Source organism: Chenopodium quinoa, unplaced genomic scaffold, assembly GCF_001683475.1.
Source record: "Chenopodium quinoa cultivar QQ74 unplaced genomic scaffold, ASM168347v1, whole genome shotgun sequence".
NCBI classification, from domain to species: Eukaryota; Viridiplantae; Streptophyta; class Magnoliopsida; order Caryophyllales; family Amaranthaceae; genus Chenopodium; species Chenopodium quinoa.
In genome coordinates, this window is record NW_018743285.1 from 766,302 (window position 1) to 838,390 (window position 72,089).

At 35.5% G+C, this 72,089-nt stretch overlaps 2 protein-coding genes and 1 long non-coding RNA gene across 4 annotated transcripts; 2 read left to right on the forward strand and 1 right to left on the reverse strand.

The window, feature by feature from the left end:
• Nucleotides 1-18,134: 18,134 nt before the first annotated feature.
• LOC110735658 lies at nt 18,135-19,480 on the reverse strand. The gene is made up of 3 exons (XR_002514145.1): nt 19,319-19,480; nt 19,016-19,072; nt 18,135-18,286 (listed from the first exon to the last, which is right to left on the reverse strand). It is a non-coding gene; the product is annotated as an uncharacterized LOC110735658 (long non-coding RNA).
• A 7,596-nt stretch (nt 19,481-27,076) lies between these two features.
• LOC110735659 (protein GIGANTEA-like) lies at nt 27,077-42,699 on the forward strand. Of its 2 annotated transcripts, XM_021915849.1 has the most exons (16): nt 27,077-27,286; nt 27,530-27,737; nt 27,917-28,031; nt 30,266-30,337; nt 30,480-30,534; nt 30,646-30,788; nt 30,998-31,272; nt 33,003-33,058; nt 35,727-35,967; nt 36,087-36,237; nt 38,313-38,522; nt 38,765-40,330; nt 40,643-40,711; nt 40,942-41,160; nt 41,499-41,591; nt 41,819-42,699. In XM_021915849.1, the coding sequence occupies exons 3-16, from the start codon at nt 27,927-27,929 to the stop codon at nt 42,116-42,118; spliced, it is 3,555 nt and encodes a 1,184-aa protein (XP_021771541.1). In that variant the 5' UTR covers nt 27,077-27,286; nt 27,530-27,737; nt 27,917-27,926; the 3' UTR covers nt 42,119-42,699. The 2 variants fall into 2 exon arrangements, with proteins under 2 accessions (XP_021771541.1, XP_021771540.1); XM_021915848.1 differs by having other exon boundaries at nt 27,530-28,031.
• Nucleotides 42,700-43,931: 1,232 nt separating this feature from the next.
• Nucleotides 43,932-49,937, forward strand: LOC110735661. The gene is made up of 3 exons (XM_021915850.1): nt 43,932-44,445; nt 46,102-46,182; nt 48,859-49,937. Exons 1-3 carry the CDS (start codon nt 44,287-44,289, stop codon nt 49,255-49,257), a joined length of 639 nt encoding a protein of 212 aa, XP_021771542.1. The 5' UTR covers nt 43,932-44,286; the 3' UTR covers nt 49,258-49,937.
• Nucleotides 49,938-72,089: the final 22,152 nt, after the last annotated feature.

Genomic DNA, 72,089 nt, shown 5'->3' on the forward strand with positions numbered 1-72,089 from the left:
TCATTACTATTAGATAGGAACACACTATATTAATATCACAATATCATTACTATAATATGCACGCACAATATCTTCACAATATCACAATTTCATGATATAAGTTTCATAAGTATATTCTACTATTAATTTTTCATACTACTAAACTTAATTAAACCAAACTTTTTATCTTTAAATTTCAATAATTTATCCTATATAAATAAATCTATGAATAAATGTGTTTTGGAGCCACAAACATTTTTTCATCATGGCAACAACTCATGGTTCAATTAACGATATTAGTCCTACCAATGAGCATGTCGTTATAGAGGCTAGAGTAATTAGGTTATGGATTGTACCTTTCAAAGATTTACCTACTGAAACTGCTCTTTGGAAATGGTGCTATTAGACGCAAAGGTGATTTGTAATTTATAATTAATTTTATGTTTTTTCTACCTTGAAAATAACAGACATAAGATATTATTGTATGATTCTAATGGTATTTTTCATATATTTGTTTATCGGGGTGGCAAAATACAGGTATCTATAAAAAATAATCTTTGTTATTGAGGGGGAATTGTACACTATATCCGGTTATAGTGTTGGAAAAAATGATGGGCAATTCAAACCTACTGAACATGCATACACATAAATTTGCGACATTTAATTTTACTGAGATTACAATTGCTACCGAATTAAGCATTCCCAGCTTTGGTTTCAATATGGTGTCTTTTGATAAAATTGCTTCAAATAGTCTAGACACGGATTGTTTATTGAGCATAATACAAAGAATAGTGGATTGAAAGTTTTGATATGTGATAAAGAAGGCCAGACATTTAACACTACCCACAATGTAGTTTATATATAAAGAAGTACTTCAAAATTTGGCACAATGAGGTATTATCTATTTTTTAAATAAAGTTTTTGATTTTTTTTTTATTATTATTTTTTATTTTAAAACTTCTTTAGTGCGCTATCGATTCTTTGATTTTAAAAAAATTCTGATTAGATATTCTGACATATTGGAATCTCAAATGCGGCATATATAAATTGTAGACCTTCAATATATACCTTTGATACAACTGTTATATTGTTAAAGAACCATTATTAGATGAGTTTACTGTCTAATTGTAACATTCTAGAACATGAACAGCCTGCAGAAAAAGTTAAACTTTGCAAAAGATAATAGGGAAATCAATAAAAGGTTATGAGCATGAACATAGTAAGTGCCTATTGTATAAACAGACGCACTTCAAATAAGTTCATTAATATGAGAATTGAAAGAATGCCTTTGGTTTTTTTTTATTTTTTTATTTTTATCTTTATTAGTCTTTATAACATTCATTCTTATATTACCAATTTTTCTTACTTTATTTATATTTGTTGTATTCATTCTTATATTACCAATTTTTCATACTTTGTATAGATTGTATGTAATCTGAGTATTCATTCTCCTTTGTAGGAATGAATGCTAATTTTCAACCTTATTACAACTTCTATTGCATTGTCAGAGACATTTGGTATTCAATTTGGTTGTCGACGTTTTCATCTTTTTGCATTTTCATAACAACTTGGCTAGATTATACGAAGTATTTTACGAGCCTAAAGTTAATTACAGGTAAACAAAAATCAAGTTTTGTTTTGTTATTTTATAGTCTACTTGAAATAAGAGTCTTAATTAGTATCATGCACAATTATTTTGTTTTTTTTAAAACAAACATAATACCATGCCTTTATGGCTAAACTAGCAATTAAATTTATTCTTAAACTGACAATTAAATTTGTTCATTTGCTTCAATTCAGAGATTGACAATTGATGAAGAATGTGGATCTGACAATGGTTTTTTGACCATATATCTGTTGGAAATAATGACGAAATTGGACTAGACGTTGCTGACATAATCACATTAATTAGTATTGTTTGTAAATGTGACGCTTTATTATATTGCATTTGGGAATTATTAATATCTATGTATTGTTGTTATTTTTCCAATTTAAAAATTATTATTATTATTATTATTATTAATGATATTAATGTTATTATTATAATAATAATAATAATTATTATTATTATTATTATAATGGAAGAATTAATGCAGGATGTACAGGTTCATTATTATTATTATTATTATTATTATTATTATTATTATTATTATTATTATTATTATTATTACAAAACAAAAAATAAAAAATAGAGCAATAGCACCGGTTAACCGGTGATAATTCATAAAAATAAGAAAATAAAAAATAAATAAAAAAACGTGGCAATGGGGGTATTAGCACCGGTTATTCTGTGCGAAAAGTAAGTAATGCCACCGGTTTTGAACTGGTGCGATTGCATTACATTTTTCGCACCCCTCAAATCTAGACCGGTTCAAAACCGGTGCGAAAGGAGGGTTTTGAATCGGTGCGAATTTATATTTTTCTACTTGTGTTGCTTACTCTATGAAATAAATTAGATAAATTGAAATATTTTTAAACCGGTTGGTGATCAACTACCTTTAGTTCACCATTCTACTTTATTTATATTTTTACTTTATTTAATCAGTTTATGTTTACGCTTTGTATAATTCATAATTTAATTAGGTCTTCGATATTCATTGCATATCTTTGATATTTATTTTTAACCTATTTTGTTTGTTATATAGCTATATAATTAATATATAATTTGTTTAGGACTTACCGTGCATGATACGAGTCCTAAACTAGTGTTTCGTAATTTACTAACCAAACAAATAGAGCCTAAAATTGAATTAAGAAAATTATTGGCGAACCAACTCAACCAAGCAATGAGTAAAAATAGTGTGATACATGTGTAATCTAATATATATAAATAAAGTAGGCATTTTTCAAGAGCATTCGGCGCGCCACATAAGCAAAGGTATTATTTCGACCAATTAAAAAATAGATTCATATTTTATTTTAGAATTAATAAATTCACTCACAACCTAAGAAAAAGTGACGAATGAGATTTAAGAACTTTTCCACGTAGTTAAAACAACGAATAGTGATTTATTAGGATTTAATTTATTTAAAAAACTAAAAATTATTTTTAAAAAATATCTTTAGATTTAGGATTAATATATCTAAGATAAATCTTGATAGTGTTTATGATAAGAAATAAAAATTATTACTTAATAATAAATAAATTAAAATTTGTGATGCATACTGCTTCGGGGTTTTTGAACTCCCTCGGGAGAGTTACAATTTCAAGAATGCGCGTCGACCCTCTGTACCTGTAAAACCACGGAAACTCTGGTTGGGTGGAGTTCCGCCTCCGACGATCAAGTTAGAACGTTCTCGGATGTATTAAAGTGCGGAATGTAAAGGTTTTTTCTCTCGGATTACGAGAGAATTCTCCAATTAATATTGCTCGGGTTTTGTGTGTATATTTATGAATGTGCAATAAATGAGGATTTTCCTCTATTTATAGTGAGAGGGGATCAATTCCCCTTTCATAGGCTAGAGTGCCACGTGTCACTAGAAGATTGGTTCTATCATAACCTCTCTAATGATGACACGTGTCAGCATGCGATTGGTCCACGTGGACACGGGTATTTTTACCATAACCACATACCATTATAAATTGACGCATCCTACAACACCAACAAAATTTCGTATCAATACAAAACCAAATCAAGAGAATTTTTTGTTAGTTTTACTCATCAATGGCTGAGTAATTCTTAGCTTAATTTTTAAAATCCATGTTTAAATGGATATTTGTGATAATTGCTTACATTGTGTTTAATTGGAATACTTAACGATTATATGTTTATGTTTCGTTTACTGAATTTTGATTTTACACGCAGATCTGATTTAATCAGAGAACTGATTCGAGTAAAAATAATTGGAAAATCAAAGTACGAGTTTCTCGCCTGATGGTCCTATTGGATGAGAAGGTATTATATCTTTATAAATTGTTTATATTTATTAAATTTTTTTATAAACCTTTGTAGTTTATATTAATTAATTTTATGATTAAAACAAAATTTTTGTGATTTAGGTAGCTTAATCAAGTCATCAAATAAACTTAATTTTGATTACATTCATACCTCAATTAAAGCCAACTTTGTACAATTCGTCCAAAATTAATTGAAAGAAAAGTTTACTTAATTAAATACTTTTCATTCGTTACAAATAAGAAGCAATATTGCACGCATTGTCAATGACAACAAAATAATGATTCAATTTTCCAAAATACTATTGTTCGGGCGATTAAGGACGATGAAAAAATTCCAATGCATAGATTTGATTTTGTACAATTACAATTTTTAGATCAATTTCACAACAATTTTTTACTTCCTGGTAAATATATTGATTTATTTTATAAGACTATAACGATTAATTTTATAAAAAAAAAATTCCTAACGTATTTTATTTATCCACTTTTATTAGATGGAAAAGATATGGGTGTGAACGAAGTAGGTGATTCTATTGAAATTGAAGATAAATAGTATACATGTTTTTATTATTTTTTAATATTTCTATTTTTTTAAAAAACAACTAATAATGATTTAGGATTTAAGTTATTCAAAAAATAAAAAAATAAAAAAAATATCTTTTCACATTAAAGATTTTAACATAATATATAATCGATAAAATATCATATTTACAAAAAAATTTTGAATGATATCATATTTACAGTTTATTCATATTATTAAATTCAGTTGTCATATAACTAACAAAAACGAATAAAATACAAAACAACAATAAATAAAGTCGCATAATAAATTACATTAAAAAAAATTATACTTTTGTAATAGGCAATAACACTTTAATTAAATTATTATGTGTTTTTTTTGTCTAAAATTATTAAATAGTAAAATAAATCAAATAATTATATATATATATAAACATAGAGTCTATAGGAAAATATCTTTTCTTAAGATTTATGTATGAAAAAAGTAGGCATTTTTCGAGAGCATTTGGCGCGCCACATAAGCAGAGGTATTATTTTGACCAATTAAAAGTGAGATTTGTATTTTATTTTAGAATTAAAAAATTCACTCGCCACATAAGCAAAAGTGACGAATGAAATTTTAAAAAAAAATTACGTAGGTAAAAACGACGAATAATGATTTATTAAGATTTAAATTATTTTAAAACTAAAAATTTATCTTTTTTAAAAGATGATCTTTTGATATTAGGATTTAAATTAAAAAAAATTATAAATTATACAATTATTATATACAAACACTTTAAAATTAAATATTTGAAAAAGGAAAATATATGTTCATTTTATTTTTAAGAAAACGTTCAATCAAATTTATTTTTTTTAAAAAAAATATTTTTAAAAGAAATATAAATTTTTAATAATTAACTTATATTCTTCAATTTTTTAAAATAAATAAATAAATATTCTTCAAAAGAATAAATAAAAATAACATTCAGTCTTTATCAATATTCTTAAAAAAAAAACAATAATGTTCAATTTTTATCTTATCTAGCAACCCATTTCATGATTAGATAAAAAAATTTATAAGAGATTTATTTGCTACTCCACATATATATAAGATAGGATGATATTAAAGATTTGTATACATCCTCTCAAAAATATAATTTTGATTTTTTTTTCGATTGTAAATAGACAATATATATATACTATACAAAAAACACAAACATGTGAATATTATTTATCTACACTTTTTCATGATGTAAATTTTTTTCGGGTCTAATTCGTTGATTAACAAAAAATATTGGAAATAATGTAAGTATATCAAGGCTTTCTGATGGTAAACAAAATAAATTGATTGTTATTCATTATTTTATAAGATGTATGTTTTGTTTCATTTTACCTAATCTAATTATGTTACTTATCGTATTAAATTTTGTTAAATAACTTAATTGTAACTTAATATTAATTATTCTGTATTTGAAGGGATTATGTCCATGCGCCAATTGAAAGAAATTTCTTCAAGCACTTATAAATCCAAAAGAGAAATGTGTGGATTGGAAAAGTAAGGGCCTGTTCTCTTCAACTTATTTTCTATTCAGTTCAGTTTCTAATTTCCTTCTCTCATAAAATATTCAGTTCAGTTCAGCTTCAATCAGTTCATTTCAGTTCAGCTCAGTTCAGTAAATCAGAACAGGCCCTAAGTCAACTATAATGTTACAATAGTAGGGAAAAAAAATTAAAGATTGTAAGAGATGTCTCTGATAATTTTGATTTTTTGTGTATTATAGTTTCTGGTAGAATATCTATATTATTATTGTAAAAATCATTGTAGTAGCGTATACATATAACTCTATTATTAAGGACATATGATAATGAAATTTCAGTATAAAGATTTAATTTTATTCAATTAGATTAATTTTAGTAATGCAACACTCTTGGTAGTATATATATATATATATTTCATTTAACTATTTAAAAATTTATAAAGTCATATCTTTTACTATTACTCCCACCGTCTTTATTTTAACCCTGTAGTTTTGGGTTTACTTTATTAATTTTTCATTGTATAAAGTTGATACGAAATAAAAGAATAATGGTGGTCTAAGTTATTGTTTGTAAAAGAAAAATAGTGATTCTATAACTATATATGTATAGTGGAACAACGTGTTTTCGTTATACAAATGAATCATAGGTTAAAAAAGTACGAACAGGATTATGATTTTATTCTAATATCTATCATACTTATATTTTCATATAACTAATATTAGTAAATTAAGGTCGCATTATAAGTTGCATAAAAATAAAACAAATTATCCGTTTTCTAACAAGCAAAATAATAAAAAAAAATTATAGGGTTAAATTAAGAAAATAATCTTTTCATGAGATTTATGTATAAAAAACCGTGCATCGCACGGGCTTCCATCTAGTACTTGTATGGTTTGAACTTTAATTTTAACTATGAAATTTGCTCTTAAGAATTTGGACGATGGTCATATTTGTGCAAAATTATGTGACTCGATCCAACTATAAGTAGGACCTTTGATAACATTTAAATAATTTACGTAAGTATTTAATTATTAACTACAATACAATTGACCATGCAAATGCACGAAATGTATTAAATTTTTTTCCCCTCTATCTTGCTCAATTGGTTGTGTTAAACTTAACTTGTTGCTTTTTACAGAGTATTTGTTATTATGACGTGGCAAATAATAATAATAATAATAATAATAATAAATAATAATAATAATAGCCTGGTGGTGGTATTCGTCCTGTTGCTATGGGTACTGTTTGGCGGCGTCTGGTTTCGAAGGTCGGTGATGTTATGGTTAGTCAGTGTTTAGAAAGCTACTTTGATGGTCTCCAATTTGGTGTTGGAGTTTAATTTCTTCGGGAGGTGAAGCGATTCTTCATGCTGTGAATCAGTTGATTGAGGATCGTGGTTCCGATGTTGGTCTTTCTATGTTATTGGCGGATTTTCAAAATGCCTTCAATCTAGTTGATCGTGCGGTCATGTTATGTGAAGTTCGTCATCGTTGTCCAGGCCTTTCGTGATGGGTTGAGTTCTGCTATTCTAATCCAGCTAGATTGTATTACGGGGACCACACCTTATGGTCATCTTAGGGGGTGCAGCAGGGTGATCCCCTTGGTCCCAAGCTTTTTGCTTTGGTTTTACAGAGACACTTTTGATGTATGTCTTCAGGCTTGGTATTTGGATGACGGTACTGTTATTGGTGACACGTTGGTGGTGGGGAAGGTTCTGCAGTTGATTATGGAGGAAAGGCCTCGTTTTGGGTTACATCTTAACGTGGAAAAAACTGAAATTTTCTGACCTACAGAAGACCCTCGAAGCAGGCTTGTGGGTGTCTTTCCACCTAATATTGCTCGACCCTTGCGTGGTGTTAAGTTGCTTGGTGGTCCCGCTAGTTCCGATTCCGGTTTTGGAGGTGAGCTTGTGATGCAAAGGGTGACCAAGACCATTGCGCTTATGGATAGGGTTGCTAAGCTTGATGATCCTCAGTGCGAGCTGTTGTTGCTTAAGGCTTAAACTGGAGTTTCTAAGCTCTAATTTGCATTGCGTACTTGTCCTCCTAGTACTTTTGAGACGGCTCAGCGCACATTCGATGGGGCTCCTAGATCTTCCTTAAAGTGTATTGTTACTGCTTCAGGGCCTGGGTTTGGCGATTGGCAGTGGCGGCTTGCCACCTTGCCTTTTGCGTATGGCGGGCTTGGTGTTTATTCCGCATGTGATGTTCGTCATTATGCTTTTCTTGCTTCCCGGTTACAATCTGCTGGGTTACAGACGAGGCTTCTACGGCATGCTGGCATTGTTGGCCTTGGTCGAGCCTTTGAGGATGCGTTGAGCTTGTTCAATAGAACGGTGGAGTCTGACATTATGTGTAATCCTAGTGAGGTCGCTACCCTAAACTCGTGAAGAAATTAGCAGATATATATTTCACAAAGGTTACCGCTTCTGCAGAATCCGCCTTTTCTTTGTCTCCTCGGCAATCGACATTGTTGAAATCGCAGCAGGGAGATCACTCCTCTTCTTGGCTTCGTACGGTCCCTATTTCTGGGTTGGGTCAGACGATGAACGCAAAGACCTACCGATGTGTGTTGTGCTACCGGATGGGTGTTCCATTGTTCTCTATCTCGGCGTCGTGCTCTGCTTGTTCTCGGGTTTTTACTGGGGATATTTTCGGTGACACGCGGTGTCGTGTGCTGGTATTGTGGGTATTAAACATCGCATAATGTTGTCCGGGATACCCTTGTTGATATTTGCTACAGATCTGGGATTTTAGCAAGAAAGGAGGTTGACATAGGCCGAGTTGTCTGGAGGAAATGATGGGGCCCTCAAACCTGCAAATGTGTTACTTTATTCCTGGGATCGTGGTCACGATGTATGTATGGACTTAACAGGGTCTTCTCCTTTTACACAGACAGGGCTATCTAACTTTCTTCCTAGACGGGTTGTGGCTGATGCGGCTCATCGAAAGCGGATGAAGTATGAAGCTAGTTGTCGGTTGATTGGATATGGTTTCATTCCCTTCTCCTTTTCTTCGATTGTGGAATTAGAGAAGGAGGTTGTTGCGTTGCTGAAGTGGGTTCAGAGGTTCTCGGCGATGCAAGACATTGGAGCTCGTGCTGCAGCTCATATCTCCACTAGGGTAGGCTTTGCAATAGCTAGAGGAGTGGGGGCCCAGATAGTATCTCTTCCCACTAATTTATTATAGGTTATAGGACTTTGTCTGTTTTTGAGATATAATAATAATAACAATAATAATAAAAGGAATAACAACCTTTTTTTCAAAAATCCATTATGAACCTTTAAAATCACTTGCAAAAGTTTTTTTCTCAAGACTCGCAAATTTGAGTTATGTCTTATTTTGGTGTTCATGTCAATACCATTTCATTACACAAGTATACAATATTAGAGGTGATCATTATGCGGGTCGGGCCGAGGCAGAAAAAATTATCCCATTCCTCGGGTCGGGTCAGGCAAAACGTCGGGCCAAAAATTATGTGTCCAAATCCGTCCAAACTAGTCGGGCCATGCGGGCTTTTTGGGCCAACAATTAAAATTGCATAAAATCCCATTCCCAAACCCGCCCAAAAAAAATTTAAAATCAGACCGGACCATGCCCAACTCGATTCCGAACAAGAAAAATCTACCCAAAATCAGGCTGATTCAGCGGGTCGGACTCACTTTGATCAGGTCTATATGATATCTTATCAAAACATAGTAATTAATCTAGTTTATACACATAATAGCTCTTATGGCATACTACCGAACCAAATATTTTGTTTTTTGCGTGAGGAGTTAAATTTGATTTTTGTTTTCTGAACTTTTGGGTATAAATTAGACATTGAATACTTATGTTTATGTCTTTCAATAGTTCACTTTTAATCGTATTTAATTATTTTATGTCTCACAAATAAGACCTCTTTGTTGCAAATAATAAGGAACAGAGGTAGTATGTTCATATACAAGTATGTGAAAGTATATATCACAAAAGATATTAGACATAAGTGTATAAATAATGTTAAAAGTCAAAACTGTGTGAATTAGAAGATAGAGAAAATATATCATACTCGTACGAACAGTATGATATACAACAGGAGCACATTGATACACGTGTGTGATTAGCCAAAAATGAAAGGCTCATCTTAAAAACTCACCTCGTACCCAAAACGAAGAAGAAAATAATAAACACAAAGAAAGCTCATAGTTGTACATGACTACATGAGAATGAATGAAGTACATGGACACATGGTACATGTAAAACACATAACACATGAATACATGATGGTGATTGAAAACCATGGAACAAAGTGTGAAGCATCACCATCATGTATGATTAGAGTTTCATATTAAAATAATAGAGGTAGCTGTTGAATTTGTCGAAGTGGTGGAAAACTATATATGATGGGACCCATTGCACCCTATTACTGTCGTATTCTGTTTGGTAGTGGGATCTATTACCAACTTTCTATTGGCTACATTTTTACAAAGTCGGTTTAGCATTACGTGTCCCTTCAACTTATTTTTAAGTTGAGTTTTAAGCTAATAACCTTTGTTTCAATATAATTGCATGATTAGAGAAGGTTGTTTCCCTTTAAAGTTATGTTACGTTTTCTTCGTCCGAACTTATTTGAATTTAATTTATTAGATCTGATTAAATTTAATCAGTTTTAATTTAATTTTTTATATTGTTTATAAATTTAATTACACCAGATTAGCCTTGATTTTTTTAAGGTGAACATAACACACTCTTACTGTATGAAAACCATTGATGATATTAGAGAAGTGTATATGCTAATAATGTAGTAATTTTCTAAGTTCCCTTTATTTGCTTAGAGACACGTTACCTGTTGCACAAAATATTAATTAGAAAAAGCATATTGGATAATTAAAATAGTATATTCTCTCCATCCCATAATATAATGCTTGCATATTCTCTCTACCATAACACAATGATTGTATTCTACTTTAGGTGTCCAAAAAAGTTGATGCATTATCTTTCCTACATAAAGAATCCTAAACATTTCTCTAAATTTTCATGTCACTATTTACTTTTTTTTTTTTTATCTTTTTCTTACGGAAATTCTCTTTAATACCCTTATGTTTTTTAATTTTCTCTTTGGTGAAATGCAAAAAACTTAATTATCTTTGATAATCACTAATTATTAAAATATATTAATCATAACATTAATGATATATTTTAATTAAAATCTTTAACTAGGGTTAGTTTTTATTATTTTTTTAATTATTAAATTATTTTTAAATAATATCTTTTAAAAAAACCCGCCACCCCCTTCCCCACCAACCCAGCCACCGCTGGGATTCCATGCCCAGCCGACCCCCCTGCTTCCCTGGCGTCGGTCGCATTCAGACCTCCCTCTCCGGCGTCGACGCCGCTTTGAATCCCCCTCCCCTATAGTGTCCCGCTTCGAACCACCCTTTCCCTCTCCCACCTAAACCCCCTAAAACCATTCATTAGGATGTTCAATTCAGTCTTCTTCAATTTCAATCTTTCAATTAGATCTTATGAGTTTGATTTTGTTTAAATTTCACGAAGTTTCTTGGTTTTAAACATTTTTCGAAAATTTAAGCCACGAAAATTTTCAGAGTTTTTAACGATTTTTCTGGATTGGGTTTTAAACAAACCTCTGTCAAACGCTGGTGTTTTGGATTTTCGAGGGTAGGGGATGCTTTAGGTGGGTTTCGTGGGAGAGGGAGGGTGATCGGTGGTTCATGGGGAGGGGGAGACGCGACAGGGGGGAGGGGGGTCGACGCCAACGCTGGAGGAGGGTGGTCTTGGCACGTCAGGGTGGTTGGGGCTGGCAGGGGAGTGGCTTGGCTTGGCTGGCAGAGAATTAAGTTTTTTGCATTTACCCAAAGAGAAAATTAAAAATCACAAATGTACCAAAGAAAATTTTCCTTTTTCTTACTCCCTCCGTCCCTTCATAATGTTAGTAATTTTTACGGGAATTATTAAATATAAATAAGAAGTAGTAAAAGTACAAAAGGTAAATTTATATTAGGTATGCAAAAAAGTAGAGAGGAAAAGTAATAAAAGTACATGAAAAAAGCAAAATATACTTGGAAAAGTTAAATTTGCACAAATATTGCTTCAAATTGGAGGGAATTTTGGTAAAAAATTAATATTAATGGTACTTGAGAAAAGCAAATGGGACTATCATTTTGGGACTTAAAATTGGCTATAAGGGACTATCAATAAGGGACAGATGGAGTATAAGAAATTCTAGCATTTAAAGCTTTATTAAATGTCATTACTTATTACTTTTTATTTTCTTGTACAAAATATATCTACTTTAGAGAACATTATACACTCTGGTCTATCCCCTACACGGTTGTACTTAATTCACATAAAAAAAACAAACACGAACACCACATTATAAAATGGAGGGAGTAGTATATTGAGAAAAATAATAAATGATGTGGGAAAAGCTAAATGAGAGATATAATTATAGCTACTAAAATAATTTTATAAAGAAAAGTGTGCTACTTAATAGACACGGGGTTGGACTAAACAGACTAGCAAATTTAGGCCATGCAAGATCAGCTCTTAATAAATTCTTACCTTATTTCTGGTGAAGTGAACAAGTCCATATATAATATGGAGTACCATTTTTCGAACATATCTAATGAGAGATTTAAAACGAATAATCCCTTCGGATTTTATTACTTGCTCCATTTGCACTATTTAGTTGACATACCTTGACTAATGTTTGTGATTTATACAAAAAAAATATAAAAAAAAATTAAAAAAAAAATCTTGTGGTTACTTGTTAGAATCGGTTCAATGAATGGATTATTAATTATCAATTGTAATTGTTAGGAATCGGGGTAGAAACAAGGAGGAGAGAAAAACCCACACATAAGTCCAAGTGAGGTTTCATCCCAAAACTATATGACAATAGGAGAAGTAGTTCACGTAGGTTATAAAATAGTGGTTCTTTGTTTAATTTTTCCATGTGAGACAACAACTCACACTTGCAACCCAACAGTTATAATTTTCACTTATTGATAATTAAAGATGTTACTCCCTTCGTGTTTTAATAAGTGTTACACTTTGACCGGTATATAGTTTTAGACAATTTAATTGACTTAAATAAAATAAGAGGTAAGTGCAGTAGTTGGAGTATTAAAAAATTGTAAAAGAAAAATAGTGAAGTTAATAGTTTATTGAAAAGTAATGATTGTGAGAGGAGAGAAAATAATTAAAAAAAAATAGTAGTGGGTTTAGGTGGGGATCATGAGATGAGAGAGATATAATATTAAAATGTAGCTTTTTGCCAAAAAAGAAAGTGTAACACTTATTTAAACACGGTCGCATTTGGTAAGTGTAACACTTATTAAAACACGGAGATAGTATTGATTAAAAATTTACAATGACATATGTGTCCAGAAAAAGTTAAGCAAGTAATAAAATAGAGGGTATATAAGTCATTCTTAAACCTTATTTTTTTTAAATGAACTAGACCAATAACTGAATTGAACAGAAAATAAGTTCAAATGAATAGAACCTTAAGTAAGACGAAGACATGTAGTACGTGGAGAAGCTGATAAATATCTGAGTGGAAAAAACTTTGCAAAACTTAAATTAGAAATTTAGAGCCAGATATTTTGGACAAGTGTTCAATTATGTCCCACTCCCCATTTTTAACAACCTTTCGTTTACGCATTCACGTGTCGCGCGTTTAGAGGTTTTTGCATTGTTTATTGTTTAACTTTCTTTTTGGGCCGGCATGAGGTGTTAATTTTACGAACTAATGGAATAATTACTTTATAATCTTTAATCATTTCTTCTATAGTAATATAAAGTCAACGTGTTTCATGATACATACATGAACGGTTTACATGCCATCTTTTTTTCTTTTTTCTTTTCTTTTTTTTTTTAGATTCTCAATCAACCACAATTACAAAACAAATAACGAAGTACGTGTACTCTTATATAATAGAGGTTTAGAAAATTTGATCATGTGATGTATAGTAAACAAACCCTCAATTTAACTATTACTACACAAAAACTTTAGTACTCCCCTTGTCCCAGTTTTTATTTGCGTTTTTTTTTTACGGTATTTGAGAAATGGGAGGAGGAAGTAGATGAAATACATTTTTTAAAAATGAAAAATAAAGTACAAGTATAGACAAAAGTTAGAGAAAGAAAGTGAAAAAAGTACAAGGTCAGTGGAAAATTCAAGGGTAATTTAGGAAGTTCAATGAATGAAGTTAAAAAAAATGAGGGTATATGGGTCTTTACATGTTATATCTAATTATAGAAACAAAAATAACATTTTAGGTGTCCAAAATAGAAAAATAGGAAGTATAATGTTGGACAGAGGGAGTGTTTATTATTTGCGTGCATTCTAACTAGTCAATCAATAACTATATACTAAAGGCGAATAAAAAATGACACGTGGCAAAATCTGGTTAAATAATTTCCCGCTAATTTTTTATTTACTTTTTTGTCAAATTATCTTAGGAAATTTTTATTCACTACTTGTATAATATTTTCCTACTTTACCAATATATATATATAAAAAAAATCTTCCATATATTTTATATAAGGTAATCTTCCCAAATTCAATAAAACAATTTTGTAACAACTTATAGAAAATTTAAGCACGCAAAATATTATTATTAAAAAAGATATGCATAAATTTTAATATAGTATAAATTTGTACGGAGTATATATATATTTTATACAGGTATATACAACATTAAAGTGTATTACGAAGATTTTTTTTTTAAAGAATATTGACCTTTGTCATATTATTTATAAAGAGAGAAAATTTATAAGAAATTGTTGAAATACAAACTTTAATAAAATTTGATAAATCCGTGCATAAGCTAGTTTGAAGGACTAAAGTTTGATTCTCTTTACACAAAGAATGTCTTACTTATATGGATGTAATAAACTAGCTATCTCTTTTTTTTTTTTTTTTTTTTGTAATACAAAAAACTAGTTTATTCCATATAAGAGTTAGGGAGCTAAAAGGAATAAATGGAACCTGATTTACTCTATTTAGATATGTATGGTAATTAGTGGGTATCTAGTTGCTAGGTGCTGATTTAATTAACTAGTTACATTAAAATGTTGACTACCTAAATGTATTACAGAATTTTATAAAAGTGTGTTGGTAAAATTGGCTTATACTTGTAGCTTGTAGTTGTTTTATTGTTACTTAAACTGTTAAACATATAATAAAACACAAATTATTGCGTCATTTCAGCCTAATTAAATGTTTTGTTAGTCCAGCGGGTTTTTGCTTTATACCAATGATCACTCCCATCGGCGACGTTGTTATTGGCAGTGGTATTGTCGACGACGAGAAACTCGTTGATTGTTGATTATATTTGTCCATGATTTATGCTTGAATTGGCTTGATAATTGCTTGAGATTCTCGGATATTTCGAAAAATGCCCAAAAAAAAATCAATTTGAGGCTTTCTTGTGTGATGTATAATTGTTGAAATTGATTGTCCTATGTGATTGTATGTTGAATTGTGAGCGTTTTGATAACAAATGCATGTATTTTGATTGAAAAATGAGCATGTTATGTTATACCCACGAGCTTAGTACAGGACCTTCAATGGTGGTTCTGCCATTGTTGACCTTTTATTTATTTTTTACAAAATAAATTTTGTTGTCTAGATTATATCATCTATAATAAGTAGGATGATATCATCTATAAGTTGGATGATATCCTCTATAAGTTGGATGATATTCTTTATAACAGGATGTGGTATTATGTATATTAGCCAACAAAAGGAACATATATCAGCTAACAAATGAAGCATATCAGCCAACAAAAGATAGATATCAGCTAACAGATTGAACATATCAGCCAACAAATGAAGCATATCAGCCAACAAAAGGATGAAATCAACAAACAAAAGCAACTGATAAACCAACATATTGTTCATATACTCTATCAAATAATATATATCCTCCAACAAACTTTACGTATTCTCTATTAAGTAACACATATCCTCTAACAAATTGTACATATCCTCTATCAAATACTACATATCGTCCATCAAATACTACATATCCTTTAATAAATTCTACGTATCCTCTATCAACTAACCCATATCCTCCACCAAATGCTACATCATACTCTCTAACAAACTGTACGTATCCTCTATCAAAGATAAATTGTTCATATCCTCTATCAAATACTACATATCCTATAACAAACAATATATATCCTATAACAAACTGTGTGTATCCTCTATCATATAACACATATCTTTTAACAAGTTGTACATATCCTCTATCAAATAATACATATCCTATATCAAATACTGCATATCATATATATACTTGACGCACGAATTGTGTGGTGCGGCTTGCCGCACCCAATACCTTCTCATAATAAAATGATAAAAGTATGGGCTAATAAATTGGCTTGGTAATTACCAGGATTAACTTCTACGAAGTATGTAGTAATATTAGTAACTTTCAGATGAAGTGTTCATTTGGCTTATGATAAACTAGAGAGAAACAATTGGAATAAATTGCAATTTTTGTTTATAATACAACTTTACAAACCTAGCTTTCCCGGGATAATCACTAACTTAACAAAATTAGGGTATTAACACAAAATTATCCTAATACATCATATGACCTAGTACTATTATTTATGATATGGCATACATGATCATGTACCCTTTGCTTATGTACTCCACTACACGCCCTAGCTCTATATCAAATGACCAAATTAATGGATTCATGGATTCAATCCTCTAAATTGATCAAATCATCCAACCTTTTTGTCATAACTCTATCTATTTACCATACAAATCTATCAATGCAAATTGCATTGGAATAGGCCAGGGTTAATCCGATCAACCTTTACTATGATTTGATTAGAACATGATTCGAATTGGACAATAAACAGTAACATGTTTTCTTTCTTTTCCCCCTCTCCTTGAAACAAGTTGTTTGGTATTCCACTATTCCATAGTCAATTGTATTATTTTCTCCATTACAGTAATTCGAAAAACAATACATTAAGAGTATATAGCTTTCTTTCTTGACAAAAAACTATATGAGCTCTTAAATTTGAATCATTTGAGCGAAATATTTTGATTTTCTTTGAATAATCAATTAATGGAAAATGTTGTCATCTTCAAAGACACTGTGATTGTTGCAAAAGATCACACTCTTATTGTTTCTCAAATTAGGCTATGAAGAAGTAAAGAAAAGTACACTCCTCCAAAAAAAAAAAAAAAAAAAAGGTAAAGAAAGTACACAAGTAGGTATATAACAATGACAATACAATTAATAAGGACGACCATCATCATCTTACTAAAATCTTAAACTCCTTTTTAAATCTTAAGCAGCCTCAAGACACTATTACAAAATTGACCAAAAAGACCCGTCCAAATTAGCCAAAGAGAGTAAGAGACTGCCTTAGGAGCGGTCTATTTGGCAAAGAGATTGCTTCATTAGAGGCGGTTTAATTTTTTAAAAACAAGAGACCTGTTATCTAAGAAAATAGGTCTCTTTGAGTGGTTGAAAATTTAAAATTGATCTCTTTGGCCATTTTTACAGTAGTGAGGAACAAGTTTGAACATGATTAAGATTAAAAAAACCAAAGTGACAAACATTATATTCTTGATGAATGGGTAAAGATGTGTAAGGCTGTAAGCCCCTTTAAGCCAATATCTTTGTAAGTTTAATTTAGAACAACCATATACAGTATAATTTGCTAAAAAAAAAAAAAAAAAAAAAGGAAAGGAAAGGACGACATGAGCCTACAAGGTTACAAGATTTTTTCCATTTCTTTTCAGCTGGCACTTTTCTCTTACAAACTTTAACTTATTAACAAAATTCCCATCCTATTTACAATCCAAGCAAATAGGTGCTATGCGCCTATAGCTAACCAATTAAGTCAAATGAGGATCACATAAAAAAAGGTTAACATCTCAATGATAAGTTTGTTTGCTCTAGATTCTTCTAAAGTTGTATTGGATGCATATTCTTTAATTAATAATGTGTTTAAAAAAGAGAATAAGATTCTAAATTAAATCAAAACCATTAGAAAAACCATTTCAAACAACCAATAGAAATTTGAAGTTCAAAGGTGTAACACCCCCAAATCTCCCTCTACGGAAATACTAGTATAATACGTATAGTTATACCGTAGAGAAAGACTTAGGCGTATTACCGCCGCGTGATTACGCAAGGCTGCTCAAACTTCTAATAAAAAATCGCAACTTCGCAGCGGAAACTCAAACTCTTTCTTTATTAATGAAAATAGTAACCAATGTTATGAGTATTCAAAATAGAAACAAAGACCAACATTCCTAGATCTAGGTGAAGCATATCCTGGGACACCCATATGCTCAATTACTGACTCCACCTGAAAATAGTCAACACTGCTCACCATTAAGGTAAACAGGGAGAACCAAAACAAATAGGAAATACGGATTAGCAAAATATGCTAAGTACCATAAATGCAAGATAAGTAAACTCAATTTATTTGCAAACATGCTTTTAAAATCAATTCCAATAAATCCAATAATACAAACTCATCAATCAAAACCAATTCCAATAATTCAATATTTTAATAAAATAATTAATAAACCAATTCCTCTTTTTGAATCCAATTCCTCACCCAAGTGTGCACACTCCCCAAGCTAGTCTCTTTATATTGCTAGGTTATTCTTGAGGAAAGACTCGGTCATACAAATTCCAAAGTCTTATCAACCAAATTTGCATAATGGAATTACTATCAACATGCTTGTAAAGCTTTAATAATAATAACTCAATAAATCCTTTTTAATTCAATAATTCCAACCTTTTTAATTCAATAAGCTCAAAACTTTTTTTTATTTAATTCAACATGCTTTCAAACTCAAACCTTTTTAAAACATAATAAATAATTTAGTTATCCAAAACATGATATAAAATCAATCCTTCAATTAATTTATTAAAACCAATTCTTCAACATACTTTTATTTCATAAATCATAATTCAATTCAATTTAATTCAATCATCATTAATTCAATTCAATTTAATTCAATCATCATCATAAAAAAAAAATCATATAAAACATGTTTATTCAATCCAATCAATTTCAAAGGTATCTAGCCACCCAAACGTACCTTTGATCCTTGCTAGCAGCATAAAAATGAACTTCAATCACTCTTGTCAAACACACCCTACAAATAAATATAAACTTAATCAATAGCTAACAAATAATCACAACAATTAAATTAAAAACTCCCAACTATATGTACATGAACCTTATAAATTATTTTTCATAAACTTGAATAAAAATCTGATTTTATTTAATTAAAAACACTCATAATAATTTTTATAAAACCTCCATAGTAATAATAATTAATTAATTAAGAGAAGAAGAAAAAGTAGAAAACCAAGGAAAAGAGGAAGAAAGGTGGCGACACCTGGTGGTAGCCGACGGCGGTGGTTTGGCGTTGGCGGCAGGTGGTGGTGGAGGTGGTGTTTGGTGGTGGCAGTGTAAAAGCAAGAGAAAGAGAGGAAAGAATTAGGAGATTAAGAGAGAAGATTAGAGAATTTGGTGTGAGTGTTTAGCTATGATTCAAGGGGTATTTATAGGCTAGCTTATGCAAGAATTATGGTAGGAAAAAGTAGGAAGAATTATGGTAAAAATAGGGGTGAAAGTAATTCGGATTTAAACCGAACCGACCGAAATCCAAACCGAATTATTAATTTGGTTTGAATTTTTTTTTTAATTCGGTTTGAAAAAATACAAAAATTTGGATTATGGATTGGATTCGGTTTTAAGGTCCTCAAACCGAACTAAACCGAATTATACTCTATTGATATACCTGTACAAGTGTACATTTGTAATTTAGGCCCAAAGCGCACCAACTTAAGTTAGCCCCAATCCCATATAATTAGAAAAGTGAACCCTTAATTTCCCAAAACCCTAAAATCTTTCAATCGCCTCTCTTAGATCTACTTTCTCTCTCCTCTCCTCTTTCCTTCTCTTATGCTCAAAGCCTCAAATAATCTTTCAGCCTTATCTCATTACAACTTTAACATTTAATCCTCATTTTTATCTTCGATTCCGTGTTCTTCATCCACAACTTAGTCAAAGGAAGCCTTGACACCGCTAGCGCCACATCCTCTTTGCCGGCAAATAGGCAAGATACATCGAAGAAATCGAGTAGTGCTTCTGGTTGTAGACCTTTTAGATGTTGATTCATCTCAAGTTCATACCTCAAGGATAAAATCCTTTGCATATAATATCATCTACCAAAGATTACAAATATTTCAATTATTTTCTATTTAATCTCTTTTATTTTATTGTTTTACGGTTTTACATTCAACTAACACTGAATTTGTGATTAAATTTTTAGAGGTATTGTGAATTTATAATTTGTGATTAAAATTTGTAATGAAATTTGTAAGGGATTGCACAATGTTTAAATAAAAATTGCAAACTTACAGAAATTAAGCCCAAAAATTCGTTTTATGGATTGGATTCGGTTTATAAGTTGACAATTCAATTCGGTTTGGATTGGACCGAATTCTTATTGGGTTTGGATTTGGATTGGAAAATCAAAAATCGAATTACTTCGGTTTGGGCCATAATCCAAATCGCAAATCGAACTTTCACCCCTATATAAAAAGAATTAAGGAAATTACTTGGAGAAGAGAGTTAAAAATTATGAAAAGTTTAATATTAAGGTGACTAAGGAATAATTAATTTATGGAAAGTATGTTGCCATGAAAAATAATATGGCAAATGGCTTTGCTTGGGGAATAATCAAGGATGATATAAGGTAGAGAAATAAGATGATAAAATATTTAGGAGATGGGAAATAATAATTAAGAAAAAATAATAGATTTAAGGAAGATAATTAAAAATACAAATGTAACACCCTAGAAATTCCTTTCCTATAAAATACCTATTTTGCCCTTTTAAAAATACGAAATAGGAAAATCTAAAACATACCGCCACCATGAAAACGACTAAGGCAAATATCAAAGACACACACAGCGGAAGACTATCTTTAAAACCATTTAAAAACAAGTCAACTTAGAAAAAGTCAAACCAAAAGAAAGTAAAAGTAAAACTAAGTCAAACAAAGCCAACCTACAATTTAGAACCATTGTAGGCCCTTGAAACCAAACAATATAAAAAAAAAAATCTTTTGCGTTAGTCTCATGGACAGAATAAAATAAATAATATTCAAAGCAAATAAAACACATCATATTCCTATGAAGAACAAAGCATGATTCGCTCTTCACTCAAGCCCATTATGAATATGCTTCACCACTTGTAAAGCTTCTCTCTACTTGTCCCCATTACTCGCTATTAGAAATGGGTCGTCGTAGGGCCAAGGTAAAGACAAGGCCAAACAACATACAAACACACAATCAACAATGCTGAGTACATAAGCGTAATAAAAAAAGCACTAACATGCTTTCATCCTATCATCACACAACTTACCCTGTTGTACCTGTTTACAAGCATACAAAACACTCAACACTTAACTAGACAAATACCAATTTTCATTTAATTTTGATTACACATCGAACGGGTTTCCAACCTAAACCCTGCCTCAAATAAATTGAGGTAAACTACACCGGGAGCTAACCGTGTAGGCAAATGTCACATGAAGTGACTGGACGTCCTGCGCATAAGATAAGTAAAAAGGAAAATACAGCGTCCTGTACTCCCATAGAAGTCATGGTTAAATATAAAACCCCATAACTCTCCCCATATGTTCATACTCAAGGTATATACGTTCCAAGAGTTTTGGTGTGTAATCTCTTTTACTTTATGTTGTTTACATATTATTATATTTGGTGATGACTCTCAATTCATAACACAATCAAACATTATAATTCATTCAAGCAATCAAACATACTAATTTAATTCTTGAACAATTAGTGACCACATAAATTTAATAGTTGAACCCTTTTTAATCTACCTCAGTGTCAAAGACACCTTAAACGCAAATCCTATCCCTCAGTGTTAGAAACACCTTAGGTGCACTTAAGCACCGCAATATAATTTATTCATGTGTACTAAGACACTTAAATAACTCCTTCCTTATGCTTATAGCATCAGTAAAAATTATAAGAACCATAATAAAATTCCCTTTTCATATTCCAAACCAAATTAAACATTTAGTTTAATTACACATGCTCTCTAACATGCCAATAATAAAAGTGTGGTTCATAATCAACATGCCAACATAACTCATTCCAATCACCAATTCACCATAAATAATTCACACAACACAAATCATTCACCAACATCAATCCAATCAACAAATTCCAATCATCACCTACCATGATACTACTCGAAACTAATTTAAACAAAGCTTAGCATGCTTCTACATATTCAAATAATTACTAAGTACGTGAACAGCTAACGTAACTTGAATATGATCTCAAAATCGCCACGACTAAATAAAATCACTCACTTGAAAGTCTCCTACAAACCAAAATTACAATGAAGTATTAATACCTCTTCCACACAAATTTCCAACAATATATACACTCTTTAAATCACTCATAAACTCTCTTAAACAAGTTGAAATTTTATTTAAAACTCTTACTTTTATTCCCAATTAATGGGTAATTAAAAATCCTTTCAAGAAACATAATTATAGGTTATATATAAAAATTCCAGCATTATTAAAACTTATAAACTTACTGTAATTTAGCTTAAAAACACTTATTTCCATAGTTTTAATCAATCACAATCAAATTCCATCAATAAACATAAATTTAGAAACCTAGGGTTTTAAATTTGGGGCTTTTTAATTCAAAACCAAATATGAAAATTTATATACAAAATACTTATCATCAAACATCCTAAATCATCACAAAACCCAAAAACAATAATTAGATTTAGGCTAGATTGAATTAAAATCAAAAAGAAAAATAATTTTTTTTTTGAACATGGCGCACGAACCACCATGGCTGGGCGGCTGCCGCGCCCGCCTGGTGGCCGTCGCTACTGGCGTGCGCCAATGGTGGTGGTCGCCAGCCGGTGGTGGCGTGTGGTGGTGACCGTGGCCGGCCAGTGTGTGGTGGTGTGTGTGTGGTGATTGAAAAACATTAAAAAAAAAGGGGAAGGGGAAAAATTAAGGGGAAAAGAAAAAAGAGAAGAGAGAGAGTTTACCTTTGGGTGCACTCCACCTTGGGCATATGATGGGTATTTATACTCCCTCTCAATATCCCTCCTACTTAAAATTCCTTTACTACCCTTAATGATCCCTTTCCTAGTCAAAATGTATTTTGACTTTTCTTAAATACCATTGACTTTAAAAATTATCTTTTTATAAAATAATATGCCCCAATATTTCCAAATCATAAAATATTTTCAAGATTATTAAATAATTAAAAATAAATTTTTAATTAAAATAATTCTTTTTACATTAATAAAAATCATAAATAATTCATTTCGAATTATTTAAATACTTTAAAAATACTTATTTAAATTAAAATACGTATAAAAATACGGGATATTACAACAAATCACCAATATAAATTACCCAAAACATAAATTCTTATATGTGGCTAGCCACATGGTGTGGCCACTTCACATAATCACATATAAGGAAATTAATTAAGTAATAGGGGTCACGGGGATGAGCAAATGAGGTTACCTTAACGTATATGAGGTTACTTAAATGAGAAAAAAGAGTTACTTTCTTAAATACATAGAATTATTCTTTTATTTTTTAAAACAAAAGAATAGGGGTTACTTGAATGAACAAATGAGGTTACTTATTTCTACATTACTTGATTTTACTTGTATAATGAATTTAGGGGTACTTTTATGGAAAATATGAGGTTACGCTTATGAAAAAATGAGGTTACTCATACATATAAATGAAGATTGCTCTTATAAATTAATGTGGCCACACCGTGTGGCTAGCCACATCCAAGACTTACCCTACCCAAAAATCAACCAAGATGGACGAAAATTTTGAGCTTCCATAGCTCAAATTTTCAGACCTCTTTAGTAGAATTTAGGAAATTATTTTTGCTAGATTTTAAGGATTAAAAATGATTGTATAAATAATATATATTGTATAAAATAATTAATTAAGAGAATACCAATTATTCACTAAATAAATTAGCTAAGAAAATCAGATTTCCCACACTAGGAAAATCCAAAATTAATAGCCAATCATTAGGAATTTTCGGACCTCCTAATTAAATAATAAAATATAATTTTTTTGCTTAATTAAAATATCCGAAATATATATAGATAATCCGGTTTTTAAAATAAAATAAATGGATAATAAATCTTATCCAAAATCCAAAAATAATAATTAAGTTTTAAAATACTTTTGGCGCCAAAATTCAAATATCATTTTGGCTCCGAAATTCAAATAGTAAAATAAATTACTAAAATACCCTTTTTAGAAAATAATAATTAATTACTTAATTAGAAAATATGTTTCAAAAATACGGGTATTACAAAAGGTGTTTGCATTGCAATATTTAAGTTTACCATTGACAGGGGAGCAAAAGACACAAAATAAAACCTGAATGGAAGTTTATACCCTAAAAAAATCATTCTAAGAACGATGAATCTTTATCATGGTAGCAAATTTGGTTAATAAGAAAATAGATTGGGTATTGGAAGTATGAACTTGTAAAAGCGGCTTTTGTGATTTTTTCTCCGTCTCTTTCTATCTTAAAGGATACGGAGTAGTAATTAATGAACCAACCAATATTTTCCTTCTATTAACTTCTTAAATATCTGCAGTTTATTTTGACTACAGAGATTTAGGATGGTTAATGTAAACGAATACAATCTCAAGTCTTAAAAACTACTATCTACGGTGTATATGTATATTCCATGTTGGTATTGTGATTACAAGTAAAGTTTGGACCCAACCTTGTAACTCTTAGAGGCTGTTTAGTTCACCTGATTTTAGCTGATCTGATCTGAACTTATTTTTTCTGATCTGATCTGATCTGAACTTATTTTTTCTGATATGATCTGATCTGAACTTATTTTTTCTGATCTGATCTGATCTAAACTTATTTTTTCTAATCTGATCTGATCTGAACTTATTTTTTCTGATATGATCTGATCTGAACTTATTTTTTCTGATTTGACCTTATTTTAATTATTTCAATATTCTACTTTTAATGTTAATCAATATTAATGTTTAATTATTATTGTTATTATTATTATTATTATCATTATTATTATTATTATTATTATGATCATTTAATTTATATTATATTATATTATATTATTATTATTATTATATGATATTATATTACTATGATATTATATTATTATTATTATTATATTATTATTATATTATATTATATTATATTATATTATATTATATTATATTGTATTATATTATTATTATATTGTATTATATTATTATTATATTATATTATTATTATTATTACTATTATATTACTATTATTATTATTATTAAATAATAATAATATCATTATTGTTAATGGAATTGTTTCTAAAATTTCAAAGGTGAGATTGTTTTTGGAAGATGGAGCAAAGGTGTGATTATTAGATTTCATTTTCCTTTTTTTATTTAAGCTTTTATATTTAACTTGTTTAGGGCGTTTAAGTGTTTTTTTATTCATTTGTTCCTCTATTGAACCTTTTTTTATTCATGCGTGTATGGTTGTGTGGGAATGACACATTGACCCGTTTTAACCCGTCAAAACCTGAATTTAACCCGACATGAATTCAACCCTACCTATTCCTAACCCGACCCGAATTTAACCTGACCTATTACTAACCCGACTTATTACTAGCCCGACCCGAATTCAACCCGATCTATCATTAACCTGACCTGAAATCAACCCGACTTGTTATTGACCCGAAATTAACTAGCAATCTAGGATTACGTCATATTTTTTTTTCTTTCCCTGATTCTATGAGTTATTTTCCTATTTAAGCTTATTCAAATATTTTCAAAAAAATTCTCTATTATCAAATGTATTATAATTTACGTCTCAAAAAAACCTATAAAATTTATGAATACCACTACTTTTTGGATGCATGTGCATTCTTTATTCAAATTTAGTAATTACTATTTACGAATACTACTACTTTGTAGGTGCATGTGCATTAATGTAGTCAACTCGAAACGATCCGACCCGAATTAATCCGACCCACACTTACCCGACATGTTTACCCGAATTGACAGCTCTACTTCCGACCCATGTTCGCGTTAGGCTCCTCTATATGAAATGGGTGTATAAATACAACTTAATATAGCGAAGGAAATTTGGAACTTCTTGTAATGAAAATTATATTTGTAAACGTTTATGATTTGGAGCTTATAATGAAATTTTAATTATTATCGTTTATTGTTTGTGCTATTTAATAACATGGACAATGTTGCTAGTTCAAACAAACGATAAAATCAAATCCGATACATCATAAATCAATAATAATAATAATAATAATAATAATAATAAATAATAATAATAATAATAATAATAATAATAATAATAATAATTTGATCTGAACTTATTTTTTCTGATCTGATCTGATCTGAACTTATTTTTCTGATCTGATCTGAACTTATTTTTCTGATCTGATCTGAACTTATTTTTCCTGATCTGATCTGAACTTATTTTTTCTGATCTGATCTGATCTGAACTTATTTTTTCTGAAATAAGTAAAAATAAGGTGAACTAAACAGGGCCTTACTCATGTGTAAGTCATTTCATCGAAACTTGCATTGTGTGTTAAGTTTCTCAACATGGTTAAAATTCAGATTATTAAACCTAACAACGACCTTTTGTGAGGTTATGCCAACAATTGTAACATCCACACACAAAGCTACAAAAGTGTCAATATAGCATCATCATAAATATATTTATCCCATGTAACCACTGAAAGTGCTAATCAAACAAGCTAAGCACGAATTCAACTCTATTCGGCTCTCAACCTGAAAAACAAATTGACTCGAGCTCAACCAAGAAATAAAATAATCCAAGCCGGCCTCTAATAAACTCAACCAATCGTTTGGGATCTTTCAACTCGTTAACATCTCAAGTCGAACCGTTGATAACCATGCAAAGGCGACGTAGCCATCCATGTATAGTAGAAGCACATGGTATGGTATGGATGTAACATACCATGTAGTTATACAAGTGTGTGATTGAACGAATCTAACATGAAACGACATGCGGCCTCTAAGGCGAGAGGAAAATATCATTGCCACGTATGCAACACAAGTAGCGCACAGACCCGAAAAAGATCTCCTCTTCTTCCTCCTCTCTCTCTCCAAATCCCAAAATCTCACAACCAAAAAAATCCGCACTTCTTCTGCAACTCGCTTTTTATTTTTTCCAGTAACAAAAATCAAGAATCTCTCAATCTTCTGCTTCAGATATTTTTTTTTCATCTTGAACAGGTATGATTTTTGTTTTTCAGATTTATTTATTTATTTATTTATTTTTTAAAAATATTTTCAGCTAGATAATTTGCTGTTTTTTTTCTTCATTTTTATAGTGAATAATATCAAATTATTGCTCTGATTAATTATTGAATTATAAGTTCGATTAATTCATTTTTGGTTGTTAATTTGAGTATATATAGATGATTGAAGTATGATTTTTACTATTTTTAATTATCTTTTTTTTGTGATATTATGCAGAATTTTTGGGTGTGATTTGTAAAATATAGGAATTAAACGTTGAATATAGAGAAATTGATTGATAATTGAAGAAATCAGAAGGTTTGAAGCTAAAAATTGGGGTAATTGTTGTGATTTGTGAATAAGTAATTGGTGAAGAAGAAGGTATAATAGTACCTTTCTGTTGAAATTGTAATCTGAAGAAGAGAAAGAGAAGTAGCTCCCAACTGTAAGTATAAATTTATTTATGAAGAAACTGATTAAGTAAATTGGGAAGACTTACTTCATTGTTCGATTGTTCGATGCTCGGTTTGGGATGCTGAATTATGAGATTCTAATCCTTGATTGGTAACGGCCTTCGGATTGAAGTTTGTAGTTGGGTTGAAACAATAATATTATTTTTCACAGAATAAGAGAAATGGGGACGGTTGATTATATGGCGCGTCCATCGGAAAGGTGGATTGATGGCCTTCAGTTCTCCTCTTTGTTTTGGCCACCACCACAAGATACACAGCAGAGGAAGGTAGTGTCACTTTGCTCTAATTTTAATTTTATTGCTTTAAATGTCATGTTATGTAATTTGTGTTTGATATGTATTTCGTGTAAGTGTAATGGTGTCGGCTTGTTAACTTGGATACTTGGAGTTGATTATGGGACCTCTCATCCAATGGTTTGACTTGTCGAGCTTGGATTTTTAGTAGGCGGATGTGGACAAAGATCGATCTTAAGGCAAACTTAGGTCGGCTAGGCTTATAAATTCGCTACAATTCTAGTACTGGACTGGGTAGTACCCTGAAGTTTGACACAATCCTGCTGAGTTTGTATCTGATCAGTTTAAAAATATTGTTAGTTGGACTTTGGGGAAAAAGTAGAGATCGAGGTAATTGTTTGAGCTCCTAAGACTAAAGGCGTCACGAAATGCTTAGTTGATTAGGTTGAGGTTAAAAATGTACGTAAATGTAATAACACATAGGTTATTACATAAATATTGGTATGGCGGCTGGTTGAATCATTGAAATAACAAGAAAGTATCATGTATAAACTATTGTTGAGTAGCTTAAGCTGAGTGAAAGCTGTCCAAGCTGTGAGTAAGCAGATGAAGCTACTATTGCTACTGTCATTGTTAGAATATATTCTTCATGCTTCCCCACCTTCTGCTCTCAGTTGAAATTTGCTGTAACTTTAAGGGTCAGGTAAAATTTGTTGTTCACATAGTGGCTTTATGATGACATCTTCTAACTCTCATGAGTTGTCGCTAGAAATCTTGTGTCTATTACCTGGAACAATGACAATCAGCTTCAAGAGTTCAAGGCATCTTATTTATCATGAAATACAGAATTTATTTGCAACATGTTGGTGGTACGGAAATGTACAACAAGCTTTAACATGATTGCTCAATAAGTCAACTGTTGTCAAGAATTATTCAGTCTTGGAAATGCTTCTCCACTATTTACCATTGCAACTCAGGATTTGGAATATTGTGTCTTGCTCCATGGGTTTTTAGGACACTGTGAAATCTTATAGGATGGCACAGTAACCTGTTCGTGTTCTGTTGCTAAACTGGCATATCCATAGTTCCCTGGTCGCAAAATGTTTAGGTTTGTATCTGTGATTTACAAGTCTTCTAACAAGGATTTAGCAAACGTCAGGATAATTGGCACACCCCTGTTAGAGCAGATAACTTCAACTGTTAAGCTGAGGCTTGATGATAAGCTAACATTTCAGTATATTCTCTTCCAAGCTAGGTTCCTAATATCTTGCAAAATATCAAGAATATCTGTCTTTGACTTTTTAAAATTTCTTGAGCATTTCAGCCTCCACCTCTCAAGATAATACCCCCTTTATCTCAGGTCATTAATGATATAAGATCTGCCAAGAGCTTGATCAACAATTCAAATCTTTGTCTCACTAATTCCAGACTAGCACTACTGTTGAAGCCGATGATGCTAATGACTGGACAGGATGCAATCTTGGTCTGATTAGGAAAAGCCAAAGCTTAAAAAGAAACTTAGATTACTATACTGTCTACTTGCTGTAGACCAATTAAGATTGTGCCGGGTCCTTGCTAATTTGCAAGCTTATTCTAGTTGAGCTTCTGAGCGTCCCATAGGACTGATATGAGGTTGCATCTCGACTTCATCTATAAATCCATGGCTCTTGAAGAAAAGCTTTGCTGGTATCTAGCTGATATAGAGCAGGGGCATACAAGACTTACCCAGCAGCTTTCTATAGTACCTCAATACATTTATGCTTTAACATATTCCTGGTATAATGTATAGGCAGGCCTGTAGATTCTTGACAGTGGCATAATGGACCACTAGACCTATGCAAAAATCTGGTATTTGGAATAAAGATTCCTGGTCAGAATTGCATAGCACTTACAATCAAACTCTAATGATCTAACCCCAGCTAGTGAGCCAATTAGCAGTGAGAAACCTATTCTGGATGGCTAACCATGTGATAAGAATGTTTTTTTGAGCTTTATCATTTTGTTATATATGCTTTCTCCAATGGATGTAAAAAACTTCCTTGGCATGTCATATAGAGCATTAACAAAAGATTTCCTAATTGCTTTTGATGCTATTGCTTGATTATGATGAATTTTTGAGTTGTATCATTGTTGATGTTTTTTATATTGATTATCTTACCAAATTGATTATCTTCCAACTTTATTGAGTTCCTTGCTTACATCATTTCAGCTCTTACTAATATATATCTGATTTTTTTTTTTTCGTTTCCCTTTTCCCCTCCTTTTAGGCTCAAATCACAGCTTACGTTGAGTATTTTGGACAGTTCATATCAGAACAATTTCCAGAAGACATTGCTGAGGTACTCCCTGCAACTTTTGCAGATACAAAATGATCATTAAACCCTAGTTTATATTATTCAATAAAAAGATTCTACTCCTTTAATATGACTGTTTCTACCAGAGCTTGCTAACCACTTTATATGCCTTTCTCTATCTATTCAGTTGATTCGGATTCGTTACCCATCTCATGAAAAACGTCTATTTGATGATGTACTTGGTAATAGTTTACCCTTTTTATACCTTTTGGTTGATGTAATTGTATTTAGAATGATTAATCTTTATTTTTTAATTGAGGAAGGGTATTAACTTGTGGTTATGATGATGCCAGCCACTTTTGTCCTCCACCATCCAGAGCATGGGCATGCGGTTGTTCTTCCTATCATTTCTATTATTATTGATGGGACTCTGGTATATGATAAGGATCGACCTCCATTTGCCTCTTTCATTTCTCTGTTCTGCCCAAATGACGAGGTACATGCGCCATACTTTTTTATGAGCTTTTCTTGCATGATTTTGTTTCCATGGTACTGTATAATTCTTCTTGACACTAACTAAGGAGCCTTTCAGTTCCATGACTAGAAGTGTAGAGCTTAGGGCATACATTAATAGTTTTTCATTCGTCAAATTAGTAACACAATCTCCTATTTGAAGAAAATTTATACTTCTTACCTATTTTTCAGAATGAGTATTCTGAGCAGTGGGCACTAGCATGCGGAGAGATACTGCGAATTTTAACTCACTATAATCGTCCAATATACAAAGTTGAGCGAAAGCAAAGTTCAAAAGATTGCACCACCAGTATAGATAGTGCTACTTGCAGCAAAGCTTCTGTTGCCAAACCATCTCATTCTTCTTCTGCTCATAGTGAAAAAAAACCTTCAAGGCCTTTGTCCCCTTGGATCACTGACATATTACTTGCAGCACCTCTTGGAATTAAAAGTGATTACTTTAGATGGTATGTACTTCAGTTGATGATTCACTTACTCAGTTTTTGAATTAATGTGTAGTTTTTCGTGAAATTTGTACATTCGATTTGGATGCCTTGATTTGATGCATGTAGCAGATTGATCACTAGATTTGAGCTTGCATAAAATACAAACTTTAAAGTGAAATCATGAGTTATAATTCTTATCATGTTTACCTGTTAATAGATAGTAGCTTAAGAAAAAATAAAGTATGTAAAGTCCTTCGGCCTTTCTTAGTAGAATCTCTACAATAACAACAACGACAGCAACAAACCTTAGTCCCAAAATGATATGGGGCCGGCTAATATGAATTGTCATAAGGAATCGTACGATATAAAGAGAGGGACATAATTAGATGATCATCTCTTAGTAGAATCTCTACATGAAAAAATATTTCTTTGGAAAATGATAAAAAATTGATAGCTATTAATCTGAAAACTTAGATATAATAATATCAGATTACTGTCACTTTCAGGGTAGGAGTTGAGATCTGATAAAATATTATAGATGTCAAAGTTACACTTTTATTTAGTTGACGCGTTTCATTTTGGCACACATATTAAGGAGAAGTGAGAAAGAAAGGTTGAAGACAAAAATACCCTTATACTTACCCACCCACCCTTACCAGCTAGTCAGCTACTGTACCACTAACGAGCACCTTTCTCTCTCATCATCACCATTCACCATCATTCTCTCTCCTCCTCTACTCACAGTCTGCACCTCCATTCTAGATCATCTAACCTCTAATTTTTTTTTCTTTCCTCCTTTTAGCAATGAAAACAAAAAAGCACAAACTAGCTAGCTGAAAATGTTAAATTCATATATACGATTGAAGGTTTTATCCTCTATAGCATGAGGGTTTTGGGCGGCAGTGGTTTTGGGAGGTGGCGTCATCGGCAGCGAGGTTTTGGTGTAGTGGCGTGGTTGGGTGGAGTTGCAGGAAGCAAGGAGAAGCTTTGGGGATTTTAATTTAATGGGGTTTTATTTGGAAAATTGGGTATGTTACAACTTACAAGGAAGAGAAGAGAGAGAAGTGGTGGTGGTGGTTGCTGTGATGGTGATGGTGAAGGTCTTATGGTGATGAATTTGATGATGGAAGTGGTGGAGTGGGGAAGGTAATGGAAGAGTGAGAAAACAGATTATTTGCTAAAGGGAGGAGAGAGAAAATGAGTTGGGAAATTAGGGAGGGTAAAATTGACATTTTAACATATAAAACGTGCCTAAAATAGAAACGTGTCAACTAAAAAGAAATTTCCCAAAAAGGAATACGTGTCAACTAATAAAAAACGGAGATAGTATTATTTTTAATAATATTAATTATTGCTCTTTTGGAGAAGCTTAATCCCCCCCCCCCCCCCCCGCCTCTTTTGGGACAGCTGTGTGAGGGGTTTTATAGCTGAACCATGAACAATCCAGATTCATTTTATGCAAACTGGATGTATGTGTGTGTCTCTGTGTGTGTGTGTGTGTTGGGGGGGGGGGGGGAGGCTGTTGGTGGAGATTATTGAGTGAATAGCATGCTACCTCAACCTGATAATCTTGCGATCTGCTGTGATCTTCCATTCGAATACCTGAATGTTTGTCAAATTTATCATGGGCATACATGATTTGTATGATTGTTGGAAGTGCTTCAATGTGAATTCCCTGGAATTTTATTTGCATGGATGTACGTGTAAATTTAATTATGTTTCCCTGCTGAATCTTTTGGAAATAATGATAGGTGTGGTGGTGTCATGGGAAGGTATGCCGCTGGAGAACTCAAGCCGCCTATGATTGGTGAGTCAAAATTTCTTAGAAGGAGATCTCTCTTTGGAGATTTTCCTTTTTTTTCCATCATTTGGTGCATTTTTGTGACTCTTGTGCTGGTCATGATTATGCTACTGAACACATGTATGGCTTATGTACCTACTGATAATTTGATATAACTAAATAATAGAAGTGGATGATCCTGAAGCATGCAATACAATTACCTTTTAGCTTGCAATAGTGATGGGGTAGTGTGGGAATTTGGGCCAATTAATAATTAATAACTGTAGCAGCATTTGTGAGCCTTTTCGTTTATTTCTGAAAATGTAAAAGGGAAAAACTAAGTTCTCTCTTCCAAGCTTATTAATCCATGCTGGATGATTTATCAAGCAAAACTACATGTATATACGGAGTACATTTTTTCACTATCTACTCTTCAACCGATCGGTTAGTTTGCTGGTGCTGAAGAAGCCCTATATAAAAGTACTTCTAAGAGTTCTAACTTTCTAAGAATTTTTTATTGGAAAATTGGCTTAAAATAATACCAACTATCAACGGTGTATGTAAAATAATACGAACCCAACTATTTGCAATTAGTGGTACCACCTTTTGTACTATACGTGCAAAATAGTACGCCGGTCACCGAAAAAGAATCGCAAGGGATATTCCGTCTATATTTATTATTATTTTTTTTGTTATTAATTTTCTGTTTTCTTTTCAAAATATATATTATGTTAACAATTTCTTTTACAATACAATCCAAATTAATGATGCCCCACCTCTTTGTTAGGCTTTTTTTTTTTTTTTTTTTTTTTTTTTTTTGAATTTTCAATGTGTATTTAAATTTTTTTTTTTCAAAATACCTCTAGTAATGTCTACCACCACACAATAGTAAATATGTTATTTAAATGCATTACAATTTATAATTAGTTTCAAAAATTGTTTAAAAAATTCAAAAATTTCCCCACATTATTTTGGTTGGTGAATGTGGGGAAATTTTGGATTTTTGAAACAAATTATATCAAGATAATAATGCATTAAATAACCTTTTTACTATTGTGTGATAGTAGAAATTACTACAGGTATTTTGAAAAAAAAAAAATAATTAAATACAAATTGACAATTAAAAAAAAAATAAAAAGAGCCTAACAAAGGGGTGGGGCATTATTAATTTGGATTATATAGGACATTGTTAACATAATATGTATTTTGAAAAGAAAAATCAAAATTAAGTAAAAAAATTTAATAAATGTAGGCGGAATATTCCTCGAAATACTTTTTCGGTGATCAGCGTACTATTTGACACATATAGTACAAAAGGTGGTACCGCTAATAGCAAATAATTGAGTTCGAATTATTTTGCACACACGCGATTGATAGTTGGTATTATTTTAAGCCAATTTTCCGTTTTTATTTTTAAAAAATATTGATCCCTCAGCTTATAATTGTTATAACCACTTCGTTTTGTTTGCTGGTATATGCAGAGCAATGTCTAGAATAAGAAAAAATATAAGACTGATGAAAATTAATTTAAAATTTTTTGATGCATTTGAAGCCGGAATGCCAAGGCTTTTGTTTTTTTTTTTTTTTTTTGTCCAACTCCAAACAGAGTTGGAACAAAATTTTGCTTGAGATCTTGGAATTAAAGCGCATGATATGCCAACTCTAGTTTTCTAAAGATGATATGTTTACGAGGCTTATTTTACATCTCCTATCTTTTGGCCAAGTTAAAATAAGATTCTTAATCTCTTACACTTGATTTATGAAATAAAATACTCACTTGCTAGAACCATTCATCCAGGGCACAAACTAAACAATAATTGTTACTGCAAAATGACAAGGCAAAACAAAAAAAAAAAATCCATCCTAAAAACACTTACGTGTCCCGCACAAACTTACAATACTAGCTAACCAATTATTAAAACTAAAGCCTGAAACATGTTCGACCGGATTTGTGCATGACCTTTATACATTTCATAGAGTAATAAGAAATTCTTGTTTGCGGACAATTTTCATTCATCTTAGTGATTTTATTGTTTAACAAATAACGAATGTTTTTCAACTGAATATAATTTTGTCATTACAGTTGTATATTTTTTCATCCCATAAAATTTGTCATTACAGTCTTTACAAACAGTTTCATAGTAAATTGTGAGATATCACACCAAGAACAAGCATAATTTACTAGCCTGAAAATTTACAAGGTTAAGCTTATTGAAAATGATAATTATTTAGGTTGTCAAACACTGTCATTTATATACAAAATTTACATTTAACATCATCCATTCCCCTGTCTCATGCTTAGCCTTTTCTCCTTTCCAATGCATCAACCCATTCTCCTCTCTCACTCGTAGCTCCATCACTAGGGCGATGAAAGATTATTTGATACCATTACCAACCCAGAAAAGAACAAAAAGAAATTTATTATATTCTCCATTTGTCCTCTTTTGTGTTTTAACAGCAGCCAAATAATGGCTAAGTTGATGTAGTCTAATGTCCGTTGCATGGATTCTCCTCTGGTTAGTAGGAGAATCCATGCAATGAAATGTGACCAAGTTTTAACTGGCCAGGTTTAAATCTTCACCTAACAATTGAGAGAAAGATGTATCTTCTATTGTACTATTTATCTCTTTTATCACTGTGAGAAGTACCTTAGAAAAACTTGGAGTAATTTTCCGGCTACCTTTCCTTCCTGCAGCTTCTTCTCGTGAAAATGGGAAGCATCCTCAGTTAATGCCATCAACTCCTCGTTGGGCTGTTGCAAATGGTGCTGGTGTTATATTAAGTGTCTGTGACGAAGAAGTCACGCGATACGAGACTGCTAGTTTAACAGCTGTTGCAGTTCCTGCCCTTCTGCTTCCTCCTCCAACAACAGCTTTGGATGAGCATCTAGTTGCCGGTTTACCTGCAGTTGAACCATATGCACGTTTGTTTCATCGGTAAATTATTGACCTAAGAACTCACTGATTGATTCCTCTTTAGTGCAATATTCTTTTAATATTTATCTGGTTATCTTTTTTTTTTTTTTTAACAATTTTTTTTTTTTTAATTGCAAAAGGTATTATGCAATCGCTACACCAAGTTCCACTCAGAGATTGTTGCTTGGACTTCTTGAAGCACCACCATCATGGGCTCCAGATGCACTTGATGCTGCAGTACAACTTGTGGAACTTCTTCGGGCAGCTGAAGATTATGCAACTGGGATGAGAGTAAGATCACGTTCCATATGACTGTATCTACTACACATGATCTTTTTTGTCTTCCTTTGTTCTGGTGATGCGATGGACTCCATTACTGTTTTCCCAAACTTGGTTGTTGGTGACTTCTAATTATTCTTATCCAAAATGATAAACGCTGGGCATTATATAGAATAGATATATATATATATATATTTCATAAATATGGCATTATTTTCTTAGAGTTTCCTTTAATAAATAAAAATGAAGTATTAATCGTTAATGAGGATGTACTCTTTAAGTAGATAAGAAATCTTGTCAAAGGGATGGTTACAAAATACACTTGCTATGTCGTAAAATTATAAGCTAGAGTGGCTCCTGGACTAATATTGTGATTGCGATTATATCTGTGATCTCATTGTGACTGTCGATATGGGGTGTATGCACATTTATACCTTATTTGGCTGTTTCAATCACTGTTACTCACAACAGTGGATGACACAAATTGCTCTCGAGGACGAAAGTTTAAAGTATAAAACTATAAATCATTTTATCTTGTACATAAAGAGTTAATTTTTTCATGACCATGCTTTATCTCTAGTTAGATTAATTTTGACCTCTAGATAAGAGGATCATTCTCACAAGTGCTCAATATTTCTTTGTTGTAACCATAGTTGTTACAATGGGATCGATAATTCTTCCTCATTCAATGATTGAGCTGTGGCTTGAACTTTTAAAGTGTTTCCCCTTCAAATTATTTTCACATCATATGCTGATGGTAAAATCAGATTATTGCAGGAGATCCTCTTCTTTTTCTATCTCTTTGTTCGTCCATTTATATTTTGCAACTCTAGTGCACAAGGCTGAGTACTATGCTAGGCACATGACATAAAATTTGGCTTTTGTTAAAGATAAAGTTCTACTTAACTCCCTCCCGCATCCCCAATAACACGACTTTTATTGGTCTTCTGAAATATCTGATCAGAATAGAATTATATACTTTTTTGAAAGAGTGGTGCATAGACGTGGAAATTCCCCTCATCTGCAGCCTCCTACTCTAATGGTTGGACAAAGCATAAGGCTCTGACACCTTTGTCATTACATCTCCTCAGAAAACCCCATAACTTACTCAAATGTTGGGGTTAAAGACTGTTAATTGTGTGTCTTGATAGGCTAAAAATATATGATATTCTTTAAACTTGGTGATGTAAGTAAGTCCATTTCCTTCAATTTATATGTATTGCTATGAAATGGAGAGTCATCTCTTTCTGCAGCTTGAGTTAGCTAAACGCCTTTGGAGTAGGCTGATTACAGTAATGGGTATTGTGAGGCTCATCTCCTATTAATTTATCCTTTTTTATAATCAAGTTGATTTTGTGAAATTTTGGTGGAAAAGGGGGCAAAATGCTTTTGGAAGATCAGCGTGCTAGCAATCCAGTTGTATTAATAAAGGACTCTTTCTCCTCTATTGATGCATAAATTCCTTTTTACTTATCAAATTCCGGTTCTGTCATCTTTCCCAAATCCAACCTTTTACCATCCATTACCACTTTGTGCTATAGATTGTTTAAATGTGTTTGTAACGCGCAGCATCCAGTTATTACCTTCTTTGTTAGTCTTTGTGTTTGTATCATACATAAATGTTGTCCTATATCCCGTCATAAAGGACCTGTATACTATACATACCTGCTAACTTTAGTTTTGGAGGATGAAAGTAAGGTATGATGGCATAAGGGCAGTGCTTCAATAAAATCTCTAATAATTAGCACATAGAATCACTTAAAAGTTCTGAACAGAGGTATATAAGTTGTATGTGCAGTTATGCCCGTCAATAAGGTCACTTTAACTCTATAAGGCAGTTTCTTGGAGTGATACTACTGCCCTTCTAAAAGTTTTGTGAAATTTCCCTTGGTATTATTTGGTTTTTTTCAGTTTCTTTATTTTTTCTTTGGGTACAGAAGGGTTAGTTTGGTAAACCAAACCATTGTGTTCTGTAATGCTTTAACTGGCATATGTTGTAATCAGCTAGACATGTAATTTCGGTGTATATGGGCCTTCTTTATCTGTCAATGCTACTTCTTATCTATGTATGCCTTGCTTTTGTGCAGTTGCCAAGAAACTGGATGCATCTACATTTTCTGAGAGCTATTGGCATAGCAATGTCTATGAGAGAAGGTATTGCTGCTGATGCTGCAGCAGCATTGTTGTTCCGCATACTTTCTCAGCCTGCCTTGCTTTTTCCACCATTGAGACAAGTTGAAGGGGTTGACGTCCAGCATGAACCTTTGGGTGGTTATATATCATGCTACAGAAAGCAGGTAATATATTTATCTTAATTTGGATGATCTGGGGTGTTTTTTTTTTTTTTTTTTTTGGGGGGGGGGGGTGTGGAGGAGAGCCGGAGAGGAAGAACATTCTGTGTAAAGTTTTCTAAAATAGTATCTACATTGGTAGTTATTCTATTCTTCCAAACATCCCATAACGTATCGTAGAACCTTATCTTTCCTTGAAGATACCGTCTGATTGTCTCTACTGGGACTCTTTTTTTTTTTTAAACCAGATAGAAATGCCTGCTGCTGAAGCTACAATTGAAGCCACTGCACAGGGCATTGCATCAATGCTTTGTGCCCATGGTCCAGAGGTGGAATGGAGAATTTGTACCATATGGGAAGCTGCTTATGGTTTGATACCATTAAGCTCTTCAGCTGTTGATCTTCCTGAAATAATAGTTGCTACACCATTGCAGCCCCCCCTATTATCATGGAACTTGTACATACCTCTCCTTAAAGTATTGGAGTATCTACCTCGAGGAAGCCCATCCGAAGCATGTCTTATGAAAATATTTGTGGCTACTGTTGAAGCAGTTCTACGGAGAACATTTCCGTTTGAGTCTTCTCCGGAAGAAAATCGAAGATCAAGATACAGTTCTGAAGCAGGCCCAGCATCCAAAAACCTAGCTGTGGCCGAGCTCCGCACCATGGTTCATTCATTGTTCTTGGAATCGTGTGCTTCTGCAGAGCTTGCTTCTCGATTGCTATTTGTGGTGCTAACTGTCTGTGTTAGTCATGAAGCTCACACAAATGGGAAAAGTTCGAGGGGTGAGGATAACTATGCTGAACACACTACCAAACACTCAGAATCCAGTCAATCTAGCCCTTCAAGATCAAAGAATTCTAAGAGACAGAGAGAACCCAGAAGTAAGAAATCCAAAAAACAAGGACCTGTTGTGGCATTTGATTCGTATGTGCTGGCTGCTGTTTGTGCTCTAGCATGTGAACTTCAGCTGTTTCCTTTGATTGCAAATATGTCTGATCCTTCAATTTCTAAAGATTCAGCGGATATTGCCAAGCCTGTCAAATTAAATGGTATATCTCATGAATTCAAGGACGGCGTTGACTCTGCGGTCCGTCATACTCGTAGAATTTTGGCAATTCTGGAAGCTTTATTTTCACTGAAACCATCAACCATTGGCACATCACGGGGTTACAGTTCAAATGAAATAGTTGCTGCTGCTATGGTTGCTGCCCACATTTCTGAATTATTCAGGCGATCAAAGGCTTGCATGAATGCCCTTTCTATCTTAATGCGTTGTAAATGGGATAATGAAATTCACACCAGGGCTTCTTCACTGTATAATCTAATTGATATCCACAGAAAAGCAGTTGCATCTATTGCCAACAAGGCAGAACCACTAGAAGCTCATCTATCCCAAACACCAGTGTGGAGGGGCCCGCCAATTGTTTCCAATCGAAGAAAACAAAATGATTGTGCAGGGACTGTTTCTTTTCAATCAGAAGTGCCATCATCACTAATTTGTGAAGATTCTTCCCATTCAAAGAATTTACTAAATTGTGGGAAGGCTATATACACAGACGATGATGCTGGAAATATTGCGGGTAAAAGGGTTGCCAACTTCCAATTTGATGCCTCAGATTTGGCTCATTTCCTTACGATGGACAGGCATATAGGTTTAAATTGCAGTGTACAAATTTTTCTGCAATCAGTACTTGAAGAGAAACAAGAACTTTGCTTCTCAGTTGTTTCACTCCTTTGGCACAAGTTGATTGCATCACCTGAAACTCAATTTAGTGCAGAAAGTACCTCTGCACAGCAAGGATGGAGAAAGGTATGCATGTCCAAATTTTACAACAATAACCATTTGTCAGAAACTTATCTTCTTAGTTCCCTACCGTTTTTATATTATTACTGCCTTATTCTGCATCATATCTCCCATGTCTCCTTATAACTACCATTTACCTCATCAGACATTAAGTTTGTTTCCATGTTGTGAATTTTCACTTGTTAGCCTGCATTACCTTATTTAGCAATACATTGCAGAATAATATTTTCGATATTAGTTTGCAATACTTCAATTATATCAACACATTGATGAATTTTCTATATGATTGCCCTTCCATCTTACATTTTGTTGATACAGGTTGTTGATGCACTATGCAATGTTGTATCTGCATCACCTGCTAAAGCAGCAGCTGGGATTGTTCTTCAGGTTCAATGTCTACTCCATTGCTATGCATTTTTTATTTTTAAATTGATTCGGACAATAGAAGAGTGGGGCCAAACTCACCAATACTCTGTGCCTGATATTATTAATAAGGCATTTTTAATGTCCTAGGATTCCTACCAAAAATATTAAATTTATTGGTGTTGAACATGTCTCAAATTATGATCTTGTTTAATACAAATACATTTTATTTAGTAACTTTTTATTTTGGTCAGGCTGAAAGGGAGTTACAGCCTTGGATTGCCAAGGATGATGATCAAGGACAGAAAATGTGGAAGATTAACCAGCGAATCGTAAAGCTGATGGTGGAATTGATGAGAAATTATGATACGCCCGAATCACTGGTCATACTGGCAAGTGCTTCAGATCTTCTTCTGCGTGCGACGGACGGGATGCTTGTTGATGGAGAAGCTTGCACTCTTCCTCAGTTGGAGGTAAAAAAATCGGACACAAGCTCTAGATTGAAATGCCTGCTTTCACTTGCTTTATTTTCCTTTATTTTTTCATTATCATCATGAAAGCTATGTTTCATTTGCTCACTGCTATGTTATTATTTTTTTTTTCAGAAATCGTCTTGTCCTGCAATTATGAATACTTTTAAAACTTTCAAAGTGTAGTGATATCTAGGTACAAACAAAGAGTTATGTGACTAGTAAAAATTGGGTGGTTTTTGCTGTTACATTTAAGAGATGCAGAATTAGTAAGATGATTATAATATCGTACTTTAATGTCTGGATGAACTTTATAATGTTTTATACTGACTTTTTGACAGCTGCTAGAAGCAACTGCCAGGGCAGTTCAATCAGTACTGAAGTGGGGAGAATCTGGATTGGCTGTTGCAGATGGTCTCTCCAATCTTTTAAAGGTATGAGTTTACCTAGATTATTTACTTCAAATGGAAGCAGATGATGCACTCAAGGAACCTTATAGCCATCTTTATACAAGGGGTTCCTGGAAATGATATTGCTACCAATCATGCCATAGTATGAATGGGATTGCACCCTTGTCCTTAGGAGAGAGAGAGAGAGAGAGAGAGATTGTGGCCTTGTGGGAGGATATATTTTGACTGATATTGTTTGCTCCTTTTTGCAGTGCCGACTACCAGCTACTATAACATGCCTCTCTCATCCAAGTGCACATGTTCGTGCTTTAAGCACTTCTGTTCTCCGAGACATACAGCAGAATGGCTCAGTAAAATTTGGTTTTAAACAGGAAAATAGAAATGGTATCCACGAATCGCCCTTTCAATACTTGCATTTAGGGATCATTGACTGGCACACAGATATTGAAAAGTGTTTGACGTGGGAGGCTCATAGTCGACTAGCAAGAGGAAAGACTATCGAGTATCTTGATACGGCAGCCAAGGAACTAGGGTGTACAATAACCATCTGACATCCTTTTTACTATCTTCTGAGTTCCTACTCTGTTATTTGTTTGTGAAAACAGAGGAAAATTTAATCCTGACAGCCATTCAGGCAATTGATTTTTAGGAGGTGGATAGGTCTTCTAGCACAGTGATGTAAAACTCGTTTCATTTGTAGTCCAATGTGCTAGTAATATCCAAGTCAAATGATACATGTATTGTGAGACAGGGAGTGACCACAGCAGCAATCATAGTCTCAACCAATACCTGCTTCGCTGCAGGTTATATTTGGCTGTAGATGACTTGTTATCAAGGAGAAAAACTAGGAGTCAGAAGGGAATATTTCCTTCAACAGCCACGAGCTGATTACATTGTCATTTTCTCAGTCGTTGTGTCTCACTTCATTGTAAAATATGGCCATGAAAAGAGAATTGTGGGAGGGTAAAAATGGCAAGTAGTTGTATAAATACAGTTAATATGGTGTTTTGACTTTTTTTTTTTTTTCTTTTTTTCATTTTTTCCCCCTGTTGTTAGTAGCACATGAACGATTCTGTATGGAGTTGATACGAGAGTACCAAGTAATTTGATGTCTTCTCAAATTTAATTTCTATGCCTAATTCAAGTACATAAAAGATAGTGTGATTTAGAATGATGCGCGCAGCATCCCTAGTTCCCTACTGGTATGTATTCTTCCATGAGTTCCATCCAGCTTAACCTACATACTCATTCAGACGACAATGAATTCAGTGAATGATGAGGTCCTCACCAAAAGGTTCTGTGGGTTTGCTGAGAATTGACTACAACTACAAGGTAGAGCTATCAAAAACCGCCACTGAATTTGAGGAAAACTCATAACGATAGTTTTTCAAATATGGATTCGGGGCAAAAGTAGAAGTATGGGTCTTCTACTATCCTAGCTCTTCTCAGTTTATTAGGTCATACTTCTGCTTTTGCCTTATTAGAGTCATAGTTCATCTATATAGACAATGGATTCCATTGATTAATAAGGAAAACATATTAATGTGAAATTTTGATAAATAGGTTCATTAAAAGATGCTTCTTATATTTTCAAAATATGATATTCTTTTTTTTTTTTTTTTTTTTTTTTTTTTTTTTTTTTTTTTTCTCTAATGCACAATTAAATAAATTCACAATCAAAAATGTTTTTTTAGATATCGTGAAAACAAATGATGCAAACAATAAGGGTTGGAGTGAGAACAAGTTAGGAGAAATACAACTTTTGGTTAGGATGAAAAGATTGTTTGGTGGCTCAAATGGCAATAGGTGGATGAGTTTTATTACCCTAATTGGCGAGCTTAAAGTTGTAGAGTTTGTAGGATAACAATGATTCCGAAATTTTATGTAATTATTATTAGAGGAAAAACAAAGAGCGAGAGTGAGGTTGAGAGGAACAATTAGCAGTAGGAATTGGGAGGAGAATCAACAATCTTAAAGATTGGGAGATGATTCGGCTACTTGAATTCTTGAGAAAGAAAAAGGTACAATGGGTACGATGAAGGCAACATAGAATTCATCGCAGTGTGAATATTCTACTCTTGTGGCGTCCTTATAAGTTGCCATTTTATTCTAATGATTGATGAGTTGCTAGTTGCTACATTTCAACCACCGTTACAATAAACATTAGCTTTACCGACAAAATAACAATCAACTTATCTTATTGTAAATAAATAGATTCAAAATTTCAAACAAAATATCCTAAACTGTATATATTTTGACATACACACTAATACACCATTCGATATAATTTTAACAACGTAAATAGTCAAATTCAATTTTGTTTTCTCATGTATTATCAATAATTTATTTTTGATTACTTCCAAAATTAAATTTCCAAAAAAGCAAAAAGTATCACACCCCTCTCATAGGTTTTCTATCTTCCCTCTCCTCTTTCCCCTTATAGTATCCAAACACTTTCCCTTTACCTCTTCCAATCACATCTCCCCAACCTTCAATCTAAATTCAATTAAAAAAGTATATAATTATAATTACAATTATAATCCTAATTAAATTATTTTTCATCCCTTATATATATACTCACACACACCCTTATATTATTTTCCTTGCTTATTTTTTCATAATTTGCCGACGCCGCAAAACTAATTACAAAAAACTCCGGCCACCGTGCACCGCCCGTGCGATTGTTAATTCATAGAAATCGGCCGTGCGAGATTAAACGATGGCGAAAAAGAGGAAGTCGATAGCAACAAGCCTTGATGAGGTGGATCGAACCATGTATACATCGTTTTGTAGTGCGGCTAATTCTCTTTCACAGCTTTATACCCAAGCCATGAACCATCAGAAACTCTCCTTTCAAGCTGGTGAACGTCATGGACTTGTATGATTTTCTCTCTCACTTTTTTTCAATTGGGTTTTTTGTATTTTGGTTGAATTGATTAGGGTTTTTTTATTTATTTAATTAATTAATTATTTTGTTGGATATGAGGGTTTTCTGATTTGGGTTTTTTTTAATTTGTAATTTTTTATGGATTTAATTTGTCGGTATGATTTTTTTTTTTTATTAATTTTTTAAATTTGTGAATTTTAATGATGAGGGATTTTTGTGGGTTTTTTTTTTATTTTTTTTTTAATTTTAATTTTAATATTTAGTTTGAGTGTGTTAAAATGGTGTTTTTTAAATTTGTTGAAATGCCTAATTTTTTTTTAATTTGTTTTTTAAATTTCAAATGTAAGATTCTTGTTTGGAATGTAGTATTTGTTTCATCCAAATTCTGCCTTTTAAGAATTTACTTTCTTGTTGTACTTTCTGAGGGCTGTAATTTGGTTTAGGACTGTAATCTCATTGTTTTATGAACTTTAGTATTGGAGAAATGTATTGAATTGTATATACTGGGATAGCTTTTGTTGTCTATGTTTTGAAGGTGGTGAACTGCTTTTTGGGATATTGTTTACTTGAGGTTGGAGCAAAGAATATCTTTTTGTTGAGGTTATATCCCTTGTATGGTCAATTGTTAGTGATGGCGTGTAGGTGTCATGTGTCGTAATGGATGACGGTGAATGCTTATGTGCTTCATTAAGCATTCGATTTATGGAAACATGTTATTTGAGGATTTTGTAGAGGAGAGTTAATTGAGGGCATTGTTAATTGGCAATTTCAATGTTGGAAAATTGGAAGTTGTCGTTGATTTATTTCATTTGTTTTAAGGAAAGTTAAGCAACACTTTCCAACTTATTTGGGGAATTTGTCTGCTTCAATTATTAGGATGGAACCGTAAAGTTGTCGTTTTTTGTTCAAGGTCACGAGGTTATTCATAGCATTAAATGATGCATGAACTTGATTTGAGAGGATGCTATGTACTATTTAGTCAGTTATGGTGAGAGCTTGATGATGTTGGGCTTCAAAAAGGCAATTGTGTTATTCTGTGAAACAATAGTAGTTTTAGTACTTTGATCTATTGGTCAGTAATTGTTTAAAATGAACCGTATGATAGTGGGGTACAGTCGCTGTTTTCATGTTCAGATAGCAATTATGTAACTATGTGTATCTGCAAGTGCATTAATCGTCTCTTGGCGTATGAACACTCATTTGCACGAGAAGTCCCTTCATTTCTGCCAATTTTGTTTTAAAAAAAAATATTGTGTACAGCGGGTGTACGTCGAACACTTTTAACCAACTTTGAGGGTAAAACTAACCTGATGATTTGAAATGATTTTAATGTCAATAGGCCATGCGATAAGTTTTATACAAATAATAAGGTTACATTCACACATTGGGATTTGATTTTTACTCTTTTACAGAGAGCAAGTTTATCAACAAAAACAAGGTTACATTAATTTATATTGGGGTAACTTTTAGTCATTTTACAGTAACTTTACAACTGATGTACCGATTTATTCAACAATTGGTCAGATATTATTTCCTAGTGCATATATAGTAATTTTTATTTGATTTACTATATTGGTTTGTTGATATTCTTTTCTTTACAAGTCTACATAAGATACAATCATCATAGTATTGCTTTCACTTCTTCAGGAAAAGCTTTACCAGTGGATTTTGAGACAGCAAGAGGCAGGAGGTAGAGCAGGAACAGTTGACATTCTAACTTACATCCAGGTTTATATATGAATCTAATTTTCTTTTTCCCTCTATTTTGCTTTCCACAATTTTCTTTATCTTTGTTTTGTAATGTAAGAGACCATTATTGTTCGTAGAAAAATAGACACTTTGAAATTGCCTGAGTTTTCTTCTATAACTCTATAAGGTCTGTCAGAGAAGCATTACTTTGTCGCTCACTCGCTCTCACTGTGCAAGCTTTCTTGAATGGCTGTAACCTGCAGTGATCTTTGAAATTTATGCTAGCTTTTCATGCTTATTTCCACATGATCCATTAATTTTAAAATGTTTGTTAGTTTTTTTGTTGTTTTGCCACTTTGAGTTTCTGAAGTTTCAGAAATGATCGCAGGTTGTAATATCTTGTCCTATTATATTTCTTGCTAAGGGTGGCTTGCTATAACAAACTCAAATGTTACAATTTTTTTTTTCTTCTCTTCCCTGAAAAGGGGCAAAGCCTTTATGAGGATTTATGTTAGAACAACATGATTTTTGTGTTTGATAATATTTTGCTGCTTACCTATTAAAAGTCATGGTTGATTTAGATGTATAAGTATCAGGTTTTTGGATTGGATCATGTAGATCTAAACGACACTAGTTGGGATTTATGTTCTTGGAGTTTGTGAGTGTTGATGGGGTGGCCAAGCAGAAAGTATACAACTACAACAACAGTAAACGTTAGTCCCAAAGTGATTTGGGGTTGGCTAGCATAAATCATCATAAAGAACTGTCCGAAAAGGAAAAGGGTCATAGCAAGATACTTGATTGAATAAAAAAATAAATAACAAAAAAAAGGTGTGTAAAGAGATAAACAAAAAGAGAATCCAAATAATATTTAAGAGTGTTTAAAAGAGAGGTAAGGGGATATAAAGGAGAGGAATGACATGTATATATAAATAAATAAATAATGGTTTGAAAAAACTTTAGCAAAGGGAATAACTGAAATAACTCTTCAAGTCTCCTTACCAAAGCCTTACTTGGTCTCCTTTACATGGCCAAACCACCTTAGGTGATTCTCTCTCATTTTGTATTCAATAGACGTAACCCCTATGTTCTTCTTAATCATCTTATTACTTGACCGATCTTTTCTTGTATAGCCACAAATACATTGCAACATATGCATCTGCGTCACATTCATCTTATGCGCATGACAATGCTTCATAACCCAACATTCTGTACCATATAACAATGCAGGCCTAATTACCTTTCGGTAGAATTTATCCTAGAAGACATAAATCTCCGTCACACTCTTCCACCTCAACCAACCTTTTTTAATCCTATGAGATACACCTCAAGCGGAGAGAATGTAAGGGAGATGATTCCCATAACGATGCGGTAGGGTAGTCAACCAAGAGGTCAATGTCTTGTGAAGAGAGGAGAGTGATTGGCTGTTTGGATGACAATCAATACTCTATTTACCCAAATAGTTGTGCTTATCCTGCTGAGATTTTGGAATGAGAAACATGAGTTGTTTCGTTCTATTGCACTGTTTTAGTATCTGTTTCTAGTTTTATTTTATTTTATTTGTGCGCCTGTGCGTCACTTTAACTTTTCATTGTGATAGGTGTAGTTGATTGTATTGGCATTTTTTCGCTTGATCAAATGTGGAAATTATATTTGAGGAAGCGTATGTATGTGGTTAAAGACCTGATGATTCATATTAACTGCTGGATAAATAACTTAATTGGCTTCCTCATGGGCTACAGTGTTGTGTTGTTTTGTAGTTATTTTTAATTTTTTTTTATATGCTTTCTCTGTTAGAACATATTGTCTACTTAATGTATTATTTATTGTGAAGTTTCAATAAAATTACTCCTAAAAAAGAATGGTGATTATAGAATGTGTGGGCAAACTGTTGCAGTGCAGGTTTTTTTTTTTTTTTTTTTTAATAAATTAGCCGACAGATTGTGCAAAACTGAAAAGTTGGTATGACCCTAAAGTTTGACAGATTTCCTGTACGCCATTTGTTACTGGTGATATAAGTTAGAAAGTTACATTGTGGGCTTGTGGCTATGATATGCTGTGCATGGACATAACACCAATTCTGTAACACTATCTTCTAACTGTAAAATTGAATTTCATATCCTTGTCTAACACTCTCAGCTTGACTGCTTTGAATAGCAACGGTACTGCCAAATGCTGTGCTTGCCTGCTGGGACTTCTTGTGCTTCTTACTTGTCTTTTCTTTTGTTAATCTTTCTTGATGTGTTTACCTGTCTTCATGCATTTTATAAATATTTGCTGCTGCTTTATGTTAAACATACAGATTAGGGTGTGCACTAGAAGCCCAGAAGTGCTAGAAAACTTAATTGCACTTGGAACTTTTGGTTCAAGATGATTGCTTCTTTTGTGCTTTATGGATTGTTTTAAAGCTGAATTACCAACTCTATTTCAAGTTTTAGAACAGTTGTTATTAATGGCCTAAATTTACAATGATCATACATTATGCTTAGTTTTGTGTGAGTCTGCTGTTTCCTAACTTGGCATGCAGTTTCTTTGGTAAACTGATGTCTATCACAGTTGCTCTAGTGTAAATGTTATTCCCATGATCCCACAACAATAAAGAGAAGAAAGAAAAAGAATTGTGTTTTTGGAATTTGATTATTTTGAATTTTAAATTGTTTGCTATCATGACTTTCTTATTTACATATTTACTCACTAGTCACTGGTATCATGTAGAACGAGCTTGATTATTGTGGAGATGAACCGTCTATGTCCCCTCGAGCTCCGGTCCTGCATCACAATTCCCAAGCTCCGGCAAATTTTGCAAATACAGGATTCCTTGTTTCTGGGCCATCAGCCCAAACACCAACTGCTCAGGCAACTAGATCTGAGCAATTTGATAATCAGACTAAGAATTCAGTCTTCTCCAATGCTTTGGCAAGTCCTGTCCGCAGGACTCTACAGCACTATCATCTTGCTCAAGGAGGATATTGCCCCAGTGGAGGTCCCCCATCTGGTAATGGTGCAAGAAGTAATGAAAACAATTATGCAAATAATCAGGTCAGGGATTCAAATTCAAATGATTCGTCAATGGACATGCATCAAGATAGCCCAGGTCCAGAATCTAACTACTGATTGTTCTTTATCTGTCCCATAAGATGCTTGCCATGGCTGAATATTCTATTCCTTGTGGGATAGTTTGGGGTCGTTTGTTGTTCTGATGCTACATAGTTTCCCTGGTGAAGAGAGCAACAGATTGGGTGAATATGGTTTCGGGACAAAAAATAAACATTTGTGCTATTCACTGGCTTGAGGTGTGTGAATAGGATGGAAGGGTTGTGTGTTTGTATGTCGGACGCATGATTGAGGTTGTCAGTGCAGTCCAATGAATTAGTGTTTTGTCTATGAAATGGTGGTGTTAAAGTAGTATACAATTTTTTTTTTCCTTTTCTTTTTTGCTTAAGTAGTTTATTAATGTCGAATTGCCTAATTTGGTATTGTTTACTGTTGATTATTCAAGAATGAATGTATTTACTGCTCTCTTTTAGTTTGTTTATCTGTACATCACTCATGTTAACTAGGGGGTATAGTGTGTGTTTTTCATTGCAGAGCCACATTCATAATTCTGAGTGGCTTTTTTGCTTTTGGATTTTCACAACATTGTATTTGGCTGATAGATGATTGCCTGATAACATTGTATTTGGCTGATGGATGATTGCCTGATATAGGTATTTAAGAATAGCATTCGAAATTTCTGATCCTCGTTTGAGGTGATAAAAAATACCTCTACTTATATTCTAATGAAGTTTTACTTATATTGGTGTCAGTTGAGTTCATAATGTTATTTATATTTATGCTTAGATTTTGCAATCCTGCTGTTTTTAATTAAATTTAGTTCAATTTTTATTTATTTTTTATTCTTTTTTTTTTTTTTTTTTTTTTTTTTTTTAAGAATTATATAAAAATCAGCTTATTATTAGTGCAGTTTTGTAAACTTCAGTTCAACCAGGGTTAAACTAGGTGTATTTTTTTTTGTTTTTTTTTTTCCCAAGTCTTCTTGTTTGTTGCGTTTAACTTTTTGCACAATTTTTACCATATACATTTGAGCATCAATATCTTCAAATACACATTTGCTTTCAAAAAAAAAAAAAAAAAAATCTTCAAATACACATTACTAAAAAAAATATATTTTGAAATTACACATAACGATGATTCTAAAAACATTTCATATTAGTATGTTTTATTGTATATTTATCAAAGATTCTAAAATTATTAGTATGTTTTGTTGTATATTAAAGATTTTAAAATTATAGTTTTTCTCTAAATCATATTGAAGATTCCAAATGAGAAATGTCACGATTATTAAATATTAAAAAATAGGAAAATAAAATTGTTTCGGGTGAAAACAATAGGTCCTTCGTCTGGACCTTTTTTATGGGCTGAAAACTGGTCTCGGTCCAAGTGATAACTAGGACGAGGGTTTCCTGCACGGCAAACACACGTAAACTGGCCTCGGGGGTTGTGTTGAGCAAGACCCCTCCGATGCCGAAGTCAGTATAGTGTTTTAGAGAAAGAATGTTATGCAAAAGTATTAATTGCTTGAGGCTTGAAGTGAATGAATGTAGAGAGAGGAGAGTGAAGGCTTTTATACCTTCCTCAATAGATAAATGGGCCTTGATACCAAGTGGGCTTGCCACGTTGACTGAACCATTGACTGACTTGGCATGCTTTGAGATGGTTGAACCTTCTTTGGGGTTTTAATTAAATGGTTTGTGGTCTGGCCCAATTAGAGTGAATTGGACCCAAACAACTTGCCCCCCAAACCCGATTTGGGATCTTGTCGAAACGGGTTTGACTTGCAAAATGGAGGGAGGCAAAGGATTTAATTAAAATTTGAACTTTTGGAGTTATTTGAGGGAATAACGGTTATTTTGAATTAATTGGGAAGTTGGATGGTTTAGTGGGTAGTTAAATAAAGAAGCATATGATCAGTGAGGCATTTAAGTGGAGTTAGTGAGGGTTTTAGTGGCGCGGACTCCCAAGATTCCCATTTCTGGAAGGTATTTAAGCCGCTCGTCCCACTTTTTCTCCTTATTTCCTTTCGCTAATTTCAATTTGCTTTTCCCTAATTTTCGCCACTAAACCGCTTTTCCTTTTTCCGCTTATTCTAAGCAATTCGAAGCTCTCAACTGGAATTTGTTCCCCCGAATCCATAGATCGGCAAATTCCGCATCTGACAAAGGTAATTTCTTTGAATTTTCTTCGGTTTTCTTTGCTTTTTCGAGTACCCCTCTTTTTTCCATTTTCTCGTACCGCCACTATTTGAAAATGGTCGGCGGCCATGGAAAAAGACCTGTGGAAACTGAGGAAGAGGAGGAGGAGGCGCCGCAGTTGATTCCGCGGCGAAATCGTCCTCTGGCGATGATGCCGCTCCTCAGCGATTTACTTGTTGGTTGATATGTTTCATGTGTTAGTTGATATGTTTCATGTGTTGGCTGATATGTTTCATTTGTTGGATGATATGGTTTTTATTCCCCGAGTGGGACTGTAATTAGGGCTGTGCCGATTACCACTTTGCCCCCAAGGCCTCAGAAAGAGCCAGCACCTCTGGCCAAAGCGTGGCTTCGTCACCTAGGCCTTTGACTCTCGAGGAAAGGGAGTGGAGAGACGTGGACGAGAACAACGACATTATGTCGGCTCGACCTTATTCGTGGTGGGTCGAAAACAGCGCCACGTACCGCTTTGCCGAGCAAGTTGGGATCTTCTACGACATAATAGGAAGACGGGTATTGGTGCCGAATGCCCACTGTCGATGAAAGAATTCACCGTCCTCCATCAGGCTACATTGGGGTCTATACTCGGCAGCTGCAATACGGGCTTCGATTTCCTGCCCATTCCTTTGTAATCAAAGTGCTGAACGGGTATAACATCTTGTTGTCTCAGTTGACCCCTGTTAGTATACGAAGAATAATGACTTATCTTTGGGTGTGCCTATTTTACGGGCTCACGCCAAGTGTACATTGCTTCCGCTGCATGCACAAGTTGATTCCGAATAAACAATCCAATAAATGGCATGGCCCCGGTTAGTGGAAAATCGAAGATGAGAGGGGCTTCCTTTCTACTTATCCGAATGATACCTCGGATAAGGACTGGAGAGGCTAATGGATTTGGGTTCGAGCGCCTTCAGACGAGGATCATCCAAATTTTTTCGGTGGCCCCCAATACTTGAGGAAGCATGATTCTAAGATGTTCAACATCGGGCCTGATGAGTTCTCAGAGGCCGATTTAAAGCAACTGCAACTCTTCGGCAGGAAGAAGATGCGTGGGCCTGGAGCTGCGGGCCGAATGGCAAATGCGCCTGCTACTCGGCTGCCCTGCTGCCATTACATCTTCTAGGAGAAGATGCTCGCTGTCATCGACCTCAGCCGAAAGTACCAAGGCGGTAAGAAGCTCGGCTGGGGCCGAGGACTTTATTTATTTTTTGCTCTTTTTGTTTTCCGATGTTATTTTCCTTCGGCTTAGCTAACCATTGTTTTGGCTTTCTAAGAGCTATACGAAGAAAACTCGAGCATTGACTATCAAGTGCTCAAGATTGACCAAGAGAGGAATTCGATCAACAACGCTCCCAAGATCACAGACTCCAAGGATCAAATCCTCTCTCTGCATGAAAAGAGGCTTCAGATAGTCAGCGCAGTTGAGTATCAAGTGCAGAAACCTTGATTCGAGAAGGTTGACCCCTATTTGAAGAGCAAGCTACTGTGACTATCGCTGCTGAGGCCTTCAGAAGTGGAGCTAGGCCTTCTACTCCTGCTGCTGAGCCGAGAGTAGAAGGAGAAGAAGAAGAAGAAGATTTCGAAGATGCTCGTCTACTGAAGACTTCGGTGAGTCCTTGGACTTGTCTTAATTTGCTTCTTCCTTCTTTTCTCCTTGTTTTTTTTTATTTTATTTATTTATTTATTTTTAATTGAACTTATGTGACTGTTTGCCCCCTTGTTCCTTCTTTTGTAGTCTGACGAAGGAGAAGAGAACGAAGAGCGATCCTCAGAGCCTGTTCGACAGATATCTTCAGACGAAGAGATGTCTGGGCCGAGGAAGAGAAGAGTCGTTATAGGGCCAGGGCAGTTTCAAGCTGCCCCAGTTCTTGTGAAGAGGCCTCGGCTTGAAGAGGAAAAGCTAGAGGAGAGTAAGGAGAAGGCTCCTCCCCCCTCCGAGGTTCCTGCCGATGGAAAAACTCTAGAAAAGACTCCTCCTCCCGAGATTCATGTGGAGGACGAGGTTCAACAGAAGACTCCCCCTCCATCTCCTCGACACGTGGCCGAACCTTTTGTTGGTGAGATTCAACAAGAAGTTGACGCTCTAGACAGCTTGATAATCCAGCCGGAGCATGAGGAGTTGCAAATTTTTAATGAGGACCCCAAAGACTCCGCTGCTGAAGGCTCGAAGGACGCCGAAGCTGAAAAGAAAGTCGAAGATGCGAAGGGTTGCGACACGCCTTCCACCTCAGCCGGCAACTTCTTCAAGACATTTCAGTCTGCTGAGATGGGGTTTGAGTCAGCCCCTTTGCTGGTTGTTCTTGATGCTGCCAGGAACACTCTTTGGTCTCACTGTGGCTCAGCTGTTGAGTTCTTTGGTGATCTGTCTAGCTTATTTGATCTGGAAAAGGCAAAGATCTGGTCCCTTCGGGCTACGGCTGGGATATCTGATCCCTTGGTGAGGGTTCCAGACCCTCTTGTTGAAAATCAGAAGCTGCTAATGCAGGTAAAATTTCTCATACTTAAACATTTTTACTTAAGTTTTTGTCTCGACTAATTGGTTTTTGAACCTTGCAGGGTGTTCATAACCACTACTTGGTTGTGGAGATGAATGAGGACTGAGGCTCAAACATGAAGGGGCCGAAGTTCAAGCCAACCTCGCTGGGCTCAGAGCCAAAGTCGCCGAGGAGGAGGTCACAAGGGTCAGGGATAACATGCAGGATCTCCAAACGAATGCTGATATTGTCCTCCAAGACTTGGAGAAGAATCTATTCCCACTCATGGACCAGGGAGTAGAGCTGCTGAGGAAGTACAAAGTCGAGGAGACCCCTGGCCTTGAGTCCCGAATCCGAGAGCTCGAAAGCAAGGACAAAATGGCTGAGGAATTTCGACAGAAATCTCTTGCAGCCGAGAAGGAGTCGTTGAAGGAGAAGACTGATCTAAGAAATGAAATTCAGCGACTCCAGGATCAACTGAAAGCGCAGCAAGAAGAATCCTCCCACACTCGGATTGAAATTGAAAAGGCTTAGCAACTGCTGGCGGGGTGAGTTTAAACCCAAGAGCAATACAAAGAGGGCTTCAAAAATAGCTTCAAGGTTGCTCGACACTAGTTTTCCATGCTGATCTGAGCATCAACTGAGATTTGGTAGAAGCTTGGTTCATGGACCCGTAAGATGTTCATATAAACGAGGCTAGTCTAGCTGAGACTGCCTTCCTGACTCGTCAAGCCGAAGCTAAGGCTCGAGAAAGGGAAGAAGCTGAGAGGATTGAGAAGGAGGAGGCTAAGAAGAAAGAGTCTGAGAGGACTCTTGCTCAGCCTGCCTCTTCTTCTGCCGGTGCTGAAGCTTCCAAGAGTCCAAGTGCAGCTGCTCAGGCTGATCCTGCCAGTGCTGGAGCATAGGAACACTATGCGAAAAAGATAAATGGGCACCGGTTTTGAACCGTTGGGGATTTGAGGGGTGCCAAATCCATGAAAATTTGGCACCGGTTCAAAACCGATGCCAACTAAAGCATTTGGCACCGGTTAACCGGTGCTAACTACACGATTTGGCACCGGTTAGTGCCGCGCTGTTTTTTTTTTAATTTTAACTACAATTGGAAACCGGTGCCAATTATGCCTTCAAACAATAAATTTTTTTTTGCAATTTCTTCGCAATTATGCCTTCAACGAAAAATTCAGCATACAATCCAAAACAAGAAATCGAACAATGTACCAAAATCGTAATATACAATCACATATAAATATATATTCATCAAATAAATTGTTATTTTACAATTTATTAAAAAAAAAAACAGAAAAATTGCTGAATTTGTAATTTTACAATTTACAACCCAGAAACTTCGAACTTCAAACTCAGCAAAATCACGACCTTCAAACCGAAAATTAAAAAATCAGAAACTTCAATTCCAACCTGCATCAATTAAAACAATAAAATCAGATAACAATGCTACTAACAACATAAAAAATCAACCCAAAACAAGATAAATCACTCAAATTCAACCCAAAAAAACCACCACAAAATCGAACAAGGCACTAAAATTCAACCCAGATAAATTCAACCAAAAAAACAAAAAAAAACCCCGTAAAACCAAGAAATCGAGATCGTAAAACCCAGAAAAAAACATAAAAAAACCCAAACAAAACCTAATAATCCAAGACACCCAAAAAAACCATCAAAACCCGAAAAAAAACTCTCAAACCAAGATATTTTGAACCTAGAAAAACCTAAAAAAAAACCTAAAAAAGTCGAACCAGACCCAAAAAGCCCAGAAACTTTGAACAAAAAAAACACATAAATTCTGATTTTCTAATAATTAACGAAGAGAACTTGAATAATTAACGGAAAAAACCCAGAATCAAGGAAATTTAACATAAATAATTGAAACCAAAACGTAAAACTAAAGAAACCAGAAACCCTAAACTCAAAATTTTGATTTTCTAATAATTAACGGAGAGAAGAACGACGGCGCCTTTTGATTGCATGAACGGCGGTGGCGATGGTTTCGAAACCAAGATGAGGAAGAAGAAGATGAGAGAACAGATGAGGAAGAAGATGAGAGATCTGAGAACGATAGATTAGAGAGATTAGAGAGATCTGAGGATTCTGGAGATAAGGGAGATGAGAGATGAGGGAGAACGAGCCGAGAGATCAGAAAATAAGGAGGGTTGATGAGAGAGAATGAATATGAGAGAGAGGGGCTGAGGGAATATAAGAAGCCCGAATTTTTTTTTATTAAATTTTTTTAATTGGCACGGGTTGGCTTGAACCGGTGCGAAATCCCACCGGTTTTCAAGTTTCTTTTTTTTTAATTGGCACCGGTTAACCGGTGCCAAAAGTCTTTATTCCCAATCCCGCCCAATTCTTTCCCACCGGTTTTCAAAAATCGGTGCCAAAATTGCGGTGCCTATTTCCTTTTTTATACTAGTGGAACTAGAGCAGTCGTCTACAAAGTCTTGCGGATCAACCTGTTCTTGATTTTAAACTTTGTCGCATCTGTTTTTTCCTTTGAATCTTTTGCTTCAGCTTGCCTTGATTTAATACCCCGTATTTTTATATGTATTTTAATTTAAATAAGTATTTTCTTAAAAGTATTTAAATAATTCGAAATGAATTAATTAGGGTTTTTCATTAATTTAAAAAGAATGATTTTTATTAAAAGTGTATTTTTAATTATTTAATAATCTTGAAAATAATTTTAATTTATGATTTGGAAATATTGGGGCATATTATTTTATAAAAGATAATTTTTAAAAGTCAATGTTTTAAAGAAAGTCAAAATCCTAGTTTGATTAGAAATCCTAGTTTGAGTAGGAAAGAGATTATTAAGGATAATAATAGGAGGTTATGAGAGAGGTTATAAATACCCCATCATATTCCTAGGGTGGAGTGCACCCAAAGGTAAATTCTCTCACTCCTCTTATTTTATTTTTCCCTTAATTATCCCTTTCCACTTTAATTTAATTATTTAATGTTTAACCACCACCACACACGCCACACACCACCACCACACACGCTCGGCCACCACCACCAACCTTCGCTGGCGGTAGCAGCCACCAGGCGGCGGCCTAGGTGGTTGCGTATTGCCTATTCTCCGTTCGTAATTTATAATCACGATTTAATCACGTTTAGATGCTAACTTGTCCGATTTTTACAAAATAATAGTGTTTTTTTGTGTATAAACGACGTTTTAAACAAATCTCACTACCTATGGTAGTGCTAGGTAGTGAGCACCACCCTCTTGTGGCCAAATTAAGCCTTTAAATATGATTTTCGGGCAGTTTTTGATTTTTAACGAAGGTTAATGTTCTAATATAATTTTCAGATTTAGTTTTTAATCAAAAAGCCCCAAATTGAAAACCCTACGTTTCTAAATTGGTTTTTGTTGATGGAATTTGATTGTGGTTGATTAAAACTATTAAAATTAATCTTTTTAAACTAAATTACAGCGATGTTATAAGTTTTAATAATGCGGGAATTTTTATAAGCTATAATTATGTTTTTTGAAAGGATTTTTAATTACCCATTAATTGGGAATAAAAGTAAGGGTTTTAAATTAAATTTTAGATTATTTTAGAAGGTTTATGAGTGATTTAAAGAGAGTATATATTGCTGGAAATTTGTGTAATTAAGGGAGTAATTGAGTTTATGTATTTGGTATTGTAGGAGACTTTAAGTTGAGTAATTTCTAGCATTGTGGCTAGTTGAAAATATGATTTAAGGTACGTTCGCGTACTTGGTGAATATTTGAATATGTAGAGGCATGCTAGACTTTGTTTAATTAATTCCAAGTAGTATCGTGTATCATGACAAGTGTTGGTTGGAATTTGTTGATTGGATTGATGTTGGTGAATGATTTGTGATGTATGAATTATTTATGGAGAATTGGTGATTAGAATTAATTAGATTGGCATGTTGGATATGAACCACACTTTTATTATGAGCATGTTAGAAAGCTTGTTTTATTAAACTGAGTGTTTAATTTGGTTTGGAATATGGAAAAGGAATTTTATTATGGTTCATATAATTTTTATTGATGCTATAGACATGAGGAAGGAGCTATTTAAGTGTCTATGTACACGAAGATTGAATTTTATTTTGGTGCCCAAGTGCACTTAAGGTGTTTCTAACACCGAGGGATAGGATTTGTGGCGCATTATGCGTTTAAGGTGTCTTTGACACTGAGGTAGATTAAAAAGGGTTCAACATTAAATTTATATGGTCACTAATTATTCAAGATTTAAATTGGTATGTTTGAATGCTTGAATAAATTGTAGTGTTTGATTTGTGTTGTGTTTGAGAGTCATCACCAAGTTTAATAATATGTAAACAACGTAAAGTGAAAGAGATTACGCACCAAAACTCTTGGAACGTATATACCTTGAGTATGAACATATGGGGGGAGTTATGCGACTTTATATTTGACCATAACTTCTACTGGAGTACCGGACGCTGTATTTTCCTTTTTATTATGCGCAGGACCGCCACTTACGAGTGGTTTTAGTTTATACTTTCACGGTTAGCTCCCGTGTTAGTACCCCTTTATTGGGGCAGGTTAGGGGGAAACCCGTTCGATGCGTAATCAAATTAAATGAACATTAGTATTTGTCTAGTTAGGTGTTGGGTGTCTTGTATGCTTGTGAACAAGTGTAACAAGGTAAGTTGTTTGTTGATAGGATGAAAGCATGTTAGTGTGTGTTATTACCCTTATGTACTCAGCATTGCTGATTGTGTGTTTGCATGTTTGTTTGGCCTTGTCTTTACCTTGGCCCTACGACAACCCATTTCTAATGGTGAGTAGTGGGGACAAGTAGAGAGAAGCTTTCAGGTGATGAAGCATATTAAGCATGATGGGTTGAGCGAAGAGGGTTACATGTTTCTTCGTTTGTTATTTATTGTATTGAATTATTTATGTAATTGTTGACACTAACATTAGTTAATGTTTATATTTACTTTGGTTTTAAAGGGCCTTTAATGGTTCCAAGTTATTGTTTTAGTGTAAGTTGGTTTTAAAATTTGAGTTGAGTTTATTAAACTTTATTTCATTTGCGTTTTTAAAAGATAGTCTTCCACTGTGTGTCTTTGATATTTTCCTTAACTGTTTTCATGGTGGCAGTAATGTCTTAAATTTTCCTATTTTGTATTTTAAAATGGGTATTTTAAAGGAAAGGAATTTCTAAGGTGTTACACTTGATGTACAAACTCTTTACTTGTTTTTGCTTTTGAGTAGTTGTACTTAGTTTGGTAGCTGTAATTTTCCGTTTGTGGGCGGTTGCCGATTTAGAATGTTTCTGTGTTTGTTCTGAAACTTTGATGTAGCTCAGAGATTCGAATATATTTTATTTGCTTTGAATGAATCATTTCTTTTCTTCCTCATTGCCTTTCTTTTTACTTAGCTTTATTGCTTTTTCTTCCAATTTTGCGAAATTTTTTCTAAGTGCTGAGCTTCGACTTGAAGTTGTTTTGCTTTACTTTGCTGAGGAAATGAGGCTGGGCTGGATGCTTTTGCCCCCCCCAGAAATCTGAAGTTGTGATCTTCGGATTTCTAAGGTGTTTGCTTACAATTTCCAGTGCAGACGAAGCTTTGTCTTAGCAAAACTTCTAAGGTCTTTACCAAAACTTTCAAAGTTTCTGTTCTTTTCCTTTCTCTGTTTTTTATTTATTTATTTATTTATTTATTTTTGAAGAATCTATGAGTTCATTGCTCAGAAGTCTTAGACTCCGAGAGAAGTATTCTCTCGATCCTTGAAATTTATCCGAAGGAATGACTATCCGAAACACAAGGCCATCATTCTGGCAATGGCCTCGGATATAACTCTCCTGAAGCACAATGCAAGGTTAGGCTATGCTTCAGATTCGTCCACGACTCTTTGCCCCAAGGAACTGATCTATCCAAAGTACAATGCCTTAGTATGGCTATATTTCGGTGGTGTGATCATTGTTCCCTGTTGGGCAAGTTTGACGGAAATCCGAAGTACAATGCCTCTGTTGGTATATACTTCGGACAGTGCCGAAGGAAAACCTTTTTCAAAAAATGTAGAAGACAGAAAATAGAAACTTGTAGAATTGATAGAAATGGTGGCTCAAAGGCCTTTCATTAATTTAAAAAGATGCACGTACATAAATTGTTCTTCCCCGAAGGGCTTACACATGATATTTTTAGCATTCCAGTGGTTCTTCAGCTCGGTTCCATCCAACTAACAAAGTCGGTAATTCCCAGGCTGAAGTCGTCATAGATTTCATAGGGTCCCCCCCAAGTGGACGAGAGTTTCCCATGAATGCGGGTTTTTTGCACAGCTGCAGCATTCCGAGGAACCAGATCCCAATTTTGAGTGGTCTTGCATTAACCCTTCGGTTGTAGAATTTGCTGATTCTTTGCTTGTATGCATCCATTCTGACTCGAGCCGAGTCTTTAACCTCATCTAGAAAATTAAGGAATTCTTTCATGAGTTGTTCATTTTCTTCGGCCGAGAACAGGTTCACCCGCAAGCTTTCTGTGCCAATTTCCACTGGAAGGACAACTTTGAACCCATACACCAGCTCAAAAGGTGAATGTCCCATAGCCTCTTTTTTGGTTGTCCTAAGTGACCAGAGATTTCTTTGGAGTTCCTCTATCCACTTGGACTTTTGATCCTCAACTCTCTTCTTGAGGGCGTTGAGAATCTGCTTGTTTGCAACTTTGGCTTGACCATTACTCAGCGGATGACACACTGCAGAATATGCCAACTTGATGCCTAATTGATCAGTGTACCGCCTTAGCGAAAAAATTTCAAATTGCCTCCCATGATCGAAGATAAATACCTTCGCAATTTCAAAACGAGTGATGATATTCTGCCAGATGAATTTCCTGACAGTTTGCTTTGTGATGTTTGAGGTTGCTTCGGCCTTGATCCATTTGCTGAAATAGTTAATGCCGACTACCAACCATCTTTTTGGTAGGGAGCATCAAGAAAGGGCCCCAAGATATCCAGCCCCCATTGAGCAAACGGAAGTGGGTTAGGATTGGTTGGAAATCTCGGGCTGCCTGATGGATGACTGGTGCGAACTTTTGACATTTTTTTTTCGCATTTTCTGACCAGCTCCTCAGCATCTAAGATCATGGTGGGCGAGTAATACCCTGCCCTCAATGCCTTGTGGGCCAAAGTTCTTCTCTTAATGTGGTTTTTGCAGATGCCGAGGTGAATTTCTCGAAGGATATAATCAGCATCTGTTGGACCCACACATTTTAGTAGTGGGGCTGAGAATGTTTTTTTTAATTAGCTCTCCTCTGAAGATGATGATTCTTGAGCTGATTCTCTTCAGCTTGGAGGCTAAGTTTCTTTCTTCGAGAATTTCTCCTCGAAGCTTGTAAGCTAGGATGGGGTCCATCCAGCTCGGTTCATGTGCGACGCAGCAAACTTCAGGTGCTTCATCCACACTTCTTTCTCGCCGCACTTCCACATAGACAGATCGGTTCAGCTCGGTTAGAGTTGAACTTGCATGTTTTGAAAGTGCATCGGCCTGTGTGTTCTGGCCCCTTGGGATAAGCTCGACTTCAAAAGTTCTCAGTTTCACAACTACTGTCTTGATCTTTACGAGGTAAGCAATCATCGAGGGCTCTTTAGCCTCATATTCGCCTCGGATTTGTTTTGCGACGAGCTGAGTCTGTCTTCAGACAGATATGTTCGGCCTCCAATGATATGCACAGTTATAGGCCAGCAATTGTTGCCTCTTATTCTGTTTTGTTGTTTGAAGCTCAGAACGAAAATTTTAGTGCATACTCAAAGGCTTAGCCTTCGGGAGAGATAAGTACTACGCCTGCCCCTGAACCATTTACGGTGGAGGATCCATCCGTAAAAATAGTCCAGATTTTCTTTTCCTCATCCAGCATTTCTTGGTAGGAGCACTCGCCCAGAAATTCCGCTAGGGCTTGAGCTTTGATGGCTGTCCTCGGTTGATAGTTGATGCTGAACTCGGTGAGCTCGAAGGCCCACTTCGCCAATCTACCTGATTTTTCAACCTTGTCGATGACTTTTTCCAATAGATGATCACTTAAGACCACTATTTAATGATAATCGAAATAGGGCCTTAGCTTCCGAGTGGCTGCCACTACTGCATATGCAACTTTTTCTAGTAGGGGGTAGCGTGTCTCGACATCCGTAAGAGTGTGACAGACATAGTAGATTGGCTTTTGGACCTTGTCTTCTTCCTTTAGCAGAATCACGCTTATAGTGGCTGGGTTGACTGCCACGTATAAGTATAAGGTCTCTCCTTGAGCCAGGTGCTCACGGAGCTTCTTGAAGGCTTCTTTTTGCTCGTCTTTTAGATGAGCTCCTTTGTTTTTGGGAGTTTCAGTGCTTTGAAGAAGGGTAGCCCCTTGTCTGAAGCTCTGGAGATAAACTTGGACAGGGCGGCCATTCTTCCAGTGAGACGCTGAACATCCCTCTTTGTTTTTGGCTCGGGAAGATCGAGCGCTGCTTGAACTTTGGCGGGATTAGCATCAATCCCCCTTATGCTGACCATGAAGCCTAGGAACTTGCCCGACTTCACGCCGAAGACACACTTCTTCGGATTCAGCTTCATTTGATGTTTCTTTAAGGTGCCGAAGGTTTTGGCCAGGTTCGCGACATGGTCTTTGTCCTCATTGCTCTTGACGATTGAATCGTAAACATAGACTTCCATGTTGTGGCCTTTTTGCTCGGCAAAGACCTGATCAACCAGCCTTTGATTTGTTGCCCCGCATTTTTCAATCCAAAGGACATCATTTTATAATTGTACACCCAGGCGTACATAAAGAATGTCGTTTTTGTTCGGTCGTCAGGGTCATTGAAGATCTGATGATACCTCGAGAATGCGTCCATGAAACTAAGCAGGGCGTGGCTGCTTGTCGAGTCAACTAGCTGATCGATCCTCGATAAGGGATAGAAGTCCTTCGAACAAGTCTTATTTAGGTCCGTGAAGTCAATGCACATTCTCCAGGTGCCATTTGCCTTCTGAACCGTCACCACATTGGCCAGCCATTCCAGATATTGACAGGGTTCGATGAAGCCTGCATTAAGAAGTTTTTTTACTTCGGCTGCGATGTCTCGGTTCTTATTAGCGGAGTAATTCCGCTTCTTTTGCTTGACAGGTCGACATGTGGGGTCGACGTACAGCTTGTGGGAGATGAAGTTCGGATCGATCCCAGACATGTCTGCTGCTGAGAAAACGAACACATCTCTGTTGTCCCGAAAGAGTTAGATAAGTTCAACACGGATATTCGGGTGAAGTCCAAGCCTGATGCTGACACACTTTTTAGGGCCTCCTTCGGTTAACTCAATTAACTCAGTCTGCTAGTCTAGATCCATTGCTTTGGAACTGGAATCTTCACAATCTGGCCTGCTGTCGATATCGGTAGGCGTCCCAGACTTCGGCTGAGTTTCCGAATCTTTCAATTTGGATGAGGAACCAGCCTTTCCTCCCCCCTTTTTCTTTTCTTGGAAGGGGTACCCTGAGCCGAAGCACTTAAGACTTTCTAATTTTTTTGTGCTTCGTTCCTTTTCTTTTTCTTTTTCCTCCTCATCCTGGTCGTCGCGGCAACTTTTAGATGGCTTGAGGTAATTGCATCTGCAGTCTTCTTTCTGGCTGCCCTAGATTCTTTCGGAGTGTCCCTCGTCTGAAACATATATCATCTAGACATTTTAGTTTTCCCACAGACGGCGCCAAATTGTTTCAGTGATTAAAATTCTAATGTCTAGATGATATATGTTTTAGCGATTAGAATCCTAATGCCGCTCCTTAGCGATCAGAATTCTAATGCTTGGAACGAAAACAATAGGTCCTTCGTTTGGACCTTTCTTGTGGGCTGAAGACTGGACTCGGCCCAAGTGATAACTGGGATGAGGGTTTCCTGCACAGCAAACACACGTAAACTAGCCTCGGGGGTTGTACCGAGGAAGGCCCCTCCTATGCCGAAGTCAGTACATTGTTTTAGAGAGAGAAAGTTATGCAAAAGTATTAATTGCTTGAGGCTTGAAGTGAATGAATGTAGAGAGAGGAGAGTGAAGGCTTTTATACCTTCCTCAATAGATAAATGGGCCTTGATACCAAGCGGGCTTGCCACGTTGACTGGACCATTGACTAACTTGGTATGCTTTGAGAGGGTTGAACCTTCTTTGGGGTTTTAATTAAATGGTTTGTGGACTTGCCCAATTAGAGTGAATTGGACCTAAAGAAAAATGATGCTCAAAATCTTGTCTAGCCTGGGAATTTTAATAGCTCTTAAAGTTGACAATTACAAACTTGTTCCCCCCCCCCCAAAAAAAAAAGAAAAGAAAAGGAAACTTAAATAGCCGCACAAATTTTGCATTAAGAAGTTTGGTTTTGTCAGTTCGAGTTCTGTAAGCATATTCAATGAAATCCCGTTCCTCTATTGTTATATCATTATTCCTCTTCCATGTTGCCATCTAATATGAAACAAAGACTGGCAATATTTATGCATTGAAGTTCGTTTTTTTTTTTTTTTTTTTTTTTTTAAGACAATAAAATGACACGAAAGTCCCCTCCTTTTCACTCCACAGTCCACACCACACACTCACATAGTCGGATTTTTCCCCAAAGTAAGCTTAAAACAAAAACAATTTTGCAAATTAGTTGCGTGGCAAAACTAGTAACCAAACTAAGTGTTTTTTGCCCTGTTTTTTTTTTTTAAAAAAATTCAATTAGTAAAATGCTGTCTAGGACAGCGTTTTACCTTTTGATTTTTTTTTAAAAAATTTGTAACCTGTTAAGCTGGAATTGTGAAAAAAAAAATTTAAATAAGGTAAACCGCTGTCTGAGGCAGCGTTTTACCTGTTTAATGAAACGCTGCCGCAGTCAGCGTTTTTATCGCTGAATAGAAGCAACCCTCTCATTCCCCTGTTCTTCCTCGCATTCCCTCATTTCAATCCCCTATCTATCTCTCACTCAAGCTCTGTGAAGCAACCCAAATCCCCCCAACCACCGCCGCCACCCTCCGACCACCGTCTGCCAACTACCGGCCGCCGACAACCCCGAGTAGCCTCACATCACCCCGATTTTGGTACTTGCCCTCTCTTTCTTTGGTTTTTAAAATCTAGGGTTTTTTTAATGGTTTTTTTATTTTTGGAATTGTGGTTAAAATCTTAATACTGTTGAATTGGTATTGTTGATGGTGTTGAATTGTTAGTGTTGATAATGTTAAATTGTTATTGTTGATTATGTTGAATTGTTAGTGTTGATAATTGTTGGTATTGTTGAATTGTTAGTGTAAAAAATTGTTGGAAATGTTGAATTGTTAGTGTAGATAATTGTTGATATTGTTGGTAATGTTGATAACGGTTGATAATTGTTGGTTTTTAAGTGATTGTGATAACCTAAATTGTTGTTTAATAATGTTGATTTAGGGCTTCTAAGCTGTGTTCATTTGACAAGTGTATATTGTTGTTTAATTATGGCGATTTAAGGATGATTTAGTGCGTTTAAGTGTAATGTGTTTTGGTTGTTATGTAGAATATGGCTGCACAAAATATAGTTTTGCTATGCCGGTGGGGAGGTGAAATTTTGTTCGATGGACCCTGTGTTGAGTATAGTGGAGGAAATATGGAACCACTAACACTTGAACCGAACATGACTTTCTATGATCTGATGAACGAGGTTCATAGTAGTATTGGTTCTAACCCAAGGAATGTTGAACTAAACATTAAAATGAAGTTTGAGACCGGGAATGGGGTTCAAGTGTTACCTGTTTCTACGAATAAACATTTGAAAGCTTTGAGGAGCGTTGTTGTAATGAAGGGTGTTCCCACTGAGATATGTGTAGAAATGGTGCCTATATGTACCCAACAAAGTACTCGGCCAGAACAACAATCTACATATATTTCCGGTTACAACACAGAGCCCTTCCAAGTGCCCACACACGACATTCCATCAACTGAATATGGGATGGGATCTTTTAGTCGAATGCTGCATGACGATCAAATTCACATGCCGTTTATTTCTCATATAGCTTCACCTGTACATGGGGGTGGGGGCATATGTGGAAATGACCGGCCAAAGTGGGCCTTCGACATCAAACACCGTCCCACCTTCACCGATGCAATTGCAAAGTTATTCGCCTATGCAAGATGATGTTCAAGCATCGCCATCTCAACTTGTGCCAAATCATCTTGAAACTATTGTGAATAACGAATTGTCTGTGTATGATTTGTATAAAAATGATGAGGCGGAGAGCGGAGAGGAGGAAGATGGACTTCAGAACATGGATTATGAACCTTCACACATGGAAGTTGGCGAGCCCCTGGTTAGAACTCCCTTACCTTGGTTCAGTCAGGTAAACGAGAATTATGAAGTTGATCAGTATTGGGCCGAATCGGGTAGCCATACATCGTTTGTTCCTGGGGGAGAATTTGAGAAGGGGATGTATTTTGAAAGTAAGAAAATGCTTCAAGAAATGGTGAACATGTATTATATACAGAGGAATCAATTCTACACCACAGTGACATCGAATGAGAGTGTCCTTCATTTGTGGTGCAAGAAGAAATGTGGTTGGATGCTACGGGGTACCAAATCAAGTGAGCACTCGCGTGGCTTTACCCTAGTCACGTACAAAGGCCCGCACCGGGAGAACTGTGTCACTGAAGTACTATCTACTGATCACCCACACTTGGATTCGTCCATAATATCAGAGTATGTGAAGTCCTTTGTGCGGAAAGATCCGTCCTTGAAAGTTGAATTCATACAGGAACTCATCTCCAAGCAATTTCATTTCGATGATCCGTATCGAAGAGCATGGTAGACCAAGGAGAAAGCTATAGCTGAAATATTTGGGGATTGGGAGAGTTCTTACGGAAGACTTCCGTACTTCATGCAAGCACTCCAATAGTCAAACCCGGGAACGTGTGTTGTATGGAAACACAAAGCTTGTTGGGTTTCGTAGTGTCCAACGCTACGCGGAAGAGAAACCCGCCCAAGCCCCGCTCACTAATTAAAGCAACTAAATATTTAATCACATAATTAACAACATAAAAGAGAGAAAGAGATCAGAAAAGACATCCTTACCCTCAACGCGTGCTTCGCTCCTATAGAGCTCGGACTTCAAAGCCATAGCTCCTCAAGCGCGAGAGCCTCCGACAGAGTCCACCCTCGAGACCCGACCTGAACGGCCTCTACCCCGGAGGTTAGCCGGGGCTAGACCAAGATAAGACTAGAGTATTACGAACATAGAGGTTTTCTTACCTAAAGGGAGATGCCTCATTGAGTTCAACTCAAGTGGTTTTTCCCAAATCCAAATCTTAGGTATTTACAGGGAAAGGAGACTTGATTCTCCTTTCTCCCATCAATGTGGTAAAATTGCATTTTCTCTAATCATATATAATGCAAACCAATCAACAAGCTCCTTGTGGCAAAGGGAGGGACAAGGTTGTTGAGGACCACCATGGGGGGGGGACCAATGCAACTTGCTCCCCAAGCATAAGCTACCAAGAATCAGTCCCCACCAAACCGTGAGCTGTTCTCTTGAGCATGGCTGGCTGGCAGCTTGCCTTGGCTGCAAAGGCTGCGCAGCTGGCGCCTAGCACCAAGGCCGGGCTTGCTGGCCAGCTAGCCTACGCACACACGCAACAAGCACGCCACACATGCATTGCGGGCTGCTGGCTGCTGTTGCTTGTGCGATGCAGGTGCGAGGGGTATGTGATGCCCAACACACATAGCACACAGGGCAAGCACGCAGAGCGTGCTGCTACGCTAGCTAGCACAAAGCACGTTGCGATGGCTGGTGCTGCTTGGCTAGCACGCACGCATGCATAGCACAAGCACGCATAGCGATGCTAGCGAGGCCCAGCACTTGCGTGCTATTGCTGGCCTTGCGATGCTATGGTAGGGCTGCTATGTGCGAGGCACTAGCATGCTAGCACGCCTAGCGCTGCTAGCATGCGATACTAGCATGCATGCGCTGCTAGCAAGCTCGGTATGGTGCGTGGCCTAGGCTAGCCTAGAACTCGCATGGCTAGGCCATTGTGAGGCTACGGCTTAGCACATACTTGTCGCTTGTTGATTTTTCTCATCTTGTCGAATTCTAAATTCGACTCGACTCGCGACGCTTGGTTTTGACGCTCTAAGCTCGACATCCGACGTCTTTGTTCGTAATACACTAATGACTCATCTAATCCTTTGGATTGATTCGTCGTTACAGATTGGTTACTCGATTGGGTGTGACACTAAGGGTTCAGTCGAGATTAAGCTGTAATATTAATTACACATTAATATTACTGATCGGAAGCGGCCTCCACCTAGGCATTCCGATCATTTGACCTCACTGAAGAATTAGCTTTCTAATAATTCTGAACCCTCTATCGGAATAATACACTTGTTGGAAGGACACCATTCCTTTCAAAGCTTTGGTGGACGGTGTATACTACAGCAACATGGAAGTGTTTGAACTTTGGGCCTTCGGTCCTTGTATCGCCGGTTTTAAACATTGTATGCCTGTTATCTGTATCGATGGGACGCACTTGTACGGGAAGTATAAAGGAACACTGTTGGTTACTACAAGTGTGGATGCAAGCTTCCAAGTATTTCCGCTAGCATTTGCGGTGGTTGAAGGGGAAAACACTTCCAGCTGGTCTTGGTTCCTAGGTTGCATTCGGGTTCATGTCACGCAACGAGATGGACTCTGTGTTATATCTGATCGACATCCTTGGATCATTTCAGCAATGAATGATCCTAACGTTGGATACACCTTGCCGGGAGCCTACCACAGGTTTTGTGTTCGCCACATAGCTTCTAATTTGAAGACTCACGTGCGAAGCAACTACATGAGAGATATGTTCAAGGATGCGGCGTACCAAAGGCAGGAAAGAAAGTTTCAAGCTAATCTGTGTTTCATTGGTTAGGCATGTGCCAAGGCCATGGAGTATATTGTTCAAGTCTCGTTCACTATGTGGTCTCTCTTTCATGACGCTGGTCGCAGATATGGGATATGTACTACAAACTACTCTGAAACATTTAACAATGTGTTGAAGGGAGCTCGGTTTTTACCGATCATGTCCCTTGTCGAGTTAACTTTCCACAGAGTTAACAGGTATTTCACTTTAAGAAGAGAGTCTTCTGAGGCTAGGTGTCAACAGGGACTCGCATACCCCCCCAAGGTCACTGCCATTCTAGAGAAGAACACCGCAAAAGCCAGATATCACAGAGAGGATGCGTATAACCGCCAATTGCATATTTACCAAGTTACAACAGAAAGGGGAGAGGGACTTGGTTGTAAAGGAGGCCATAAACATACTGTTAACTTTCAGTTGAGAACATGTACATGCAACAAACCAAAGATATTCCACTTCCATGTTCTCATGTTTTAGCAGTTTTTGCGACGTATTCACTATCAGAGCGGCTGTGGGTGGACCCTATACTGCAACCGGAGGCCTACACGAACACCTACGCACCACAGTTCTGGCATATCCCCTGCGAGACAACCTGAACGCAGTACGTCGGCCCTAAACTCATTGACGGCAGCATAGTACGTGGAAAAGGGCGGCCAAGGTCAAAGCGCATACTCAATGAAATGGATGAGACTAACCGGCTCCCAAGCAAATGCTGTCGCTGTCACTAGCAGGGTCACAACCCGACAACGTGTCCATCTAGACCGACATAGGACCTAAGTTTGTATTTGTTATTTGTTGCAGTAGTAGAAAGTAGATTTAATTTGTATTAGATTTTCTAAAGTTCGTAAAAAGTCGTCCAGCTTATGTTTAATTGCTAATCCAGTAATTGTGTTGGTATTTGGTATATAATGTTTTCAATGAACATATATCATGGACGGAGAAGATAGGACACCCGGACCTATTGACCCTTCTGTCCTGACACTACAAGACAGACATCGGAGCGTTGACATATGGCACCAGATGGTAATATTTCATCCGTTATTTCATGTACTTTTGTTAGATACATTGATGTACTGCTTAATATTAATTACGGTCGTACAATGATTTTTCAGGGCGATGTAGCGAAGATGCTGGTTTGCAGGCACTACACTACCAGGGTTATGGCCGACTGGGTTGTCGATCAACGCATTATTGCGTACGTCGACTGAGCTGGCTTTGGTGGTATTCATCGGATGGCGTTTCGAGAGATCGATCGAGCGCTTGTCACTGCGCTAGTGGAGAGATGGAGGCAGGAGACGCACTCCTTCTACCAACCTGTTGGGGAGGCGACCGTTACGTTGCGGGACGTCACGATACTCACGCGCCTTCTTATACATGGGACTAGAGTGACAAGACATGCGTTGGTCGATCCCTCTGGTTTGGTAGCCCGAGTTCTCGAGGTTCAGTCGGGTCTCGCCGATATCAGGGGCTCCGGGTGGAGGATCGCCTGGATATGCAACACTTTCCGTGGGTTGCTTGCGGACGCTGATGACGCCACGGTTCAGAGACACACTCGAGCATACTTGTTCCTTCTCATATCGAGCTTGTTGTTCGGCAACAAGAGCGGGAGCCATATCTAGCTTATTTACCTACAGTTGCTAGACCATGACTGGGACCATATCCGTGGATACAGCTGGGGTAGTGCCTGTTTGGCGACGTTGTATCGCCACATGTGTAGAGCCTCCCACCGTGGTTCAATCGAGAACGGAGGACCTCTGATCGTGCTTCAGGTAACCCACCTAATTATCCACAAGCTACTTTGGCAATGACTTACAATATATTTAACATAGTTTTGTATTTTGGTATTACAGTTATGGGCTTAGGAGCACATCCATGTAGGCAAACCAGGTAGGCCCGCTGTACATTGTCGGGGGCAGCAGGACCGGGACGAGCAGTACCAGCCGTACATTGCTCCACTGCTCCCTACACCTGATGAGGCGTACGGTTGTAGGTTTGTAACATTTGTCATTCTTTTTTGCCCCCATACGGTTTCATTTTGCTGGATGACAAACTTAAACAATTTGTTGCCATAGGTGGGTGGTCCCCAGACTCAGACATGCGCATGGAGCAACGGGTCTTCCATACTACAGAGACGCCCTAGACCGACTCACCGAGGATCAGGTGGTAACTTAAAAGATACTTGTAAACATTTGTGTAATGTGTATACTGTCTGTGGACTAACCTATTCATGATATTACTGTTGCTGTGTTATTGCGGATGACATGGGATCCGTATGTACCTGAGTTGGTAGATGTCATGCCTGCACATCTGCTGGATCATCAGGCAGAGTGGCGTGCCAGGGTCCCCCTAATCTGTTTCGAGGTTGTGGAGAGTCACCTACCCGACCGAGACATGAGACAGTTTGGACTACGCCAGCTTATCCCCCAGCATTCTGACACTAGTGTACGCCTTCACGGCATTGACCGTCGGGGAAAGGGGGAGACAAACTGGTCACTGGAGCATTGGCGTTTCCTTGAGCTATGGCAGCAACATTTGGAGTTCGTCGTTGGAGGTGATCCGATGCAAGGCGTTATGGATCCTCACGATCCGTACATGGTGTGGTACAAGCGTATTACACGACATTTCATCAACCCCAGCTACACATCACCATCCACACATTACCATCCAACATATGACATCATTAGCGGATATGTGAGTTTCTTTTATTCTACTTATTGTCCTCAATTTTTAAATTTCTATATCATACAACTAACTGATCGATGATTACTGCAGGCGGCGGATATGGTGGCGATGGTTGATGCACTATCAGTCGCCGTTGCAGACGAACCCACCAAATCCTAGGTCGAGCGAGTGCGAGATATGGGCGTCGCTACCTTACAGAGATATGGTCACGACTATCTCCTCCACCGGTAGGACATTCATGATGACCACTCCGTCCATTCACAGTTCGAGCTCGGCCAGAGCAGCCGTGGAGGTGATCTTACGTCACCCAGAGACGCAGAGGATTACATCATCCACAGTACTGCGCCCAGCGGTACCCAGGAGGACCCATCGTCCAGCCAGCAGACTCCCCCATCGCCCCGAGACCCATTCACCACCATTACTCATTACAGGCGGCGTCGTGTCAGACAGAGGGACGACAGACAGGATACACAACCGTTACCCTGAATAAATGAGTCGGGATAATATTGTCTGTTTTATTTGCTATAGCCGGATATTCTAGAATGATATATATATAACACTTACATTATTAATATAGTAAATGTTTTTTGAATGAATCTATGTGTCGTTTGAAGTTTACTTTCCTTATTTATCCAAATTGGACTTATGTCAGTCAAAATAGATCCTTCTAGGTTGATATG

Coding starts and splice junctions, on each gene's coding strand:
- LOC110735659 (XM_021915848.1), top strand. CDS start 27,927: ATGGGGACGGTTGATTATATGGCGCGTCCATCGGAAAGGTGGATTGAT. Junction 30,535..30,645: donor TCTATTTGATGATGTACTTG/GTAATAGTTTAC, acceptor TGATGATGCCAG/CCACTTTTGTCCTCCACCAT. Junction 38,523..38,764: donor TATCATGCTACAGAAAGCAG/GTAATATATTTA, acceptor TTTTTAAACCAG/ATAGAAATGCCTGCTGCTGA.
- LOC110735661 (XM_021915850.1), top strand. CDS start 44,287: ATGGCGAAAAAGAGGAAGTCGATAGCAACAAGCCTTGATGAGGTGGAT. Junction 44,446..46,101: donor CTGGTGAACGTCATGGACTT/GTATGATTTTCT, acceptor TCACTTCTTCAG/GAAAAGCTTTACCAGTGGAT. Junction 46,183..48,858: donor ACATTCTAACTTACATCCAG/GTTTATATATGA, acceptor GGTATCATGTAG/AACGAGCTTGATTATTGTGG.